Source organism: Oncorhynchus gorbuscha, linkage group LG05, assembly GCF_021184085.1.
Source record: "Oncorhynchus gorbuscha isolate QuinsamMale2020 ecotype Even-year linkage group LG05, OgorEven_v1.0, whole genome shotgun sequence".
Classification (NCBI taxonomy): Eukaryota; Metazoa; Chordata; class Actinopteri; order Salmoniformes; family Salmonidae; genus Oncorhynchus; species Oncorhynchus gorbuscha.
Window position 1 is genome coordinate 62,563,259 of NC_060177.1, and position 60,816 is coordinate 62,624,074.

At 43.4% G+C, this 60,816-nt stretch overlaps 2 protein-coding genes across 8 annotated transcripts; both read right to left on the minus strand.

The window, feature by feature from the left end:
* Nucleotides 1-949: 949 nt before the first annotated feature.
* Nucleotides 950-33,346, minus strand: LOC124036257 (GTPase-activating protein and VPS9 domain-containing protein 1-like). 7 transcript variants are annotated; one of them, XM_046350573.1, is made up of 30 exons: nucleotides 33,176-33,346; nucleotides 24,901-25,113; nucleotides 24,171-24,438; nucleotides 23,387-23,962; nucleotides 23,175-23,258; nucleotides 22,911-23,045; nucleotides 22,190-22,379; nucleotides 21,498-21,572; nucleotides 20,751-20,786; nucleotides 19,870-20,027; nucleotides 19,562-19,691; nucleotides 19,171-19,296; nucleotides 18,918-19,091; nucleotides 15,376-15,513; nucleotides 13,981-14,115; nucleotides 13,227-13,334; nucleotides 12,837-12,917; nucleotides 11,956-12,302; nucleotides 11,624-11,711; nucleotides 10,620-10,652; nucleotides 9,369-9,437; nucleotides 9,137-9,259; nucleotides 8,845-8,962; nucleotides 8,541-8,653; nucleotides 8,087-8,246; nucleotides 6,061-6,248; nucleotides 5,541-5,754; nucleotides 5,242-5,314; nucleotides 4,926-5,123; nucleotides 950-4,574 (listed from the first exon to the last, which is right to left on the minus strand). In XM_046350573.1, exons 2-30 carry the CDS (start codon nucleotides 25,083-25,085, stop codon nucleotides 4,434-4,436), a joined length of 4,464 nt encoding a protein of 1,487 aa, XP_046206529.1. In that variant the 5' UTR covers nucleotides 25,086-25,113; nucleotides 33,176-33,346; the 3' UTR covers nucleotides 950-4,433. The 7 variants fall into 7 exon arrangements, with proteins under 7 accessions (XP_046206529.1, XP_046206532.1, XP_046206531.1 ...); XM_046350576.1 differs by lacking the exon at nucleotides 20,751-20,786 and having other exon boundaries at nucleotides 19,870-20,024; XM_046350575.1 differs by lacking the exon at nucleotides 20,751-20,786.
* Nucleotides 33,347-36,132: 2,786 nt separating this feature from the next.
* LOC124035197 (apical junction component 1 homolog) lies at nucleotides 36,133-43,290 on the minus strand. Its single transcript, XM_046348625.1, has 2 exons — nucleotides 43,112-43,290; nucleotides 36,133-40,127 (listed from the first exon to the last, which is right to left on the minus strand). Exon 2 carries the CDS (start codon nucleotides 40,071-40,073, stop codon nucleotides 36,840-36,842), a length of 3,234 nt encoding a protein of 1,077 aa, XP_046204581.1. The 5' UTR covers nucleotides 40,074-40,127; nucleotides 43,112-43,290; the 3' UTR covers nucleotides 36,133-36,839.
* Between the last annotated feature and the right edge of the window lie 17,526 nt (nucleotides 43,291-60,816).

Genomic DNA, 60,816 nt, shown 5'->3' on the forward strand with positions numbered 1-60,816 from the left:
CTCCGCTGTCCTGGCGTCGTGAGGGAGTTTGTTCCACCATTGGGGAGCCAGAGCAGCGAACAGTTTTGACTGAGCTGAGCGGGAACTGTACTTCCTCAGTGGTAGGGAGGCGAGCAGGCCAGAGGTGGATGAACGCAGTGCCCTTATTTGGGTGTAGGGCCTGATCAGAGCCTGGAGGTACTGAGGTGCCGTTCCCCTCACAGCTCCGTAGGCAAGCACCATGGTCTTGTAGCGGATGCGAGCTTCAACTGGAAGCCAGTGGAGAGAGCGGAGGAGCGGGGTGACGTGAGAGAACTTGGGAAGGTTGAACACTAGACGGGCTGCGGCGTTCTGGATGAGTTGTAGGGGTTTAATGGCACAGGCAGGGAGCCCAGCCAACAGCGAGTTGCAGTAATCCAGACGGGAGATGACAAGTGCCTGGATTAGGACCTGCGCCGCTTCCTGTGTGAGGCAGGGTCGTACTCTGCGGATGTTGTAGAGCATGAACCTACAGGAACGGGCCACCGCCTTGATGTTAGTTTACCTACCCATTGTTCACCTAATACCTTTTTTTGCACTATTGGTTAGGGCCTGTAAGTAAGCATTTCACTGTAAAGTCTACACCTTGCCCGTGACAAAAACTTTGATTTGAATTACAGAGCTCTCTCTCCCATAGCATGATATTTATGCATTTTATTTAACTAGGCAAGTCAGCTAAGAACCAGATTTTTATCTACAATGATGGCCTACGACGGCCAAACCCGGACGATGCACGTTCAGTTGTGATACAGCCTGGATTCGAACCAGGGTGTCTGTAGTGACGCCTCTAGCACTGAGATGCAGTGCCTTAGACCACCGCCACTCGGGAGCGAAATGGAACAAGACTAACCTACAGCATACCCCTTCCCTCCGTCCACAAGAGAGCCCTCACATACTATTACCAGCATGCACAGAAATAACAGGATACAGGTACAGAAAAATGCATTTTTATTGTTTTAAAGAATTATATGATACATGAAATCACCTTAAAGACAAACGCCTTCCCCTTCGCATATGTCATAATTGTGCAAGCTTACAAATGTAAAATGGATTATTTTCTGCTTGTTCTGCCTACTCTGTACAGGGACTAGAGCACAGAGAGGATTGTAAAGCTTTGAAGACCAGATTTCCATAGTCAAGTCTCTTTTAGTCCACCATTCTGGCAACTGTCCACTTGTTTGCATACAATCCATGCTAAACTCAGGCTATAGTACATAATTATTCTCAATGTTAGGATGTGTATTTGTACTTTAACTTCACAATGTGAGGTATTCTGTCACTGTATGAACAGTATGAATCAGGTCAGACACAAAGGCTGGTTGTAGTTTTCTAGCTATTGAAAAGTATCTTTGTTCACTGATATGTAGAAGGCAACATTAATACACAAGCCAGGTCCAGATTGTTTGATCACATTGGTCTGTACTGTACATACTTCTAAAGTGACATCACATAAACACTTCTGGTTACAGTCTATCTACATTTTGTGACCAATCAGTACATGGGTATGTTTTCAAACAGGTTAAACAGCAGTATAATCTATTTTGCACAGGTGTATTTAAAAACCATTAGATGCTGTACACACATTACTCAAAAAACAGGAACATAAGTCAGGAAATGTGGAGACAACACTAATATCACAACTTGAGATTGCTTATAAATGTGTGTCCTTGACTGATGTTATTGGATAAAGTGTAACAGTCAGACCTAGCTAAGCTACCCATATAAATCTCTGTTACAGTATCATTTGTAATGTCAGAGGCTTTAGTTCAAACGAGTGTGACTCATTACTAAAGAGCAGAGTAGAAAACATGTGAAGTACTGTATGTCAAATGTACAGAGCAAGCTTCGCTTACTTTGTACAAAAAAATACAGAGTAATTAAGCTCCGAACATTGAAAAAGAAATTACATCAGTGAGACAGACAAAAGAAAACCCAGCCTCATTCTTCACAACCCTTTCAGAACTGGTCTGAGTTCGAAATTAACTCTAGAAATATTTGAGGTTTTTCACCAACAAGGATTTACTGCTCATCGAGGAGTACTGTAGCTACAGTAAGGAGATCGTCCTGACATTGTGAAAGAGGAGGAAGAGGGTGGACCTCTCAAAAAAACACTTAACAAACCAACATATCACACATTCACTGTACAAACCTCCCACGCAACATAGCCCACCTTATCCCACACGGCCTTTTTCAAATGGTCAGTAACATATCAGATAGTGTTCTGATTATTTGCTCTTTTTGTTGTGCTGTCTATTAAATGGGATACTGTTTGAAAGTAGTGATTTAAAAGAGAAAATAAGACATAACCTTGGCACAATGCAAAGTTGCACAAACAGAGGAGGCAGTGTTCCTGATTTTTGTAGCTGCAACAAACAGATGATTTTATGAGTTTCGGTGCCTTTGGCTGTAAGTGATTAGAAACATGCCTGTAAATGAAAGAAAATGAAACTGGAATATCTCTGCACTCTAAAATGAAAGAAGAAATCAAATAATACAAGAGCGCATATACATTTAAGAGTCCCTTTCTTGATCGTGTGAGGAGGTAAAGAGCTAATCCAATCACTAGTCTTTCTATGCTGAAACATGCATGCATTATAACAGCTTCAACTACAGAAATAGTCAACTTGTTCATTTGGAAATGCTTTACTGCCTTGTTATACCATGTAATTGCAAGAGAGCAGTCATCAGTGTCAATAGAGGAAGCTGATGCTAAACAGTGAATACCTGTTCCATTACTCTTCATATCGAACCAATATTAAAGAGTATTGTGCACAAACAGAAACGTCAGGCTCATTGGTTCTAACTTTGAGGTAGGATATTAAATATTGAAGGGGAAAACGGAAAGGGGATGAGTGCAAAGGGAATGAACCGAAACAACCAGTGGTGTTCCACTCCCAGCACTAAGGTTGGAAAGAGGTTTCTCAGAGAGACCGGCTGTGGGATCAAAGGTGATAATGCAGGGGTGGGCATTCATTTAGGCTTGAAGGCTTTTCAAAATTCAGTGGAGAGGCACACAGATTTTTTTTTTACCGGACCGATTTGTTCGTCAAAAGTAATTCGCTGGCAGTTAATTGAAAACATATAGGTCATTATAACATTTGAATTTTTACATACTTGATCTTCTTTTAGATGTTCAAGAGTGGCCTGGATTATTTTTTAACCCAATAATAATAATAATTTCCCCAAAATATATATTTTTTTATTACTCAAACCTCCCGCGGGGCCAGACTGAATAGGGCTCGCAGGCCGGGCTGTATGTTGCCCACCCCTGTGATAATGGTATGGGAAGTAATGCCTATCCTTTATGGAAAACCAAAAGCAGAACCCTCACTTTCAAGAAAACATGTTTTTTTGTTGTTTTAAAACAGACTTACACAAAGTGGCCCTCCTCAAGGCACATTTCAGTATTTCTAAAAATACCAGCACTACTGATATTGTGCAGAAGCTGATCAGTGGTGACCCTGTCTATAAACTGTAGCAAACAGCCAACAACTTATCCTGGGGGCTTCTCAATCTGAGGACAATGCTGTGCTTGCCCTCCTAACAATATTAAAATATCTCAACCCTTACAGCTGCCTTAAATCTCCTAAATAGGCATGATGTGTGATTTCATTTATAGAAATAAAATACAATTCCATTAAATAGAATGAAAGAAATAAATACATTTTATATATAAATATGTGGGCCCTTCTGTCCAAATTGCCACGGAAAGTATTTAGGAAAGGATGAACCGAATAATGAATACATCTGTTTACATTTTATGAAACAAAACTGTCCTATTATTGATGTGCTAATGTCAAAAAAATATATACTAATATTAGCAGGATTATTTTGGGTTGATTTGATAATTTACTTGAGTCACTAATACTCAGTCAGTATCTATTGAGTTATGTGATTCCCCAGGATACGATGCATCTTGAAGAGCATTAGGATGAAGAGTATTTAAGGGGAAAGATTGCACAATTTAACAACCTTTCTCTCTCGCTCACCTTCAGGTAGTCCCCCTTCCACAAGATATATCTGAGATCATCTCTAGGAAACATGGTCCCTTTTCATCTGGTTAGACACTTTCATCAGTCAATTTAACGTCAGAATCGTAACTTTAGATATAACATTCAAGATATAGACCCCCACACCTCACCATGACTAGAGACAAGAGATTAAATGAAAAATGCTAATTAGTTTAAATTCAAAGCTAACATCTGCCATTTTTTCCAAGGACTTTTTCTCCATGATAAAACCTGGATTTTGTCCACTTAGTAATCATATATACTTTTTAAATCTCTCAAAGTCTCTGACTATGTACAGCTATACAGACAGGGTGTGGGTCTGGGTCCTGGGGAGCAGAGGGAGAGGGTTGGTTGGGAAGTCTCCCAGTCTCCCATCTACTTCCCCATACAGGTGGCGGTTCTGCTTCACTTGCGATCATCGATGGTCTTAATGAATTCCACTGCCGCGGTGAACTGCATCCACCAATAGCACTCCTCCCCACTCAGCCGGCTGGCGTAGAAATTATTGATGTACTGAATAGTGGACAGCAGGCAGGGCGGGTTTGCCTGGGGGGTAGGGGGGCTCACATTAACCACAGAGAGCCATACGCCAGGCCATGTATAATACATGCCATGGGTAAATGTCTATACAGGTTATCATACAGCAAGATCTTCATGCTACTACACATGTACTATACAGCTGTCAATGTGAGAAAGGATTGTCAGAATGTGTGCTGAGGATTCAGTTTCTCCCTCTGTGCATTAGGGAGAATGGGTTCATAATTCTAGCAAGCATTTTGCTCACAGTTGAAGCAGTTTGACCATTTAATGATGTACAATTTGTGTTATCTAAAGTGAATATGATATTGACGTAAACATCTCAGAGTAACTTGATATCAATGTGCGCTGGATGCTCACCTTTATCAGGACAAAGACAAGCACAGGGACGAAGTCGTCAGCTCCGGGGACAGAGTCCTCGTTGGCCAGACTCAGGAGGTTCATGATGGTGGAACACATGCGCAGGATACACTGCACTTTGTCCCGAGGAGTCTTGTAGGCACTGATGGTCCGGATCTCTGACTGGGCAGATGGCCAGGGAGCCTCCCTCGCATACACCTGGAGCCAGACAGAAAAAAGCATTCAGCATGTCAACTCTGTTGAGCTCAAAACATCAACACAAAATGAAAAAATGACTGATGGACAATTGAGGGGATACAAATCTGTGGGGAGTTACCTCTGGGATTTGAAGAGCTTTGTGATTTGCCGTCACCACCTTTGAGAGACGCGCTATGTGTTCCTGTAGAAGCCTAGAGGGGGGAACATAGTGTATTGACTGTTCACTTAATCTAAGCTTGAAACCTTCTACTATAGCAATACAGTGTAATCTTCATTCAAATCTGTAAAGGATAATGACGTAAACTAGCATCCGAGGAGGACAGGAAGCTGGGTAATTTCTAAGCATGAGTGGCAGCAGCCACACGAATGCTGGGGCGATGTGACCGAGGTGAGGTGGCTGCGGTCACAGTTACTCACTGGTCTCTCAGGATGTCCCCGTCCTGGTTGGGGTAGAAGGCCAGCTTGAAGATGCGGTTCATGACGCTGCGCTCTATGGCCATCTGGGCATCCTGCAGCTGGTCCTCGCTGGCGTACTGCCAGATGGCATCATGTGCCATGGCCCCGTACAGGTAGCGCAGGAAGTCCTCCACCGCCGCCGTCTTGTCGTCTGACGCTGTGCACCCCTGGAAGGCTGGGGGGGGAGGAATCAGAGATAGACACACTGAACACTGACAGACACATTGAGTACTGTTCACCCCTGGAAGGTTGGGTGAAGAACCTGAGGTACAGACACACTGAGCAATTCAAGTATTTTAGAGGTTCCAGATTGTAAATGAAAACACTGCAATGTGATGCAGGTAGTTAGGTTGAATTTCAGTGTCTGTATTTTGAATTCCATACTATGGCCCTTCAGAGGTCAATCAACTAGCAGAGACACCATCAGTCAATTCATGGTTCCAAAGTCCCAGTCAGTACATCAGTAATAAGGAGCAGAGACCTTTGATGAAGTCCAGGGACTTCGCCTCCATGTGTTCCAGTAGGAGGCGAACACAGACTGTGGTGAAGTAACGGTTAGCCACCTCCTTGTCCCTCAGCACCCGTTGCAGCAGCCGCTCCAGGTGGGCCTGGGACGTCTGCAGGCCTTGTCGACACCGCGTCAGATACGCTATGTAGGGCGCCCGCTTCCTAACGGGGGGGCGACAACATGCAGGCATTACGGATTATGCTTCTGAACGGTTGCATTCGGTGACAAAATTAGATAGTACTACTGTAAATCGGACATTACTCACAACATTCATTGATAGCCTAAATGTTTATTTTAGCCTTCCAAATAGAGCTACAGTTGAAGACGGAAGTTGAAATGTATTTGGCTAAGGTGTAGGTAAAACTCAGTTTCACAATTCCTGACATTTAATCCTAGTAAAAGAATACCCTGTCTTAGGTCAGTTAGGATCACCACTTTATTTTAAGAATGTGAAATGTCAGAATAATACCAGAGAGAATGATTTTTTTCAGCTTTTATTTCTTTCATCACACTCCCAGTGGGGTAGAGGTTTACATAGACTTCATTGGTATTTGGTAGCATTGCCTTTAAATTGTTCAACTTGGGTCAAATGTTTTTTGGTAGCCTTCCACAAGCTTCCCACAATAAATTGGGTGAATTTTTGGCTCCATTTTGGCTCCTGACAGAGCAGGTTTGCATCCTTGCTCGCACATGCTTTTTCAGTTCTGCCCACACATTTTCTATGGGATTGAGGTCAGGGCTTTGTGATGACCACTCCAATACCTGGACTTTGTTGTCCTTAAGCCATTTTTCCATAACTTCGGAAGTATGCTTGGGGTCATTGTCCATTTGGAAGACCCATTTGCGACCAAGCTGACTGTCTTGAGCTGTTGCTTCAATATATCCACATCATTGTCTTTCTTCATGATGCAATCTATTTTGTGAAGTGCACCAGTCCCACCTGCAGCAAAGCACCCCCACAACATGATGCTGACACCCCCGTGAATCACGGTTGGGATTGTGTTCTTCAGCTTGCAAGCCTCCGCCTTTTCCTCCAAACATAACGATGGTCATTATGGCCAAATGTAACTATTTTGTTTCATCAGACCAGAGGACATTTCTCCAAAAAGTACGATCTTTGTCCCCATGTGCAGTTGCAAACCGTAGTTTGGCTTTCTTATAGCGTTTTTGGAGCAGTGGCTTCTTCCTTGATGCGCTTCTTCCTTTCAGGTTGTTGATATAGGACTCGTTTTACTGTGGATATAGATACTTTTGAACCTGTTTCCTCCAGCATCTTCACAAGGTCCTTTGCTGTTGTTCTGGGATTGATTTGCACTTTTTGCCACAAAGTTAATCTCTAGGAGACAGAACACATCTCCTTCCTGAGCGGTATGACGGCTGCGTGGTCCCATGGTGTTTATACTTGCATACTGTTGTTTGTACAGATTAACGTGGTACCTTCAGGCGTTTGGAAATTGCTCCCAAGGATGAACCAGACTTGTGGAGGTCTACAATTTTTTCCTGAGGTCTTGGTGATTTCCTTTGATTTTCCCATGATGTCAAGCAAAGAGGCACTGAGTTTGAAGGTAGGCCTTGAAATTCACATTCACAGGTACACCTCCAATTGACTCAAAAGATGTCTATTAGCCTATCAGAAGCTTCTAAAGACATGACATAATTTTTCCAAGCTGTTCAAAGGCACAGTCAACTTAGTGTATGTAAACTTCTGACCCACTAGAATTGTGATACAGTGAATTTTAAGTGAAATAATCTGTCTAAACAATTGTTGGAAAAATTACTTGTGTCATGCACAAAGTAGATGTCCTAACTGACTTGCCCTGACTGACTTGTCCAAACTATAGCTTGTTAACAAGAAATTTAGTGACTCCAACCTAAGTGTATGTAAACTTCCAACTTCAACTGTACATATTGAAAACAAAACAATACAAAGTTCAGTGGTACAGTTGATATGTCCTTGCAGTAATAGCAGTGAATGTGCAGTCTCTTCCTCCACAGTTACCTGTAATCCTCGGCGATGGCTGCCAGCAGCTTCCTGCAGGTACGTGCGTCGAAGCGGCTGACGCAGCGAGTGGTCTCCTGGATCTGGGCCATCTGGTTCTTATCCTGCAGGTTGATGGCCTCCGCCAGCTGGACCTTCAGGAAGCACACGATCTCATTGTCTGGGAAGGAGACAGGAGACAGACAGCGGTGGGTGAGACGCTCAGACACACTGGCCCCTCGCTGGGAGAAGGACTACTGCTGTAATCGGATCAGCCTGCCATGCTCCCCCCTGACATGTGGATGTGACTGATGACTACCAAGAGAGTGTCTTATGGATTTCAAATGTAACCATTTCAAAGGATGTCACTTTCTATTGTGTAGTCATGTCCTGCTGGTAAACGTGCAGCGGGCAGGCTTACTTATAGGAATGAATGTGGCCAGATATCAGATGGCCAGAAATAATAGAATGGTACCTTCAGAGTCCGTGTGGTCTGGCAGCCCATTGCGTGTGGTGGCAGGAGCCATGAGGGGGAAAGCCACAGAGTCTGCTGAACACAAGGCCAGTCTCAACTTCTTCTTTGCATCACTGCAACATATGAGCAGAAAAAAGGAAAATGGAGATTTGGTTTGGTTCTAATCACTTTTATCAATTTTCATGCCTCTGAAGCACCTCTTGTTAATAAAGCATTTGCATGAAAGCTGAAGTATTAACACATTTTGTATTATTACTGTTATCATAGGTATGTGACTTCTGTGAGCTGGTAAGGGTTTACTGACCTGAATGAGAACTTGCTGGAGTCGTGTTGCTGGGCTGTCTGGCTGGCTGAGTCTGGCAGGTCGTCTGTGGACATGTTCTGCAGAGCTTCGTCGTGTAAACCCTCCTCTCCACACAGCTCTGTGCACAACACATTCACACGCTCAAATTAAATTGTGTGTGTGTGTGTGTGTGTGTGTGTGTGTGTGTGTGTGTGTGTGTGTGTGTGTGTGTGTGTGTGTGTGTGTGTGTGTGTGTGTGTGTGTGTGTGTGTGTGTGTGTGTGTGTGTGTGTGTGTGTGAGAAAGACACTGACCTCCTGTGGTGTCATAGGCTGCAGCGGTGGCTCCTTCACTAGGGCTGGTCCTCTTGATGTTCCTGTATTTATCCAGGATGTCTTCTGCTGCCTGGGCCTGGGAGTTCCTGGACAGAGTGTCATCTGACAAACACACAGGACGCATTTGGGTTAAACCTACCATGGGAAACATACCACACACCCCCCCCTCAAATTCAGCAATATCTGAGTGCAATGACAAATCAGGACGGACCTTGTGGGACGCGTTCATGGCCCACATCGTCTTTCTCCTGCCTGTCCCTTTTCCGGAAGGCTATCGGAGCTGTGGAGAGAGCATAATGAGTAGGCTAGGAGAAGTGATGCTCTGCTCTCACTCTCTGGACCGCAGTCTCATCATGACTCACTTCATGACAGCAGAACAAGAAGTGTTGTTGCACAAATTTACGGTGTTTTTTACCATTGACTAACAATGTAGATGAGACATGCACACAGTAGCATAGCAGCCTATAAACTGAACAAAATGAAGATGTATCCCTATTCTGAATGCACGATAATAGCAAAGGAATGCTAGAGAGGTAAATAAAAGCAAAATGGCTGAAATAATACAACTGCCAGACCGTACTGGACAAAACATGTCAGATTCACCCAGAGTGTAGAAAACATTAGGAACATTTCCAATGACAGGCTGACCAGGTGAAAGCTATGATCCCTTATTGATTTCACTTGTTAAAGCCACTTCAAAATCAGTGTAGATGAAGGGGAGGAGGTTAAATAAGGATTTTTAAGCCTTGAAACAATTCAGACATGTATTATGTATGTGTACTATTTAGAGGGTGAATGGGCAAGACAAAATATTGAAGTGCCTTTGAACGGGGTATGGCAGCATGTGCCAGGAATTGTCTCAAGAACTGCAACGCTGCTGGGTTTTTCACGCTCAACAATTCTGTGCGTATCAAGTATGATCCACCGCCCAAAGGACATCCAGGGAACTTGACACAGCTGTGGGAAGCATTGGATTCGACATGGGCCAGCATCCCTGTGGAACGCTTTTGTAGTCCATACCCTGAAGAATTGAGGCTGTTCTGAGGGCAAAACAGGGTACAACTCAATATTAGGAAAGTGTTCCTAATGTTTTGTCCACTCAGTGTACACATATTAAAAGATAAATATATACAGGGGGTCTAGATCCAGATGACAGAATAATCTTACAGGTCGGTATTTACAGCCAGAGAATGTGGAGAGGTATAGCAATGTATAAATGCGTTGCCATTCTGTGAGTCCTAATGCTGCATTGCAAACATTACAGTACAGAAAAATGGGGGCATCCAAAAGAAATGCATGAATGAGGAGCCGGGACATCAACTCAGGCAGCACCATGTCACATCACAGCTCTCTCTATCACAAAGGGCCACGTCTACAAGCGTCACGGCTTACAGCACTCAGCCACTAGCACTGCCGTCAGGGCAGCTAGCTCGATGATGACAGCTAGTGTTGGAAGTGTTACCTGGGACTTCACTCTCAGCCGTCCAATACAGCACTGTGTGAGGAACACAACAGACAGGGTTGGCCTTTCACACACAAGTCTACCTGGCTGACACACTGAGGGGCTAGGCTACACACATCACCATGATATTTCACAGCACAGCAGCAGCAGGACCAGGCCAACAGAAAGGCCTTTTTGTAGACTCTGGTTTTCAACAGTTTGACAGAGGGGTTGATATTGAATGGATGGACAAGGACGTTTTTTCCCTCAAAGACTAGAATATTAATAGGCTATTCCATGTACCCTAAACGGTGCTCTGCTGTTCTTTCTGTCAAACTCAAACTTAACAGGTTTACACTTCTCTGTGCAGAGCAGGCATTATTAATACAATGTTTAATGTTTACTAAAGGAACATCATTATCTAAAAGAGTAATAAGCAGTCATCTTTATTTCCCTGACACTTCTATGGGAGATGGTTTTGGAGTTTAACCGCAACAAGAGATGTGTAATCAATCAGCGGCGATGACAGAGAGGTCTATGTAATGACCATTTGGCTGGGGATGACAGGACCACTGGGAGGGTTACCACTGCACACTCTACACCCGCTCAAACCCCTCACGACTGATTCGTTTTTAAAAACTAAAAAAGAAAATCTAGTGCAAGTGAGATGTAAGAAAACACTTGTCCATTTGTCTGGTGTAACATTCAACAACAAGAAACTGTATTTTTCAAAGTAGAACATCGACGGTGGAGTGGAGCGATCGTGCATCATTCTTCTCACATTACAAATTGTTAAAGTACAGGTCTTAAAAAAAAAAAAAGTGTACCATTTCTGCAATAGATGTTATTAAGAGAACATCGTGAAAGAGTGAAAATGAACGAAACATAGTAACAATTTCATGCAATTTTCAAAGAAATTGTCAAAATGCTTAACCCACTAAAAGCATTTGTTGCAACATAGAAAAGAGGGTGTGCCAAACTGACACAGAGATGGAGGGGGAAAGAGCAGGTTTAGAAGTTCTTACCTTTGGGAATAGCTGACTGAAAGCGTTTCTTCCACCATGGTCTGTTGCGATCAGACTTTTCCTCATCACTGTCCTTTCTCTCCTCAACCTTTGGAAAATAAATATTCAAGTATGTTTTTGAATGCATACTGGCACTGTACAGGTAGCACAGGAAAGAAAGGTTTAATGTACTGAGAAAGTGACATTCTACTTCCTTATCTCACTTCACCTTTTATAAATGTTATCTTTAGTGAAATGACTAAGACTGTTGTTACAGAGTTGGTATAAAACTGGGCTTGGAGAGCAGAGCAGCATGCAGGACTGATGTGACAATGATGAACAGCAGCTCTCACCTCTCCTTTTAGGGAATCCTTGCTGGGGGACGAGGATGGCCCCATGGAGAAGTGCCCGGCAGGATCCCGCTCCTCAGCTGCCGCTCTGCGGTTGAGGCCCGGGTCGCTGGTAGGCCGGCGGCCTTGGCAGACAATGTCAGAGCTGCGACTGCGTACCAGCCTGTCTGGGTAGGAGTGGCGCTGCTTGGTGTGCTCCAGCTCGGCTTGGGCCAGGCAGTGGGGCGTGAACAGGGAGTAGCGGGGCTCCTGGCCCAGGGCACAGGTCTCTGGGATGGGAGGGTCAGGGGGAGGATGAAGGGGCCTGGCGTAGTGCACTTTGGGCCTCACGATGGTACCAGTAGAGAAACCTGTGGGGGAGAAAAGGCTTAGTTTGGTTATACAGCTTAGCACATAGTTGTTCAGATACACCCCTACCTCCTCATTCCTCAGAAACACTTTCACAATTATCGAGTGTGTCCAGAAACAAAGGAAACACAGCAAAACAATGAGGAAGTGGAGGAAAGTGAGGCTGGTTAGTGGAAGACTAGCCCTAGGTGTGGGTAGGCCACCTGTTCCAAGGGTAGATTCTCTCTCCTGAAAAGCTTCCAATGGCAGCATGATGCCATGAGCACAGTGGCACAAGGGACTGTGCCAATGTGCCTGGGGTGAGGTCTCAACCTGTCATCCCCCTCACCTTGCCACACAGCTCACCTCACTCAAATGAGCTAATTGAAATGACTTTCCCACCCAGTAGACATTTTTATTGCACTAATGTTTTGTCCAGTAATTGGGGCAAGACTCTTTTGGTTCATTTTCTCAGAGATCAAGCTGTTCTGTGAGCCTGCGCCACTAGAAACTTAATGATGCTAATTTCCTGGTCTGATTGGGGGAGCAGAAATTACCTTCCCCGGAGGATAGGGGATCGAACATGGCCAGTAAGGAGTCTGCCTGCGAGGCCGGAGAAGCCAAACTGTGGTGTGCTCCTGAAACAAGAATGTTATTCATACATTAAACAGAGAGCCACTTTCTGATAGAATTGTTCATGCCATTAAAAAAAACAAATGGGCTATTCTTTGTATTGGCCATCATGTACCTATGCTTGATATGAGCCATCTGGTCGAAACATTCATTAGAAAACAAAGCAGAATGTTTCCAACAGGGTCAGCAGCATTCTAGTATAGTGGAAAGGTTATGGCAGCTCATCTGACAGGGATTGATAGGTCTAGCTGCTGACAGTGTAGTGATGCCACATCCAGGCCACACGGGAGGTGACACTCTCCCCTCTCTCCTACCGTGGGACGACTCCTCCCCATCTGGACTGGTCACAGAGTCCTTCCCCCCAAAGTCGGAGCTGCACTCCGACCGCAGGTCCTCCGTCTTGCCTCTGTCTTCTGATGTCGCTGCAGGAAAAATACATTTTTTTAAAAACATCTTAAAATCTGTGCCATCCAGGAGTTGGTAACATTTTGTGGAAGACTTGGTTTGGATTTGGCTGACTAGCTTCTATTCTGAGTGACGGGGAATGTTTGACAGTTAGCAGTCAGAGCATACAAAGCGTATTGAGAGGATATGCTGAACGGTCCCTCTCAGCCAGGGGCCCACTGGGACCTCTAAATATGGTAGTGGGAGCTCCCTTGGGTGGGAAGTGAGATGCAGCAGTAAGGTTGATAAATCAGACAGAGCCTATCCATCGACACGGCCCTTGTGGGACAGGTTCCTACAGGAGCTCAGCCGTGGGCACAGGCCTAGTCATCTTAATCAGAGATGCTACGTCAAGCATGTCAATGCACCCTGTTCACCTGAGCTACCAGTGTTAACCTCTGTGTCCTAGCAAAAACTCTCACAAAGACCTGGTTGTACTGGCTTATCTAGCACTATCTGACTGGTCTCCAGCTAACACAGACAAAACCCAATATGTCTCTGAAATACATTCATTATAATTCTTTGACTGGTTAGACTTGTTTTATTTCAATATGTACATTAGTATAGAAACTGATGTGTTAGGTATACTGTAAAGCTTCTATGAGTGAAAGGGGTGCAGGATACCTGAGATGACGCTGAGCCCTGGGGTGCTGGGCCGGGAGCTGACCTCTCTGACCTCTGTGTCATCGGAGGTGCTGCCCAGCCCTGAGCAGCTCTCCAACTCCTGTAGACGCTCTTCCTGCTTCAGATCTGGGGCTTCTGGAGGGGGAGGAGCAACAGAGAGTACAGTCACATCCAGTTACAGTCAACAATGTAAGTTGTTCATAGGCACATAGTGCATGTAAGAATGCAAGTGTAGGCATATACCTTACTGTATGTTTAGTCTCCCTTTTCTGGCAGGATAAAGTAAAAGCTAAGAAAACTAATATGCACGAAAGCAAACAAACCATCTACGATTGACAAAGGGAAAAGCGTAAACTCGAGTTCAGGCCGTTTTGTGGCTGCCCAATGGAGCTGTTCAGCTTAACCCAGAGGCCCCAAAGTAACCGCAGTACTCATTTGCATGCTCGTTAGTAATAATGTGCTAGTGAAGTGCTCTTCGGAGTGTAGTTTTCTGCTGCCTAGCCATGAAACAAACGCTCAACTCCAGGCGAGCATCAGATAGCCCTATTACAGAGCAGAACAGGGGCAGCAAACGGAAACAAAAAGCAATCAAGACACTCATGCATGTCAATTTAACACTGCACATATTGCAATGGTGCACTTCAATTAACAGAGAGAGTCCGGGCTTTCCCAAGAAACACTTGTACTGCTATTACTAAAGTAATCTATTGATATTCATGAAATGCTGACTTTCAAGGGGGTTTAACCACATAATCTAACATACGTTTTAGGACATTGTGTTAACCAAAGAGACATATTTTAAGATGGATTTGACTCCTACTGTTCATAATAACATTTGGTTTGTAATTGCTGCAATGGGACCATATTCACCGTGCTGGAACTGCTCAGCACAACATGTCCATACATAAACCCCCCCCCCACTGTCAGAAGATTGTGTTGCAATGCCTACAGATTTGAGAGAGGATGTTGCCAGCAGAAAGGTTGACACCATGTCAATAGACTGCAAACAGCTGCTGTCCTCGAACATTTCCTCATGGCTGTTCCTACACTACAGGTGCAAACACACCTGGAGGTTCCTTTGGGGAAACCCAGAGCTGTATTTTACTGGCAAAGGCAGATCTACCCTGATAGACAGGGTAGTGTACACAAACATGACAGATTGCAACCACTTCCTTGATATGGAACTGGGGGGGGCACACCTGGCGTGTCCACCCACACACATGGAGTCATACCATAAACACACCTACTGGAGTGATTCCTGCCGATGTAGTGCACGGAGGAAGACAAGAAAAGTACTTCTACGTAGAAACTCATGGAAAAAGTTTGTAGAGTTACGAAACAGACAAGAGGAGACTCCATTCAGCTCCTAGAACCCCTTCTCAACATTGAACCCACCTGAGTCGCTGGGCAGGACCTCCACACTCCAGGCCTCGCTGGTGGTCTCTGAGATGGTGGATCCATAAGGGTCTAGCAGCACTGAGCTGGAGCCTGGTAGGCACAGCAGGCTGCCCAGCATGTTCTCAACAGTCGCCCCTTAGCACAGACAGACAGAGAGAGAGAGCCTGAGGTCACAGGCATTTCACACTGGGCCCACAGGCACACACTACTGTGCCAAAGTTCAAAGGTTAATGGTAATATCTCACCCCACCATTGCCTCCTGAGCCATGACTTTGAGATGTTGATTAAGCTGGGCATTACTCACAACTAAATTACCCCACACCCACAAAGTCCTCCACACGACGTCCCTCCATTTCCATTTGGGATGCGGCAGGTTAACAAGGCGGAAGAATGCGGAGGAGGAAAAAAGATCTAGCAGGTGTGACTGGGAGTATGGTGGCCGGGGAGCGGATCAGGAGTCGACCCGTGGTACCCGCACCCACAGGTACGCCATGTTTCCACTTCACAGCACACACACCATGGGCGCACATGCGTGCCAGCGCCCAGGCAACAGTCTGCGGGGCTGGAAGGGGGCAGGGCCCTTTCTAGCGGCAGGAGAGCTCTACCCTGCTGTCCATGTTTACAGTCTTCATGGTAGGGGCGCAGAGCACTTGTCTTTCAGGTGGATGATTAAATGAGTGGCACAACAAGAAGTGAAACAATTAGAATTTCTGCCTCATTATCATGGTAATCTTATCAGTGGGATAATGAGGTATTAATGGATATTTAATGTGCATCTCATAACCCAATCCCTTGGAGAAAACACATAAGGAAATCGCTGTAAATTCACTTAATGATGGAAAAGTCCCCCAACGCCATATTCCAAGCAATGAAAAATGGTGGATGCAAATGAGAAGGAACCAAGGTCAATAAGACTGCAGGGACTGAGTGAATGTCAGAGCGAGAGAGAAACCAGTGAGGGAAGAAAGGAGAACGGAGGAAGAAAGGTTTGCGTGGAATAAAATGAACATTCTGATAATTATGTCTTAGAGAACATTGAAGGTTGTCCTTACTTATTTAACAATTGAAAAAAATAGATGGAATACTCCAGAATATTGCCCCGTAGCGCTCACATCTGTAGCCGTGAAATGCTTTGAAAGGCCAGTCATGGCTCACAACACCATCATCCCAGACACCATGGACGCACTCCAATTCGCATACCGCCCCAACAGATCCACAGAATGACGCAATCTATTGCACTCCACACTGCCCTTTCCCACCTGGACAAAAAGAACTACATGACAATGCTGTTCAGTGACTACAGCTCAGCAATCAACACCCTAGTGACCTCCAAGCTCATCACATAAGCTAAGGATCCTGGGACTGAACCCCTCCTGCAACTGGATCCTGAACTTCCTGCCACGCCGACCCTCAACACGGGTGCCTGCTCAAGTCCCCACGTACACCCACGTCTCTAACACCATCATCAAGTTTTCTAACGACACAACAGTGGTAGGACTCATCACCGACGACGAGGCAGCCTATAGGGAGGAGGTCAGAGACCTGGCAGTGTGGTGCCAGGACAACAACCTCTCCTTCAACTTCAGCAAGACAATGAGCTGATTGTGGACTACAGGAAACAGAGGTGCGAGCACGCCCCCATCCACATTAATAGGGCTGTAGTGGAGCTTCAAGTTCCTCGGTGTCCACATCACAAAGAAATTAACATGGTCCACACACACAGCTGTAAAGAGTGTCAAGTCAGTGCCTCTTTCCACTCGGGAGGCTGAAAAGATTTGGCGATGACCCTCAGATCCTCAAAAACTCCACCACTGAGAGCGTCCTGACTGGCTGCATCACTTGTTACGGCAACTGTAAGCACCCGACCGCAAGGCGCTACAGAGGGTGTGAGTACATCACTGGGGCAGAACTCCCTGCCACCCAGGACATCTATACCAGGCAGTGTCAGAGGAAGGCCCATTTTTCAAAGACTCCAGCCACCCAAGCCATACTGTTCTCTCTGCTACCGCATGGCAAACGGTACCAGTGCACCAAATCTGGACCCAACAGGAACTCTGAACAGTTTATACTCCCAAGCCATAAGACTGCTTAAACATGACTCCTAAATAGCTAATCAAATAGCTACCTGGACAACCTGCATTGACACTTTTCTGCACAGACTATACACACACACACAACCTAGACTGACACCCCAACCCACACACTAGACACACACACACACACACACACACACAAATAACATGTATACTGACGCAAAACACACTCACCACATACGCTGCTGTTACTGTCTATCATTTATCCTGTTGTATAGTCACTTTACCCTACCTACAGTATACTGCTGCTACTGTCTATCATCTATCCTGTTGTATAGTCACTTTACCCTACCTACAGTATACTGCTGCTACTGTCTATCATCTATCCTGTTGTCACTTCACCCCTACCTTTATGTACATAGCTACCTCAATTACCTCATGCCCTTGCACAGGGAGTAGAAAATTGTTATTTTCTACTCCCTGTGCATAGGCGCGTTGTTATTTTCTACTCCCTGTGCATAGGCGCGTTATTTTCTACTCCCTGTGCATAGGCGCGTTGTTATTTTCTACTCCCTGTGCATAGCCACGTTGTTATTTTCTACTACCTGTGCATAGCCACATTGTTATTTTCTACTCCCTGTGCATAGCCACATTGTTATTTTCTACTCCCTGTGCATAGCCACATTGTTATTTTCTACTCCCTGTGCATAGCCGCGTTGTTATTTTCTACTCCCTGTGCATAGCCACGTTGTTATTTTCTACTTCCTGTATATAGCCACGTTATTTTCTACTTCCTGTATATAGCCACGTTGTTATTTTCTACTTCCTGTATATAGCCATGTTATTTTTACTTGTTGTTATTCACCATGTATTTTTTTCCTTTTGTCAATATTTCTTTTTATTTTTGTATTTTTTATATTTAACTCTGCATTGTTGGAAACGACCCATAAGTAAGCTTTTCACTGTTGGTCTACACCTATTGTTTACGAAACGTGTGACAATTAAAATACAATTTGATTTGATGAAGGCTTAACATGTTGTTTTAGCCATAAACCACAAGGTGGCAGTATTGCCGCTCTGTACCATCACTCATTCATATATCTTTATGTATATATTCTTTATCCCCTTACACTTGTGTCTACAAGGTAGTAGTTTTGGAATTGTTAGCTAGATTACTTGTTGGTTATTACTGCATTGTCGGAACTAGAAGCACAAGCATTTCGCTACACTTGTATTAACATCTGCTAACCATGTGTATGTGACAAATAAAATTTGAATTTGATTTGATTTATTTTGCTACATTTTCTGATGTAGTAAGGACCTCTATGTCTTTGGGAGAATCTCAATTGCATACTCCTCGCATCTTCTCTCCCTGCCCCCTTCTCAAAACCAATTGTTAGAGGTCAGAGGGGAGGGACAAGGGTATGAGGCTTATAAATCCAATGGATTTTAAGAAGGAGGTGAGGACACGAAGAGCACACCATTGAGATTCTCCCTATGACTTACCAGCTATTTCCTGCAGTCGATCCTCATCCATGTTGGGGTCAAAGTCGCTGCCCAACACGTCTGTGCTCCAGGTCTCACTCACTGTCTCAGAGATGTCCCGGTCATCTGTCAGGCCCATCATGTCACGGATCTCAAACTTACGCAGTTTGTCATCCAGGTTGTCCTGAGTGGTGGCTGGGGGTGGGACAGGGATAATGACAATGTTATCATGGCTCAATGTAATGATCCCTGACATTGATTTCCCACAACACACCATGTTCATGCTCCAGCAGTTGTAGAGCCTCCACCCCATTGCTCCCTGATGGCCCAGCTCCCAGCTCAGACACAGACTCTCCCTCCAGGTCCAGAGACGACACGGAGTTAGACCGGTTTGATGGACCTGTGCAAAGAAAACAATTACATTTAGAGATCTCCAACTACAACGCATCAGAATACACAAGGTCCTCTTTTTGTGGTACATGAAGAGTTACTGTTTGCATTAGAACAGATACACTTATTACAGTAGTTTAAGAGCCATTAACACTTATTACAGTAGTTTAAGAGCCATTAACACCTCATTCCATGGTGATACATTAAAAACATTATGTTGTGCTGCTGTAGTAACTAGTAAGTCAGCAGGGCATGTGGGCTGTTGGAACGCTGACCCTCTGAGATGCCCTCCAGGTTGTCACTGCAGAGGGAGAAGCGTAGGGTTTTGTCTGGCTTGCCATGGTGCTTGGTGTCATCTGCAGGAGTGTCCCCTTGTGACCCATCAGTCAGCTGCATGGTCAACACCTGAGAGGGAACAGCACTGGTTACTGCCATCCTGGCTCTTAATGTGAGCTTCCGATAATGACAAATATACCTGTTATATAAAAAATGCATTGACCCTTCATTTCCAATTTTGTGTGCAAGTATATATTACACCATTTACTCTCCATAACAACGTGCATGTTCCAGGCTCGTTAGTTACCTCATTCTCTGACATCATCCCAGGGATGGTCTGCGGGCTGCTTCCTAATGAGATCACCAGCACCTCCTCTGGCATAACCTCCTGCAGGGACTCCAGAGAGCTAGCCTCTGCCTCCCCCTGCTGGGCTAGCTCGGAACGGCTACGACTGCGGGAGGCTGCTGGTGGAGCAGGGAGAGAGACAGGGTATAAGGCTTTACTCTTTCACTGACAGATTCAGGGGGAGCAGGGGCCGAGACGTTACTAACTAACAGAGACTCAGGGGCCCGAGACGTTACTAACTAACAGAGACTCAGGGGCCCGAGACGTTACTAACTAACAGAGACTCAGGGGCCTGAGACGTTACTAACTAACAGAGACTCAGGGGCCGAGACGTTACTAACTAACAGAGACTCAGGGGCCGAGATGTTACTAACTAACAGAGACTCAATGGAGGTCAGGATGTTACTAACTATAAGACTCAGGGGCCAGGATGTTACTAACAGAGACTCAGGGGCCAGGATGTTACTAACAGAGACTCAGGGGCCGAGATGTTACTAACTAACAGACTCAGTGGGAGCAGGGGACGAGATGTTACTAACAGAGACTCAGGGGCCAAGATGTTACTAACTAACAGACTCAGTTGGAGCAGGGGACGAGATGTTACTAACTAACAGACTCAGTGGGAGCAGGGGATGGGATGTTACTAACTAACAGAGACTCAGTGGGAGCAGGGGACAAGGTGTTACTCTGTAATACTCACTGAGATTCAGGGGGCACAAAAGACAGGGATCGGCTTCAACTATAATAATAATAAAAGCAAAAAGGTAGGCTATACCAACTATAAACAAAAACTCACGTACCTATACACGACTACATACAGACTGCATTGCTTCTTTGATTACCTGTTAGTTGCTCCCAACCCGTTAGCTGCTCCCAACCTTTCAGTTTTGCATTGTGAAAGAGGTATTGCAGTGAAATGACTCAATTGGATTCAATCATTAAATCATTCAATCAATCTTTCCTAATAGAGACTGGATAGTTAGCTCTGCACTGCTTAGACAACCTGTGCTGTGTAACCCGTCCAGTGTAATACAGGTCAATGAGTGCATCCAATAAGGTTCACAAATCACAAGTGCATGTCGGACACGGAGAGGCAGCCACACTCCACATCCCAATCAGCATGTGGCATGCATACCATTCTAATGACTGACCTGATTGTGCTCTGGATGGTAATTGTGATACATTGCTTTATGCAGAAGGATCTAAGATCCCAACATCAGCAAAAAAAACACCACAAAAAAAATGTCTGACTTCAATCTTCTCTTTAGCCAAAAGCATGTATCATTAAACATAATAGAATTTACCACGTGAGTAAAAACAAGCAGCAGAGAACCAGGTATAAACCAGGTCAACAAGACTAGAGCACAGGGCAAAGCAGGCATGGTGAAAAGGCATGGTGACAAGAGCACATCTAGCAGCTAGCTCTATCTGGTGGTGAAGCAGTGAGACTGCAGCAGGGACCATGGCTATGAGCATGGCTGGTACTGGGTGTATGTGACTGGCAGTATGTGACTGGCAGTGGCACATGACTAGGTGGCACAAACACGCTTTAGTTTTAGTCAGCCTCACAGGGCTGCCAGGCTACCCACCAAAAGGGGTAACTAATGGAATGTGAGCAGACAGGGTGGTGGTTGTGGAGTCCCAGGAAGTTGCTAACTGTTGTCCTGGGTCGATCACAGGCAGCAAAGGAGGAAAGGAGGAAGAAGGTTGAGGGCAACAGAGAGAATACAGAGAGAGTAGCAAGCAACTGCGTAAAACAGCTTCAAATTGAAACGGTTCACATTTCAGTAGGGCAGCTTAAAGTGGATTATTTCAAATTGAGGAGGATGTTGTCGCCATCACATTTAACTGATTTATTCCTGATGGAGAAGGTATATATTTCTCCATCCATACCAATTAAGAAAGGGTTCATTTATATTTTGTAATTTAATTGGCTTTCCTTTGCATAATGGATCTCCAATCTAGAGGCTGCTAATTACCTGTAGAACAGGCCCAGAACCTCATTAGCTTCCTACATAACAGAGGCTTCCTGCAGACATTACAACTTTAGCTACTTCACCTAGTTATTTATTACCATGAATGAAAGAACCTATAGTAGTACATAAAAAAGGCTGGTTTCATTGTAATTTCAAACTGAACTCTCCAACTGGTGCAATGCTATAACAGGAATAACAAATACTGGAGATAAACCACGTATATCATTATGCAGTATGTATTTCTCTGTCAGAAAGCCAGTGGCTGCAGGTCTACAGTAACAACAGCCGAGGAGGTCGGTAGGTACCTATGTTCCTGTTTTTTTTGTTGGCGGGGGTGGTGGCTGGGGAGAGCTGGGGGGTGTTGGAGGGAGTGAGCTCCAGACTGTTGCTCTTCACCGTGCGGGACTGGGGAACGTTGGCCAGCATGGTCTCCAGGAGCATGTGCTCCTCCTCCCGGAGGTGGTCCCCTGCCATCACACTCCGTACAAAGTCCACCTGAACACCATAGGAGTTAATTACTTAATTTAATACTCTCACATCCTAGTTTCTATGAGGAACCCAATTACCTTTTTACTAAGGCTTCAATAGCTAAGCTGGTGGAGAACTTATGACACGGGTGATAAATGCAGGGCTCTTCTTCACAATCAAACTAAAAGTGGGGCTTTGAGACATGCCAACAGAATACAGCTAGGGTAATTATTGATTACCACACTAATGTTATAAGGAAAGGTAACTAAGGGAGGAGCCACAGCACCACAATTCCAGAAGGATGTGGTAATACTTTGTTTCTTGAGTACGCTACGGTAACTCCCAGTCGTTCAGACATAACAGCACCCTCAACAACCTGTGTGAAATGTCTCCTCCCTTTCTGGTCTGACAAGCCTGGGCATGTCAAGTTCACTTCCTGTAACATAGGAACGTTTACTGTTGTCCGTCTAAAACATGTGTACATACTGTTCAAGACTAGGCTAACTACAACATAAGCGACACAAGATTCAGACTAAAACAGTCAGATCTGCAGCGTACCAGGCAGAGGAGCTGACTGTGTGTCATGTACGCCACAGTCCTGCTGAGTCCTTCTAGTAGGTTCATGGAGGACATGGGCGGTGTCTCCACAGCTCTCCCTCCGATTACCACATCCAAGAAGGCAGCTACACAGCTCTGAGGTGACACAACCAGACAGTCAACTTCAATAATAACGCAAGAAGCAAAACATGTATTCAGAATATAATAAAAGCTACCCCATGGACAAACCGGTTATATATTAAGATGTGTGTTTGAGGATCTTACCTTATCGAACTTGGCCAAACTGTTTTTCCTCCGGGGGTCTCCATCATCGTCAGCCATTGCCAACTGCTGAAGAAGCTGCCCTACCTACAGGACAAAGATAATGATTAGAATGCATAAAGGGGAAAGGTAACAATATTTGATCGTAAGCGGTCAATGTCCAGGCATGGATAAGAATAGTGTGGATGTATGAGTCTGTTGGGTTGTCCACTGACCTGCATGAGGTTGAAGCGAGCCACCTCGTTGATAGGGGCGTCTGAGATGATGCCGTACTGCTCAGGGTTGACTATGGCTGGACAGATGAAGCAGGTGAGCAGCAGGTCCGTGCACATGGTCCGCACCTCACCCACCTCAAGCCGTTCCACGCACGATAGCGTCTTGTACATCTGAGACACTATCCAGCGCAGGTTGTGGGGGAAGCAGTAGGTGTTCTGCTTCAGGTAGCCAATGAACTTGTTGACCAGGGTCACCAGCTTGGCCTCGTTGGCTTCCACGGCAGCTGCCACCTTCTGCCTGTAGCCCTCCGAGCCCTTCTCCCCAAACAGGCGCTCCTGCTGGGCCGGCGTGAAGCGCTCCGTCACCTTGGAGGGGTCCGTCTCCAGGTGGTCCTCGTCCTCCACCAGCAGCTGCATGATGGGCTCGTGGAGGGTGGCGGTAAGGAAAAGCTTGGCCGAGTACAGCCCCTCGGAGAAGAGCTTGAAGAGGATGCTGAAGGCACACGTGCCCCGCCGCAGCAGCCGCCGAGGGTTGTCGCTCTCCTTCAGCTCAAACTCCACCAAGTAGCGGAGGACCTGGAATTGATAGAAACAGTAGCACCATTACCATTAGATTTAGCAGTACAGAGGTTAGAAATGGCCTCATCACACTACCTATGAGGACAGGTAATAGTGGTAAATAAGAGGTGGCTGCTGTGCATTTGATGAGTGCATGTGGCTACTGGCTGTGTGTTTATAGTATAAGTGTCTAAATCATAGATCAGAAGATGTCCGGGCAGCTCACCTGCAGCAGGTAGCGCTCATCCTCCTGCATGATACAGTTACCGTAGAGGGAGGTGAAGACCGTGTAAATGACCCCCTGTGTGTGCTCCTGGTTCAGCCTCTCCCCAGCCACCAGGCAGGAGGCCAACAGCCGAGGGTTCTCGCGCACCCGACCCAGGAACTCCCCATAGATGCTCTCTTGAAAGCCCAGAGTCTTGTAGCCGTCCAGGAACTGTGTGTCCTCCAGCACTTTGGCATGTTGGCAGCATTCGGCCGGGGAGGCATCAGCACTGTAGGACAGGGAGCTATAATTACTACAAGAGGAGAAGGCTCCACAAACCAGTGGCTGGAAATGGGCAACAGTGAGCAACAGAGAGCTGATTACTGATTGGAGTGACATGCTTGTATGACATGCTTGCTGATCACAGGACTCCTCTGATTCCTTGCTATTTCCCTTTTGGGTTGCTAATCTACATAGTGCTCGGCTGGCTCTGACACGCACCGTGTTTGGCAGGATTTACAACATCATCACATCAGGAAGATAAGACAGTTTAATACGGTGGGATCCTACTTTAGGACTACTAAGTTACTAGTTCACTAAAGGTCACACTGCTGAATGCAAACAAGTGGAGGACAACTCAAAATGTATTTTTATAATGTTGAGTTCCTATTAGAACTGTTTCTATTCTCCAATTGGATCAATCTCGTTGAAATGCCCTGGTAAGACCAGCTCTGGGGGGCCCCATGCTGACCTGGTGAGAATGAGCCGGTCGAGGTTGATCCTCTGCTGTTTGGTGATCCAGGCAGCACGGTACAGCCTCTCAGCAGTCTTCAGCACGTCCCCGTTAAGCCGTTGGATCAGCTGCTTCTCTGAAGCCACATACAGCCTCTCCTGCTTCAGGTGGTGGGCCAGAGTGTGGATGTCTGGCTTCACCATCTTTACCAGCTCACTCAGAGGCTAAAGACTGCAGAAGAGTGAGAGAAGAGGGAGATCAGTGACACTGGGGGATAAATGGTAACGAGGATGGTAATGACATTGTTGGCGAGAGAATGAGTACTGGACAGTCAGGACAGAGCACAAGTTGAAAGTTTACATACACTTAGGTTGGAGTCATTAAAACTGGATTTTCAACCACTCCACAAATTTCTTGTTAACAAGAAATTATTGTTGGCAAGTCAGTTAGGACATCTACTTTGTGCATGACACAAGTAATTTTTCCAACAACTGTTTACAGAGATTATTTCACTTACAATTCACTGTATCACAATTCCAGTGGGTCAGAAGTTTACATACACTAAGTTGACTGTCTTTAAAAAGCTTGGAAAATTCCATAAAAAGATGTCATAGCTTTAGAAGCTTCTGATAGGCTAATTGACAATTTGAGTCAATTGGAGGTGTACCTGTGGATGTATTTCAAGGCCTACCTTCAAACTCAGTGCCTCTGCTTGACATTATGAGAAAATAAAATAAAAATCAGCCAAGACTTCAGAAAAAAATATGAAGACCTCCACAAGTCTGGTTCATCCTTGGGAGCAATTTCCAAACGCCTGAAGGTACCACAATCAACAGTACAAACAATAGTACACAAGTATAAACTAGAGGATTATGACTAACGCCGATACCGATTGGAAGACCAAAAAATGCTGATACCGATTAATTGGACAATTTAAAAAATATATATATGACAATTACAACAATACTGAATGAACACTTAATATAATAGATAAATAAACATCTATTTAGTCTCAAATAAATAATGAAACATGTTCATCTTGGTTTAAATACTGCAAAAACAGTGTTGGAGAAGTAAAAGTGCAACATATACCATGTAAAAAAGCTAACGTTTAAGTTCCTTGCTAAGAACATGAGAATATATAAAAGCTGATGGTTCCTTTTAATATGGGTCTTCAACATTCCCAGGAAATAAGTTTGAGGTTGTAGTTATTATAGGACTATTTCTCTCTATACCATTTGTATTTCATATACCTTTGACTATTGGATGTTCTTATAGGCACAATAGTATTGCAGCCTAATCTCGGGAGTTGATAGGCTTGAAGTCAAACAGCGCTGTGCTTCAAGCATTGCCAAGTGCTGCTGGCAAACGCAGGAAAGTGCTGTTTGAATGAATGCTTACGAGCCTGCTGCTGCCTACCACCGCTCAGACAGACTGCTCTATCAAATCATAGACTTAATTATAATAAACACACAGAAATACGAGCCTTTGGTCATTAATATGGTCAAATCCAGAAACACCAGAACCATTACGTATTTTATCGAACGGGTGGCATCCACAAGTCTAAATATTGCTGTTACATTGCACAACCTTCAATGTCATAATTATGTAAAATTCTGGCAAATTAATTACGGTCTTTGTTAGGAAGAAATGGTCTTCACACAGTTTGCAACGAGCCAGGCGGCCCAGACTGCTGCATATACCCTGACTCTGCTTGCACAGAACACAAGAGAAGTGACACAATTTATTAATATTGCCTGCTAACATGAATTTCTTTTAACTAAATATGCAGGTTTAAGTATTGATTTTAAGAAAGGCATTGATGTTTATGGTTAGGTACATTGGTGCAACGACAGTACTTTTTCGCAAATGCGCTTGTTAAAACATCACCCCTTTGGCGAGTAGGCTGTGATTCGATGATAAATTACCGCATTGATTATTTGCAACGCAGGACAAGCTAGTTAAATTAGTAATATCAACCATGTGTAGTTAACTAGTGATTATGTTAAGATTGACTTTTGTATAAATTTAATGCTAGCTAGCAACTTATCTTGGCTCCTTGCTGCACTCGCGTAACAGGTCAGCCTGTCACGCTGTCTCCTCGTGGAGTGCAATGTAATCAGCCGTAATCAGCGTCCAAAAACACTGGATTACTGATTGTTATGAAAACTTGAAATCGGCCCTATTATAATTATTATTTTTAACTATTATTATATATTTTTTTTTATTATTATTATTTTATTTTTTTATTTTTTTTAGTCGGCCATGCCAACCTCTAGTATAAACACCATGGGACCATGCAGACTTCATACCGCTCAGGAAGGAGAGGTGTTCAGTCTCCTAGAGATGAACGTACTTTGGTGCAAAAAAGTGCAAATCAATCCCAGAACAACAGCAAAGGACCTTTTGAAGATGCTGGAGGAAACCATTACAAAAGTACCTAATATCCACAGTAAAACGAGTCCTATATCAACATAACCTGAAAGGCAGCTCAGCAAGGAAGAAGTCACTGCTCCAAAACCGCCATAAAAAAGCCAGACTACGGTTTGCAACTGCACATAGGGACAAAGATCGTACTTTTTGGAGAAATGTCCTCTGGTCTGATAAAACAAAAATAGAACTGTTTGGCCATAATGACCATCATTATGTTTGGAGGAAAAATGGGGAGGCTTGCAAGTCGAAGTACACCATCCAACCGTGATTCATTGGGGTGGCAGCATCATGTTGTGGGGGTGCTTTGCTGCAGGAGGGACTGGTGCACTTCACAAAATAGATGGCTTCATGAGGAGGGAAAATTATGTGGATATATTGAAGCAACATCTCAAGACATCAGTCAGGAAGTTAAAGCTTGGTCGAAAATGGGTCTTCCAAATGGACAATGACCCCAAGCAAATGTATGGCAAAATAGCTTAAGGACAACAAAGTCAGGGTATTGGAATGGCCATCACAAAGCCTAGAACACTAGTGGGCAGAACTGATAAAGTGTGTGTGAGCAAGGAGGTCTAGAAACCTGACTCAGTTATACCAGCTCTGTCAGGAGGAATGGGCCGAAATTCACCCAAGTTATTGTGGGAAGCTTGTGGATGGCTACCTGAAACGTATGACCCAAGTTAAACAATTTAAAGTCAATGCTAACAAATACTAATTTAGTGTATGTAAACTTCTGATCCACTTGGAATGTGATGAAAGAAATAAAAGCTGAAATAAATCACTCTGCTATTATTGACATTTCACATTCTTAAAATAAAGTGGTCATCCTAACAGACCTAAAACAGGGAATTTTGACTAGGATTAAATGTCAGGAATTGTGAAAAACTGAGTTTAAATGTATTTGGCTAAGATGTATGTAAACTTCCAACTTTAACTGTACATGCAGGGCAGTTTGGAGTAGATTTACAAGTCAGGACAATGGATCATTTTTATTTCTCAGAGTGGAATCCTGAGGAAGGGCAGGAAAGGCCATGTTGGCAGAATCCTAGCTCACACACTGACAGAGGAAATAGACTGTCAGTAGTCAAGAGAAGGCAGAAACACTAGTTCTATTGGCTAAGATTGACAGTGGGATGGGGAGGCTTGTAAACAATAGCAAGTCCCTACTCTCACTCATACAAGCATCTGGTAGCATTATTCACAGCACGAGTGTATATGCAAATCATATTAGTCTCCCTTTCCTTCACACACAAACCAGACAAAATGCATGAAATTTAAATGACTTCCTAGAGCATTCTTTGACACAAGGTTCTTTGTGGATGGCTGCTACCAAGGAAAACAGACAAAATTGTGAGGCTCGGAGGCCTGTGAAAACAGTCCAGAGAACCCTGCCTCAGAGCTTTCACACAACTACAAAGGCTTGATACTATTAAACGTATGTGGTTTGAGGCATGAATATTTTGATGAGGCTTAGAAGCGTTTTCTTAACCATGTCATGCCAGATAAGAAAGGTTAATCATGGGTTATACACAAAGTGTGTTCCTTTAGTAGGCTAAATCCAATGATGGACTGGCCACTGTGGAGTTCTGGAACCATGAAGACACTGGGGGATCTCGGGTAAAAAAAATTTTAAAAATCTGTCAAACACTTACTTAAGGCTAATCAATAGATTAATGACCAACATAGTCTACCAGTCCATGAGAATACTCATGTGCCGTAGGCTCTTGAAAGAGTAGACTACATTTGTCACAGTCCTGTGTGGAAGTAAAGGGTGTAGGCCTAGGGCCGACACACAGGTGATACTGTAGGACCTGTGGCCTGGTACAGGTAAAGCAGTTTCTGAGTTGAATATTTGTTGAGTAGACCTACCTAATGAGTAAGTAATGGAAAAGGACGGGGGAACTCAAAAGCAGAAGAAAAACCAATGTAGGTGGTGTGAAAATGCACAGACAGGGGTGTGCACTCCACTGGCTTCCAGTTGAAGCTCGCATCCGCTACAAGACCATGGTGCTTGCCTGCGGAGCTGTGAGGGGAACGGCACCTCAGTACCTCCAGGCTCTGATCAGGCCCTACACCCAAATAAGGGCACTGCGTTCATCCACCTCTGGCCTGCTCGCCTCCCTACCACTGAGGAAGTACAGTTCCCGCTCAGCCCAGTCAAAACTGTTCGCTGCTCTGGCTCCCCAATGGTGGAACAAACTCCCTCACGACGCCAGGACAGCGGAGTCAATCACCACCTTCCGGAGACACCTGAAACCCCACCTCTTTAAGGAATACTTAGGATAGGATAAAGTAATCCTTCTCACCCCCCTTAAAATATTTAGATGCACTATTGTAAAGTGGCTGTTCCACTGGATGTCATAAGGTGAATGCACCAATTTGTAAGTCGCTCTGGATAAGAGCGTCTGCTAAATGACTTAAATGTAAATGTAATGTAAATGTGTGCGAGAGAATGACGGTAGTTAGTGGTGGTAGTTAGTGGTAGGTACGCTAGAAATAGAATTCAGTCCAAAGCCATCCCTCCCAACATTACGTACATGATGCTTAGGCTCAGAACAAGGAATCATTGTGAAGCAAACCATCTGGAAAAGAAAACTGAAAAGCACCTCAACCAATGATGCAGCTCACCACACGGCACATTTATGGAGGTGTTTGGAACACAGCCCAAACATTCCCTCAGTTGAACATGCAACACAAGCCAACAGAACAAAGTGCTTTTTATAGACACACAGAAAGGAATCACTTTCTAAAGGCACTCGAAACTCAAACACAAAGTCCCCTTTTCACTTCCCCTCAACATGAGATCAAATGGAACTGTTTGCATTAGTAGGTTAACGACTCCAGTTGTATTATCTGTGGTACGCCACGCCACTGCCTAGCCTAACAGCAGCTTCAAGGGCTGTGTCCCTTTGAAATTCGTCAGGCCTTCTTCCGTTGGACTGCAGACATTTTACCAGCTCCTGTGTGCAATGGTTTGGGGTGCACGCTGCACCTCCCAACAATCACCTCTCAGAAGGAGCTCACACAGCACAAAGAGACATGGCAGAAATCTACCCAACCGATTCCAGCAATCCAGCCCCACCACATCCAACTGACAGCATAAGATAGTCATTTGGTCTTAGATAATTAAGAAAATACAAATATGAAACTGAAACCAGGGTAAGCAGGGTAGCTGAAAGTGAGGTGGTGGTGGTGGTAATAAAACAGCCTAAAGTACTTCAGTCAGAACAAGGATCTGAGAAATTATTCACTAGGCTACATCACCGAAGCTCAGGAATAGTGGGTGTCGGACAGCACAATATAAATGTGAATAAGAGACCCTTGTCTCTTTCATGCGCGAGTTCCCCACAGACATTGTTTGTCACATCTTGTAGGCCTACCATATGCCTGTCCTACAACTACTGTGTAGGAACAAGTTTTTTGTTTGTTTTTTTAAAGACCTGCCACATACTTTTGTATGTGTGTTATACAGTGTAGTGTATGTGGATACTCCTTCAAATAAGTGGATTTGGCTATTTCAGCCAAACACGTTGCTGACATGTATTCAATCAGCACACAGCCATGCAATCTCCAGAGACAAACATTGACAGTAGAGTGTAGAGGTCGACTGATTAAATCGGGCATGTCCGATTAATTAGGGCCGATTTCAAGTTTTCATAACAAATCGATAATCTGCATTTTTGGATGCCGATTATAGCCGATTACATCGCATTCCACGAAGAACCTGCGTGACAGACTGACCACCTGTTACGCGAGTGCAGCAAGCAGCCAAGGTAAGTTGCTAGATAGCATTAAACTTATCTTAGAAAAACAATCAATCTTCACATAATCACTAGTTAACTACACATGGTTGATGATATTACTAGGTTAACTAGCTTGTCCAGCATTGCATATAACCAATTTATCATCGAATCACAGCCTACTTCGTCAAAAGGGTTTAGCAAAAGCACAATCGTTGCATGATTGTACCTGACCATAAACATCAATGACTTTCTTAAAATCAATACACAGAAGTATAATTTTTTAAACCTGCATATTTAGTTCAAATAAATTCATGTTAGCAGGCAATATTAACTAGGGGGAAATTGTGTCACTTCTCTTGCTTTCATTGCACGCAGAGTCAGTATGGCTCATCAGGCATCAAGCTTGAATGTTCAATCAAAGCTCTATTTAAATCCAGACATAGGCATATTTGTATGCTTTATAATGCTTTTGAATGACACTTCTGGTTTTGGCGGGAAATAATGTGTTACTCGGGAGAAAAAGGATTTATTCTCCAGTTTGAAACATTTGTAAAATACTGGAAAAAATAACCCTAGTGATATCACCAATGCCTACAACCTTGGGTTAGGCAATCAGATCCCAGGGATAACAAATTAGTAAACGTTTCCTCTTACACAACCATACCAAAAAGGAGGGCATTCTGTAGGTCAAAGCAGTGCAATATCTACAAAGGCTTTAAGTTCAGAGGTGGGAGCAAATGGGTAGCTTCCAAATATAAGGAAAGGAGAAATTCTGTATGCCTAAAATCAACACCTTCACTGAGATGTATGCTCAAAATCTTATTTTGCTAAATGTAGGCCAAATGCTGCCTGCCAGGAAGACAAAGCCTGACCGCGCACTCCTACGCTGAATGAGACATCCTGATCCTCTGCTCTGGAGCGTTCAACATCCTAACTCCTGACCTTGCCAAAACAAAGACTTCAACCTTGCCTCGGAACAACACGACTAGTACTCCAGGGGCAAAGTCAGTTGATATTCAAAGGAACCTGAATGATATCCCATGTCTGTTAGATCACTATAACTCAAGAATAAAAAAATAAAAAAGCTAGGAGCACACTTCATTTGTGTGATTGAGATGTATTCATGTTTTGGCTCTAACAATTAGCCTAATCAAAAGGTAAAGTGCATTCCTTAAATCAACGTAATTTATTGTGACCATTCTGTTTTGAAAAACTTCTGAGCCTCGCTTGATACACACACACACACACACGTCTGAAGTTCTCTATGGTTCATCATACTACCCTAGTCATGGATAGTCACGGCCCCTGCACTGGGTGGGGCTCAATTCTACACCTAATGTAGGGGATCAGGTGGGTAGGGAGAGGCGACCGCCGTTCGCTGGCCAGTTAATTATTCCAGCAACAACTTGCCCATCTAGTCATTTTTAGGGCCCCAGCCTAGTCTTGTTCACTTTTGCAACAGTCGACATCTTGCGGAATTGTTAGTTTAACTAGCTAGTTAGCTAACTAACGTTAGTTACTAATACTAGCTAATGTGTCACCGTCGGCCTCTGTTGTAAACAGTTAGCTAGCTTCCTTTCATCATACTGGCATACGTTAATAACAGTGAAATGCTAGCAATCTAGCTAACGTTAGTTAGAAAGCTTGCTATTAGAGGCGCATTGGATAGCTATCTAGCAAACTACCTAATTATCTAACTAACGTTAACTAGTTAACACTAACAGGTCGCTATAGCGTAGTTAGCTAGGTGCCTAGGTACTAGTTTACAATCAAAATTGTTAACTAGTTATCACAGAGAGTATAGCTAACGTTACTGTACTTAGCTAGCTATCAACAACGGTAACCGTTAACTAGCTTACTAGCTCGTTGGTTAAGTAACGTTAGCTATTGACCTAGCCAACTTGAAATGTTGCAGCACTGTTACAAGCCAAACATCGAGATAGGATGGGATACCTTTCTAGGGATATGTCAATGTTGCCCGGGTAGGCCAGGCTTGCCAGTTGTGGAAGAAAATAGCGTTCAATCGCGGAGGACATCCAAGAAGTAGCTAGCTAACGTTAGCAGAAGAAGGCCAGCGAACTAGCTAACGCGTTAGCTATAACACGAATTCAATGACTTACCAAACAAGTTGTTGATAGTATACCAGTTCTTTATGGAATCCCTATAACCGTGAAATAATGTCAGTGTCTGACCAGTTAAATCGCTAGATATGTCTATTCCAGACCGTTCCTGATCTCCCCTTTCCCTCAGCGCACTAGCTCAGTCAGCTGTCATCTGCTGTCATCACGAGTAGGCGCGCTCCACCCGCATGCGCGCTGGGCCACTGAGATTTTAATAAATATCTCAACAATGGAATAGTTTGGTGAGTTTTCTGTTTTTACATTTAATAAGAGCTAAGTAAGAGCTTGTTTATGAATGTCATCTGTAGTGGACTTCAGGATGCTAAACGAGGTTTTCTTACTTACTGTACACATTTACGGTAATTTAAAAAAAATATCACATTTACTAATAATCGATTCCTCTACATACACATACAGTTAAAAAAATACACCAATAAAAACAAAAACACTTATGTAAAACATATACACAGTACCAGTCAAAACTTTGGACACACCTACTCATTCCATGTGTTTTCTTTATTTTTTACTATTTTCTACATTGTATAATAATGGTGAAGACATTACAGCTATGAAATAACACATATTTGAATCATGTAGTAACCAAAAAAGTGTTAAACAAATCAAAATATATTTCATATTTGAGATTCTTCAAAGTGGCCACCCTTTGTCTTGATGACAGCTTTTCACACTCTTGGCATTCTTTCAACCAGCTTTACCTGGAATGCTTTTCCAACAGTCTTGAAGGAATTCCCACATGTGCTGAGCACTTGTTGGCTGATTTCCCTTCACTCTGCGGTCCAACTCATCCCAAACCATCTCAATTGGGTTGAGGTCCGATGATTGTGGAGACCAAGTCATAAATTGCCAACAGACACTATCCCATCACTGTAGCGCACCACCCTGCAATATATATTTTTTTGCTGGGTCAGGAGGATATATGAACTGTGCATATGATGCTCTTGGAATCTCAAGGCTGTGAGTCCCTGACCTTTTCTTGTTGGGGATGCAAAATCTAGAAAATCTTTGTCCATGACAAGCCCACCTTTCTTTCTTTTTTTACTGTAAATGTGTAGGAGGCATCCCTACTGTTCAAACTAGGCTTACTACCTGAACAAAGAAAACATACTATTTTTACAAATGCAGGTCAGATTTGTATGCTATAAACTACAAACTAGGTTTTTGAATAATATGAAATACAGTCATTTGACTTTCCTGATTTGCCACTTTAGCAATGTCTACATTTCATCAATAGGTGGCGATCAAGTTCCATGAATTTATACACTTCAAAATGACTTGTTTCCAGGTTTTTCTCGCCATCCATCTCCATTTGTAAAGAAAAACAAAGATGAAAACTGTTTTACATAAGAATGTTGAGATGTCTGTTTTCAGACCAGCAGAAGTAGTGCTGGTTTCTCACATTTAACTGCATATTGCAGGGTGGTGTGCTATCGTGATGGGATAGTGTCTGTTGGCAATTTACGAGGCACTATCAAAATGGCAATAGAATATTGATTAACCATTTAAATGACTATCTGTATTATCTTTGTCTCTATAATGGGCTGTCATCCTTCCGGATATCTAGTTTCCGGTGCAGAGGATGTGCCATGGCTAATTTGATTTACAGTCTGTCTATGCATTAGTTAGAAAAATATGTGCCAGTTGCTCATCAATCTTGAAGTCATCTGAATGTCCTTCAGGGCTATCTGATAGAAGTGTGAATAACTACAGGCTTCCCATCTACTTGTGCATAAATTGGTCAAAATGGAACAACACATGGAGACCATCAACAAAAGACACTGACGTAGCTTGTAAGACCAACACAAAGGGGAAAGACTAAATACTTGGTAAATTGATCACATTGTATGATCATTGTTTTAGTGTTCTGTATGGTTTACTTAAGAGACGTGAGATGGCTGAATACAGGGCTCTGCATGGTTTACTATAGAATACAAATGCAAAGAGAAGGGTCTGTCTTCATTTTGTGTTTATTATACATGGGTTATAAACATCACAAAATAGAAAATTGGGTAACATCTAGCAGGGGGAAATATGATGTAAAAGATCAACCTTAGATTTCAGGCTCTATCAATGGACATTTAACATGCTCGTTTCAGTGCTGTGTAGCGAGATGCATTAGGAGACATTCTGTATAATTTATGTTCAGGTGCAATAGAAGCTTTTAGCAGCTCAACGCTCCAGCTTGTCATTACCAATATGTTACTGTTCAATTATGAAGGTTGCTCTTTCTGTTTCTTCTCTTTATTGCATTTTTGTGTTCGTTTAAAGGTATGAAATACATTAGGCGGTATAGGATATTAATGTATATTCTTCAACAAATGTGTTAATTATACCATAAATATGTATCTCAAAAGGAAGGTGTATTTTCTCAACCAAAAATAAATAGTACTAGCATTTTATTCTTTAAACATAATATTACAATTCAAATAATTAAATGTCAGTTTATTATAACCATTGTCAGTTTTTCATAAGCATAATCAATATTTAAAATACCTGAATATAAATAACATGCTTTAAGCAAAGTAAATATTAATTTGCAATGTCAAGCAAATGCACCACATTCATTTACAGTCAAGAGTCAAGACTTACAAAACAAATCCACACATTGCTTTCTGTCAAATGCATTTTCTACTGAAGGCCACAATCTAACAAGTTATCAAGCATGTTACAGTGAATTGAACAATGTAGAATCAATAGAATGTTAATAAAGTGATGAAAGAGGATGCAATTAATGCCTAAACCAAAACTCAAGGGGGGAGGGGATTCAGAGCATAGGTGTAGACACCTGATTTTTCTATCCATAAGTAGACATAATGAAAGCTCTATTATCAGCAGTGATATTAATCATCTTAACTAAGATGTATGCACACATGACTGTAAGACTCTAAATGGCATATATTATTTATTTATTATTATATTAATCATCTTAACTAAGATGTATACCCAGACTCTGGCACAGTACAGCAATTTCAAGACAGACTTTGATATTCAAATATTTTCAGGATATAATGAAGCATGTGCAGAAATACAACTGTCAGTATTTTTTTGTATATATATTACAGCTACTGAGAACAGCTTCAACACGTATAACACTAGTGGAGCTCTACATTTGGAGCAAAATTATGCTTTGTAGGTTTAATCTAGATTGCTTTAGAAATGTTCTGAATAGCAGTGCCTCCCTCAGTTATATTCAGCCAGGCAGTGGTATTGTTCTAGATAATTGTGAATGATTTGTGCCTGACAACCCAACCCAAGTCATGTGGTATAAACACAGACAGTACCTTGTCTAAACAGGGATTAAAAACAAAATAATGACGTGTAAATACAGTATGACCATTTTACATGCAGATCAAGCTTTTTTCAGTGTAACATGATAAAAACAACACTACTGCAACAAAAACCAACAATGATAAAGTGTTACATTATAGTTTGTTTGTTTGTGTGTGTGTAACATCAGTCAACACTTTCCTGCACATTGTTTTAATAATTCTTAGTGATTGCAAACATTAATAACAGTAGTCTTATTAACAATCTTCCTTTCTGATGTAAAATACATATGTATCTACAAATATTCATCATAAATATCTGTTAAATTACATGTATCTACATGTACATATAGGTGACATCAGAGGTGCACAGGTCAGTACTATATAATATCATCCAGGAGATGGGGTGTACCCACCCAGTCTAGCGTTCTGGGCTCAGAAGCAGCCATGATCATACACATGAACTGCTTCCCTGTTCTCTTATCTATGGGGTAAATGGTAGTGGGTGTGAATCTCTTGTTGCTCTCCACAAACTCACAGAGTTGATTGTATATTTTGGGATACTCATGACGCAGGAAGACTCCCCTGGTCCTGAGCGCACGTTGGATATTGATAAAGCAGATCTCTCTGGCTTTCATACCCTCCTTTCCCTCTTTGTCAATATCAGGTGTGCCTGGAGGCGGGGTCAGAATGAGTGTCTCCATGTCACTCTCCTTCTTGAAGACATTTTTATCTGGGCTGGAGGAGGCCAACGAAATCTTTGCATATTTTCGGACTGTTGGTGTTTGGACTCTTGGTGAGGGTCTGTTAGGCACTAGTTCACCAACAGCTATGGATACATTCAAGAGGAAACATTCATTGGGGTCATATTCATTGCCAGCCTGCTGCAGGTCCTTACAGTAATCCCCCAGGTTGTCTTTGAAGCTGTCCAGCTCTCTGAGAGACAGATATGTGGGGGACATGACGAGGCTCTCAAGCCCGACCTTCAGGAAGTTGTCAGCAGTCCCTGGGTTAGCAAAGCCCAGGAAAAGAATGCCTCTCCCTCTGGAAAGGTAGCCAGCTTTGGAAATGCGAGAGAAGACTTTATGGATCTCAGAGTTCTCTCTGCAGTACTTCAGCATGTGTCTGCACACACTGCTGATACGTCCATACAGACAGTTCTCTTTATGGCTGTCCCAGTCATCCCGACGGCAGTTCCGGGAGCAGTAGAAGGTGTAGCAACTATGACAGGATTTGAAGTAGAGACAGGCATTGAACAGGGTCTCTGTCCGCTTGCACTTCCTGTTGGCACACATCATGGTGTCATTGTCGTCTGTGCTATGGTCTGGGGAGATCTCCTCTGGACTTCTCTGTAAGCTCTGTAAGCCATCACACCCACTGTCTGGGTCTTTGATAGTGTCAGGGCTGGTTTTAGTGGAGGAGGGTGGTGTGTTGAGAGGTCCTATACTCTCTAGGCCTCCTAGACTCTCCAGGCCCGAATATTTTATCTTTCCTTTTTTATCATCCTCACTAATCAACTGTTTTATTTGGTTCAATAGATCCTGACTAGGCTTCCTGTTGGTCGGTGGTTTGTAATCAATGACAAGATCAGCTAGCAGCTCGTCCAGTTGCTCTAGGCTCTGCTGCAGGGAATAATTGTTGTGTTTTCTGTCTTTTGTCAGTTCTGCTGACTCAGATGGCTGCTCTTGATGATGAACAACATTTTGAGTCGGTGCCTTTTCACAATCCAGTGTATCCCAGCTGGCTGAACGCACATCTCTCTGTTTGTGGTTGCGTGCACGTATGTCATTGTCGGTTATCGTGATCTCAGGAGTTGCAAACCATAGCCCAGCCTTAGTGTTCCTTCCAGGATTGTTTGGTCCTTTCTCTAAGGAGTTTTCAGAGATGGACCGGGCAGCATAGCGCCTTGGTGAACTAGATAGATTGAGTATAACTGGCTGTGATGTAACACTAGGAAACAGATTCTCATAGCTGCGTCCACGGGGTACTGCTTGCTCCCTGTCATGACGAGGATAAAGAATATTGTCCCAGGATTTGGAATGGTTTCTGACTTCTGCTATCAGTCTGTTTGGCTCCACATAACTGTTTGCAAACCAGGGGGACATTACTGGCTCTTGTCTTACTCTCTGTGGTGTCAGCTGAGAGGACTGGTTCGAGTATCCAGATATACTTGAACGATACCAGTCATCTGCATAAGCCTGGGACATTTGTGGTTGTTGACGGCCCTCCGTGTGATACGCCTTGTATGGAATATACTGTCCTGCTGGGGGGTTGTACGGCTTGCTGTAGAACACCTTGGAGCCATTTGACTGACGAGGATATGCTCTGGGATCGTCCCCATAGTATGCTCTTGCCTGTGGTGTTTGAGCAAAGTATGGCCCTGCTTCGCTTGTGGAGTAAGGTCTGGTATAGACAGCCTGCCCAGGGTCTCTGCTGGACATGTGTTGCTCTGTGTAATATGGTCGGCCTGGGAGAGTGTGAACCCAGCGAGTCCTTGGATCATGCACATACTGACTATTAAGAGTACTGCCTTGGCTGGTGAGGCTGGAATTATCATCCTGATAGTACGCTCTAGCAGACGGATGGACAGGATATCTAGTCGGATCCTCAGTGTAGAAGAATTTAGTTGGTATATTGGGGTTTGAGAGAGTCCTCTGCTCCCTTGACAAGTATTCCCTTGGCATTATAGGGGAGGGCACCCTTCGCATGTCTACTGGCTGTATGTAGCTGGGGGTCATGCAAGTAGTGTACTGATATGCTTGTCTATAATCACCACTGTAACATTCGCTTGGCGTGGGTGTCCGTACCTGCCTTGGCACAGACAGACCTCTACTCTGACTGGAGTAGGAATATCTCTGCCAGGGATGTTCAGTCCTCATGTTCTGAGACCTCCGGGCTGTGTGCTGTAGGACTGCCGCATCTGGCTTGATATCAACACGACACCTGACATGAGGAGTGATGGCAGGCTGATCCTGTTTGCTCACCTCGGAGAAACAGTCCGAGACATAGAGGGGAGAGCGTGGTTGCAGTTTTATAGGGTGTACCTCGTTCAAAAAAGCCCGGTTAGAGGAGTAAGAGTCCCGGTGTGGTTCAGATGTCCTTATAGGGTCTGGTACAGCCTGTGAGACATCTCGTCCCCTCTTGTTTGCTGGTGGGGAGACTGAAATGGGCACTGGGGTAAAGGTAGTCTTGACTCTGGGGGCACTTTTAGATCTAGACCTCTTCTTTGAATCTGACCTTGCGGCCTGACTGGTACTGTTTTTTTCTGGGTTAGCATGCTGTGGTGGTGGTAGTCTAGTGTTAAACAGATCAGGGGAGGAGAAACGGAGGTGTCCTGGATGATCCAGGCCGTTCCAGGTCACCTCTTTATGCACCCCCTGATGCTCAGTCCTCTTGTAAGGGTATTCCATTGAGGTGGAAAAGGACTGTGGGTCGTCCAATGACTCGAGGAAGTCAAAGCTACGGCAGTGTCTTTTGTTGATGGTCTCCGTATGTCGCTCCAGTTTGTCAATCATTTGCGAGTCACATTGTTGAGAGTGCCCAGTGATGGGGTTTAATTTGATGTCCCGATACAGAGTGGATACCAGTATATCAGGGGGATCTGTGCGTGTCATCTTAGAGGGACTCCTCCGATCTCCCCCTTCAGATTGATTCAAGATCAATATGACCTGAGAAAAGAAAGATAGAGAAGCATTTTAGATCCATAGTAAAACATAAACACATACACATTTTCTTTTCAATGTAACAGTGGTTCTACACAGACATTAAGGTGTTGTGATGACGGAGATTACCAACATAAATAATATAATGATAATAACAGTCAGTGGGTTTATCTTCAATACTGTAGACCTATGGCCTATCTCCTTCCGGATCCAATAAAAAGAAGGAAAAGTTCACATCTACTAAAGCATCTGTCATCTGTAGATTTTCACACAGCTTGAGAAAAAACTGAAGGATTTAATTGTATCATGCATGCTGTGACGTCCTTTTCTGCAGTGTGCTCTGTATCAAGGTCAGGATTTAAAGATCTCAAATCCCTGCCAAAGGTTGTTGTAATTTTAGGAGAGTGGGACATTTACATTTTACTGCCCATCATATTGCCAAGACGCTTTACACTATCTACAGTACATCGAAGATGAATCTCTTGCACGAGACACAACACTAATATACACAAGGCCCATAAATATACATTTTAAAGAGAGATATAATGGACATTGTGGACGTTCCCCTCAATAAAGTATTGCCTATCTAACAGAGAGATAGTTACATAATCAGTATTGTATTTTAATCTCAAATCAGACTCTCTTAGTTGGATCTTGCATGCAAAGTTTGGTAATGAAAAGAGTGCAAAACTACACTACACTGTAACTGTAATCATTCACTCTAGAGAAAAGGAGTCACTAAACCACACTGAATAATTCAATGGTTTGTTTCAAGCACTTTGGGAATGATTGTGTAAGGATCCAAAAGCAAACACACAAATAGTATAATAGTGAAGGGCAACTCCTCAGTAAATAAATCCCTTTCCATTGATTGTAGATGACAGTCAATCCATAAAAAAGGCTATGTAAGATGAAAATGGTTTGATTTGTAGAATGATCACTGACTCTTTCTTTCACACAATATATTGATTTTGAAAGATAACTTAATTCATTGAAACAGAATAGATACAGTGGCACAGTGGCTTGCAGTACACACAGAGCATTTCACTAGTACATAGCTTGCCATTCATATCATAAACAATAGTACTTCATAATAAATCAAGGGGTATAGTTCACCACTGTTTATATGGAGAAATAGTGTCTGTTTAAAACCAAGAATAGGCGAGTATGTAAGCATTGATGTTTCAAACTGTGCAAACATTTACTAGCATTCATTTTTATATTTTTGCTCATAGAACTTGCTTCTAATGCTTATCCGTTGGACTTTTAAAGCATATTTTCATGACAGAGACATATAGAGAGGCTCCCTTGTTGGCTCTCGCCCATGAGCTAACCCTGAGATACCATCTGTTCATCCTGAGTTGATAGGACTGACCAACCATCTCCCCCGTCATGTCTCCACAACACACCTAAATATCATATTTTGAAACAACCATCCCAACCTTACCAGACCTATGGACACTATTAAATAATGTACCATGGTTACAGTCACTGATTCATCTTCTAATTATGATTTTCAAACCAGATTTCAACATTCAGCAAATATGTTTGTTTTTTAAATCGTAACACTTAGTGTAATTCAATTGCTAACAACTTGCTATCAAAATACATATGCACTGGTGTGTTTGTTTAAATGAACAAAATAGAATTATTGGATTATTATAATGCTATTACTATTTTAAAAGGTTATTTCTGAGACAATACCTGATAAATATTGTGACAGACTGTAAGATGAAGTGTAACCACATCTTTTTTGACAAAATAAATACTCATAATTATTTATTTTTCATAAATATCCAGATGTCTTATTGATGGCCACCGCTCAAATTTCAATGAAGCATGAATATTCTCTAATCAATTTTACATCTGTGTGAACAATGCTACCAAAAATAGAATTAAAGCGGATAGAATTAATGATTAATATACAGTATTACTCAGAAAGTAGGTAAATTGGCTTGTGTGTGTGTGTGTGTGTGTGTGTGTGTGTGTGTGTGTGTGTGTGTGTGTGTGTGTGTGTGTGTGTGTGTGTGTGTGTGTGTGTGTGTGTGTGTGTGTGTGTGTGTGTGTGTGTGTGTGTGTGTGTGTGTGTGTGTGTGTGTGTGTGTGTGTGTGTGCGTGTACTATCATACCCTTGTTCCAACATTATGCCAGCTATTATGCCATTGTCCATCGAAACATGGCCCTCTCATGCTGATTAAGGCATTGAATGTCCTTTTTAGAGGGTAAGTCATCACAGTGACAGCAATTTCTTTCTTTTTTTTACAAAAGACATGTGAGCAATGTTTGATGAACAATAAAGAACTACTTAGCTAATTAAATACCCTGTTGGGAGCTGCTTTAGTGCCCCATACCAAAAATTGTATGTAAAGTGGGCCTCATGTTATGGTTAAACAAGTTATTTATCCAGAGAGGCTCTTAATGAAAAAATAAAACACATCTTTGAGCTAAACTATTGTGGATCTCTGGAATTTGTAACTTTTTGAAAATCTTGATGTTGTTGACATCCAGATATCTAGAAGGACAATTAACATTATAATGTTGAATTATGAAAGACCTACTCTGTTTGTATAGTCTCATCTGAAAATGGCCATCTGTCAGTGTGATAAAATAGCACTTTCCCACTGGGCACATACGTAAATTCAATATATATTCCACGTTAGTTTAAAAAAGTAAACATCTACTCCACAGAGACAACTGTGGGGAAATGCGTCGGAACAATAATACGCGCATATTGTAATAGTGTCATTATCAGATTGCTACATGATCTGATCATTGCGATCTGAAGCACACTTTTTCCTCGTTTATTGATGCGGCACGGCCCTGCTCACTGCGCTCGCATCCTTCCCAAACGGACCCAATGTCTTTGAGCATCGATGACATCATTGGAAGAGGTAATCGCACACTCAAATATACCAACATGTTGTGGCCGTACTCAGAGGAAAATGAAGAGTTTTAATTCCACCATCAAATAGGAGTGGATCTCATCTTACCCTTCTGCCAGTGATCCTCTTCCATCATCTGTAGGCTACATTATTAATCCATTTCTCCTTCTCAGTTCAGCCTATCTGTATCTTATATAGTCTTTATAATAATCATGCCATCTTTGCATCTTGTGCTACATGTTGTCCACATCACAGTCCCCACGCAGTGATTCAGTGCGCCCTCATGGTTTATCTGAAGCATTCTGAGGAAGGGGGGTGTGTCTGAGGCTGCGTTTATGGGCGTACAATGACGCGCTCGCGTGCAACTTGTGTGTTCGTTCTTGTATGCGTGCCTGCTTTTGTGCGCGCTTATGGGGGGGTTTGATACGCTCATTAAATCCATGTCTCTGACCAGGTTTTCATCCAACCTTTTTTTGCGAGTAAAGTACATGTCGGATAAAAAAAATTGTAATGACAGTCCTGATGGAAAAAAAACATTAGTCGTTAAACTTTCCAAATGTCGACTAAACTAAATAGCCTACACTAGGCAATGTGGGATCTTTTTGTGTTGGTAAAATTAATTATGCGAGAAATGTTGGTGGAAACGCTTTTATGAGCGGATATTGCCAAAATAACCATCAAATCGATGTCATTTAGAGTCATGCGATGACATGTTGTGTTGCCCTCCCACTACTACTCGTTGGGAAAGCAAACGATTTATTTGGATACTGATGAATCTCGCAGGGTGGTGCGAGTGCAAGGTAATGAGCTTTGATGCTGCTTTCCAATTATTATCGAGTTTTATTCTGGTGCCATGATCATCGATGCTTCGCTGCCATTTGACAAATACAAACAATCTCGCTATTTTGTCCATAATAATCTCATAGTAGGCTATACCCGCAAGGTACCTGCGAGCTGTTGGCTAGAGTGCACATGCCAATACCAGAGTGGGTACACTCGCTATTTAACGCAATCTCTTTGGGAGAAAGTTAAAAATGCTATTTATCTTGTATTTTTCATTCTGTACATGGGCATTTGACCGCAAAATGTATTTTTATGTGCACTACGTCATCACGCAGTGATTTTTATCTGCAACAAGTCAATTTGATGGAAACACATCTGGTTGGAAAATTGAATATTATTTTTATGATGATTTTAAAATATTCCCATGAAAATCTGTCCCCAATTGGATGGAAACCTAGATGCGAGGAGAATTGCATCCTATCTGTGTTCACGAAAGTAGCTGCAGACACAAACATGAAGGCTCATTTTTCCGAAAGGGATCATCACTGTTCATATGGGAAGATAATTCACTCATTAAATCATTTTCACTTAGCTCACACAAATATCATGTAAAACAATGAACTTTTCATTATGTGCTTATTAATTAATAGTATGTTATTGATTAAACAGCCCATTATATCCTCACCAAAAATGTAGGCCTACTATGTGAGATGAGGCATAGCAACATGTTCAAATCCACACCTAAACAGTCCCCTGCTGTGTTCAAACTAAGCCTCACATTCTTCACTCATTTTGTCACATGATCATCCTCTCTCACAACAGTCTCTTGCACAACAATAGAAAGGCTACTGATTATAAAATGGTGAATTCGTGTCAAAATGATTTGGGGTGCTTCAGTGAAGTGAAAAACAACATAGCAAAGCAAAAGCTCTGAAAATGACCTCTCATCAGCACAGGGTAATGACTGCAGCTCCCCACACCTGCTCCTAAATCTCACCTAGACACAGTTTCTGCATTAGTTGAATTGATGATGGTGACAGCACTGTGTGGGCCCCAGAGCAGCATGTGACTAGCTGCAGCATTAAAACTGCTTACTAAAGCAGTCTCACAGAGAGAGGAGAGAAACATGTAGCATACAGACAGTGCTCATAAACTGGAGATTGAAATGATTCTCAATTGCAGTGGTACCCATTTTGTTAGAGGGCAGAACGAGCCCTCTGTATCTCTCTGAGCTCATAACATACAGCACCAGATCAGTTTCCAATTTCATTCGAGAGCATTGACACTGTACTTGCAATAAATAAAAATTCATGCCTGGGCGATCAGTTTTATCAGAGCACTGCAAAACAGCTCCCATTGATGAGCCTGTCTTCCATCTGTCTCATCCCACGTGTATAAGATATGATTCAGAATGACAGCAATGAGGATCTCACTCTGCGATGTGTTTTATCATCCATTCTCACAGAGAGTGAATCACCTTCTCCTGCCCCACACTATGACATCAGCTACTGTCAGCTGTGTGATAGCAGGTGTCTCAGCCTCTGCAGAGGTTTTTGAGGGAGGAAATCAATGGCCTTGTGTTGATTCGAGGCCCCTCTCAAAGGGATCAATCAGACAAACACCAGATAGTAGCAAAATGGAACTGCACACAGAGCTTTAAACTGTAAACTGAGCCACTTTGGCTCTTGACTACTTTCAACTACCAGTATGCTCTCCAAATAGTCATGTTGCCAAAGTCATTGAAGAGTCCTCTGTACTCTGAAAAGTCTATATGAGTTGGTATACTACCACTGGGGGATGAGTGGTCCCCAACATGAACATATTGCATGTCTCTGTGTCTCTTAGATGGACATTTCTATATCCGGCATTGAGTGTTATACAATTATATAAGAGCTGTAGACTACAGCTTTCAAAGACATTCAGACCAATTCTCTATAATATAGCCAGCCAATAATAGCAGATCCAGCAGCCCATCAGAAGCAAAGGCTTCACATTCAAGTTAAATAAGCAAAAAGGACAAAAAAAACACAGAAAATACATTAGAGGGGGTTGTCGAGGTAAATATAAGCCTATGTGCTTGTAAAGAAAATGCATTCAGTTTAAAAGTTTCAACTTAAATTCTCCAGGGAATCTCAAGATGTCTGTGCTCCCCTTGGTGGTGAATATTTTAAATACACAGGCTTGGGCCTTGAATTATGTGTGGATCTTTTAATTATGTGTGGTTTCTAAGAGTTCCTACAGTCCATGGAAGTTCACTATAAAATATGTAGATGTTTTAAATCAGGCCAGGCTTTACCCCAGGCTGAGACTCTGGGGATTGAGTTAAGAACAGTGTTGTGAATCTGAGGAATCCTTTGGGAGACTTTCCATAAATCCATTGGTCAAGACTGAGAGGATTAAACAGTCAAAAAATTCAACTAAACCACTCTTTTCTCAAAGGCCCCATATATATCTGCATTGCTCAAACAAACCCGAGCAACCATTGTGAGATGCTACTGTACAGTTGGAAATAGGAACACAAGCATTTCGCTACACCCGCAATAACATCTGCTAAATATGTGTATGTGACCAATCAAATTTGATTTGATTTGATGCTGTAATGAGACACTAGCCTCTGGGCTCAAAAGTCCATGAGTATAGGGTGATGATTTAGACACAGCCAAGAGTGCAGTAGTGTTGAGACTTCAAACTAATAGGGAATTGAAGCCTCCACCCTTGCACAGCCTTGGGTCAAGCCTGGAGTGGAGTGGATTGAGTCAGGCTGGCTGGCTCATAGACAGACAGGATGATTGGGCTTTTTCATGAGTGAGAAACAGTATAGTCTTGAATCTCTTTTATCCTCATCACACTGAATTTTCTTGGGACATTTTGACCTCTACATGCTTTGTAAGTAGGAAAACCTGCAACATCGGCAGTGTATCAAATATTTGTTCTCCCCACTGTATATATATCCACTACCGTTCAACATTTTGGGGTCACTTAGAAATGTCCTTGTTTTTGAAAGAAAAGCAAAAAAACGTCCATTAAAATAACATCAAATTGATCAGAAATACTGTGTAGACATGGTTAATGTTGTAAATGACTATTGTAGCTGGAAACGGCTGATTTTTAATGGAATATCTACATATGCGTACAGAGGCCCATCATCAGCAACCATCACTCCTGTGTTCCAATGGCACGTTGTGTTAGCTAATCCAAGTTTATGATTTCAAAAGGCTAATTGATCATTAGTAAACCCGTTTGCAATTGTGTTAGCACAGCTAAAAATTGTTGTGCTGATTAAAGAAGCAATAAAACTGTCCTTCTTTAGACTAGTTGAGTGTCGGGAGCGTCAGCATTTGTGGGTTCGATTACAGGCTCAAAATGGCCAGAAACAAATAACTTACTTCTGAAACTCGTCAGTCCATTCTGGTTCTGAGAAATGAAGGCTATTGCATGCGAGAAATTGCCAAGAAACTGAAGATCTCAAACAGCGCTGTGTACTACTCCCTTCACAGAACAGCCTAAACTGGCTCTAAACAGAATAGAAAGAGGAGTGGGTGGCCCCGGTGCACAATTGAGCAAGAGGACAAGTACATTAGAGTATCTAGTTTGAGAAACAGATGCCTCACAAGTCCTCAACTGGCAGCTTCAGTAAATAGTACTTGCAAAACACCAGTCTCAACGTCAACAGTGAAGAGGCGACTCCGGGATGCTGGCCTTCTAGGCAGAATTGCAAAGAAAAAGCTATATCTCAGACTGGCCAATAAAAAGAAAAGATAGGTTTTGTCTTGTCTTCCATCACATCTGGTTCCAATTCCATCAATTACATGTTGTGTATTTAACCCTCTGTTCCCCCTCATGTCCTTGTCGGTAATTGTTTTCTTGTAGTGCTTATGCATGGTATGCTGGTATTTACCAGGTTTTGTTTGACCCATTTATTGTATTGTTCTGTTGACGGTGGTTTATGGATATTAAACGACACTGTTTTAAATCAGACTTCTCTGCCGCCAGTACGCACCTCACTACAGCGCTTCACAGATGAATCCCAGTTTCAACTGTACCGGGCAGATGGCAGACAACATGTATGGCGTCATGTGAGAAAGCAGTTTGCTGATGTCAATGTTGTGAACAGAGTGCCCCATGGTGGCGGGGGGGGGGGTTATGGTATGGGGTAGTCATAATGTACGGACAACGAACACAGCTGCATTTTATTGATGACAATTTGAATGCACAGAGATACCGTGATGAGATCCTTAGGCCCATCGTTGTGCCATTCATCCGCCGCCATCACCTCATGTTTCAGCATGATAATGCCAGCCCCATGTTGCAAGGATCTATACACAACTCCTGGAAGCTGAAAATGTCCCATTTCTTCCATGGCCTGCATACTCTGTTCTGTTCTGTTCTTTTCTGTCCTACTATCCAGGTCTATGCCCAAACAGTTCGAGCTACTACTTTTAAAAATCCATCTCTCCAAAAATAAGTCCCTCACTGTTGCCGCTTGTTATAGACCCCCCTCAGCTCCCAACTGTGCCCTGGACACCATATGTGACTTGATTACCCGCCATCTACCGTCAGAGTTCGTACTGTTAGGTGACCTTAACTGGGATATGCTTAAAAGTATTTTTGATACTGTCGCAAAGCTAACTAAAAAGCAGCATTCCCCAAGAGAGGATGGCTTTCACTTCAGCGGTGATAAATTCATGCACATCTTTGAGGAAAAGATCATGATCATTAGAAAGCAAATTACAGACTCCTCTTTAAATCTGCGTATTCCTCCAAAGCTCAGTTGTCCTGAGTCTGCACAACTCTGCCAAGACCTAGGATCAAGGGAGACACTTAAGTGTTTTAGTACTATATCTCTTGACACAATGATGAAAATTATCATGGCCTCTAAACCTTCAAGCTGCATCCTGGACCCTATTCCAACTAAACTACTGAAAGAGCTGCTTCCTGTGCTTGGCCCTCCTATGTTGAACATAATAAATGGCTCTCTATCCACCAGATGTGTACCATACTCACTAAAAGTGGCAGTAATAAAGCCTCTCTTGAAAAAGCCAAACCTTGACCCAGAAAATATAAAAAAACTATCTGCCTATATCAAATCTCCCATACCTCTCAAAAATTTTTGAAAAAGCTGTTGCGCAGCAAGCAACTCACTGCCTTCCTGAAGACAAACAATGTATACGAAACTCGTTCAGTCTGGTTTTAGACCCCATCAAAGCACTGAGACTGCACTTGTGAAGGTGGTAAATTACCTTTTAATGACCTCAGATCGAGGCTCTGCATCTGTCCTCATGCTCCTAGACCTTAGTGCTGCTTTTGATACCATCGATCACCACATTCTTTTGGAGAGATTGGAAGCGCAAATTGGTCTACACGGACAAGTTCTGGCCTGGTTTAGAACCTATCTTTCGAAACGATATCAGTTTGTCTTTGTGGATGGTTTGTCCTCTGACAAATCAACTGTACATTTCGGTGTTCCTCAAGGTTCCGTTTTGGGACCATTATTGTTTTCAATATATATTTTACCTCTTGGTGATGTCATTCGGAAACATAATGTTAACTTTCACTGCTATGCGGATGACACACAGCTGTACATTTCGATGAAACATGGTGAAGCCCCAAAATTGCCCTCGCCTGTGTTCCAAACATAAGGAAGTGGATGGCTGCAAATGTTCTACTTTTAAACTCGGACAAAACAGAGATGCTTGTTCTAGGTCCCAAGAAACAAAGCGATATTCCGTTAAATCTGACAATTAATCTTGATGGTTGTACAGTCGTCTCAAATAAAACTGTGAAGGACCTCGGCGTTACTCTGGACCCTGATCTATTTTTTGATGAACATATCAAGACTGTTTCAAGGACAGCGTTTTTCCCATCTACGTAACATTGCAAAAATCAGAAACTTTCTGTCCAAAAATGATGCAGGAAAATTAATCCATGCTTTTGTCACTTCTAGGTTAGACTACTGCAATGCTCTACTTTCCGGCTACCCAAATAAAGCACTAAATAAACTTCAGTTAGTGCTAAACACGGCTGCTAGAATCTTGACTAGAACCAAAAAAATTGATCATATTACTCCAGTGCTAGCCTCTCTACGTTGGCTTCCTGTTAAGGTAAGGTCTGATTTCAAGGTTTTACTGCTAAGCTAAAAAGCATTACATGGGCTTGCTCCTACCTATCTTTCCGATTTGGTCCTGCCGTACATACCTACACCTACGGTACGGTCACAAGACGCCGGCCTCCTTATTGTCCCTAGAATTTCTAGGCAGGGCTTTCTCCTTAGAGCTCCATTTTTATGGAATGGTCTGCCAACCCATGTGAGAGACGCAGACTCGGTCTTAATCTTTATGTCTATATTGAAGACTCATCTCTTCAGTAGGTGCTATGATTTTGTGTAGTCTGGCCAAGGAGTGTGAAGGTGAACGGAAAGGCACTGGAGCAACAAACCACCCTTGCTGTTTCTGATTGGCTGATTCCCCTCTCTCCACTGGGATTCTCTGCCTCTAACCCTCTAACCCTCAGCCCCCTTATGGGGGTGCGTCACTTGAGTGGGTTGAGTCATTGACGTGATCTTCCTGTCTGGGTTGGCTTCCCCTTGGGTTGTGCCCTGGCTGAGATTTTTGTGGGATATACTCGGCCTTGTCTCAGGATGGTAAGTTGGGGGTTGAAGAAATCCCTCTAGTGGTGTGGGTGCTATGCTTTGGAAAAGTGGGTGGGGTTATATCCTGCCTGTTTGGCCCTGTCCGGGGGTATCTTCAGATGGGGACACAGTGTCTCCAGACCCCTCCTGTCTCAACCTCCAGTATTTATGCTGCAGCAGTTTATGTGTCGGGGGCTAGGGTCAGTCTGCTATATCTGGAGTATTTCTCTCTCTCTCCTCTCTCTCGGAGGACCTGAGCCCTAGGGCCATGTCTCAGGACTACCTGGCCTGATGACTCCTTGCTGTCCCAGTCCACCTGGCCGTGCTGCTGCTCCAGTTTCAACTGTTCCGCCTGCGGCTATGGAACCCTGACCTGATCACCAGACTTACTACCTGTCCCAGACCTGCTGTTTTCAACTCTCTAGAGACAGCAGGAGCGGTAGAGATACTCTGAATGTGATCGGCTACAGATAGCCAACTGACATTCACTCCTGAGGTGCTGACCTGTGATTATTATTATTTGACCCTGTTGGTCTTCTATGAACATTTGAACATCTTGGCCATGTTCTGTTATAATCTCCACCCGGCATAGCCAGAAGAGGACTGGCGACCCCTCATAGCCTGGTTCCTCTCTGGGTTTCTTCCTAGGTTCTGGCCTTTCTAGGGAGTTTTTCCTAGCCACCGTGCTTCTACACTTGCATTGCTTGCAAAACCCAGGGTTTTAGGCTGGCTTTCTGTACAACACTGAGATATCAGCTGATGTAAGAAGGGCTTTATAAATAAATGTATAAATACATTTCATTTGATTTGATCAAGGAACCTACCAGGTACAACCCCAATCCGTAGACATGGGCACCCTCATAGATATCATCCTGACCAACTTGACCTCTAAATACACCTCTGCTGTTTTCAACCAGGATCTCAGTGATCACTGCCTCATTGCTTGTGTCCGTTATGGGTCCGCGGTCAAACGACCACCCCTTATCACTGTCAAATGCTCCCTAAAACACTTATGCGAGCAGGCCTTTCTAATCGACCTGGTCCGGGTTTCCTGGAAGGATATTGATCTCATCCCATCAATAGAGGATGCCTGGTTGTTCTTCAAAAGTGCCTTCCTCACCATCTTAAATAAGCATGCTCCTTTCAAAAAATTTACAACTAAGAACAGATATACCCTTGGTTCACTCCAGACTTGCCTTCCCTTGACCAGTACAAAAACATCCTGTGGCGTACTGCACTAGCTTCAAATAGTCCCCGCAATATGCAACTTTTCAGGGAAGTCAGGAACCAATATCCACAGTCAGTTAGGAAAGCAAAGGCTAGCTTTTTCAAACAGAAATTTGCAACCTGCAGCACTAAGTACACAAAGTTTTGGGAAACTGTAAAGTCCATGGAGAATAAGAGCACCTCCTCTTTTCTCTATGGCTGGCCACGCTTTCCACCTGGCTACCCCAACCCCGGCCAACAGCTCTGCACCCCCAGCAGCAACTGGCCTTCAACTCTGTCAATCACAGTATTCTTATCGGCAACCTCAACAGCCTTGGTTTCTCTAATGACTGCCTCGCTTGGTTCACTAACACTTTCTCAGATAGAGTTCAGTGTGTCGAATCAGAGGGCCTGTTGTCCAGACCCCTGCAGTCTCTATGGGGGTGCCACAGAGTTCAATTCTTGGGCCGACTCTTTTCTCTGTATATATCAATGATCTCGCTCTTGCTGCTGGTGATTCTCTGATCCATCTCTACGCAGACGACACCATTCTGTATACTTCTGGCCCTTCCTTGGACACCTCCAAACGAGCTTCAATGCAATACAACACTCCTTCCGTGGCCTCCAACTGCTCTTAAATGCTAGTAAAACTAAATGCACGCTCTTCAACCGATCTCTGCCCGCACCCGCCCGCCTAGCATCACTACTCTGGACGGTTCTGACTTAGAATATGTGGACAGCTATATATACCGAGATGTCTGGCCAGACTGTAAACTCTCCTTCAAGACTCATAATAAGTATCTCCAATCCAAAATTAATCTAGAATTGGCTTCCTATTTCACAACAAAGCCTCCTTCTCTCATGCTGCCAAACATACTCTCGTAAAACTGACTATCCTGCTGATCCTTGACTTCGGCGATGTCATTTACAAAATAGCCTCCAACACTCAGCAAATTGGATGCAGTATATCACAGTGCCATCCGATTTGTCACCAAAGCCCCATATACTACCCACCATTACAACCTGTATTGTCTCGTTGGCTGGTCCTCGCTACATATTTGTTGCCAAACTCACTGGCTCCAGGTCATCTGTAAGTCTTTGCTAGGTAAAGCTCCACCTTATCTCAACTCACTGGTCACCATAGCAACACCCACCCATAGCACGCACTCCTGCAGGAATATTTCACTGGTCACCCCCCAAAGCCAACACATCTTTGGTCGCCTTTCCTTCCTGTTCTCTGCTGCCAATTACTGGAACGAATTGCAAAAATCACTGTAGTTGGAGACTTATATCTCCCTCACTAACTTCAAGCATCGAATGTCAGAGCAGCCCATCTGTTAATAGCCCATCCAACCAACTACCTCATCCCCATATTTGTTTTTGTTTTTTTTCTGCTATTTTGCACATGAGTATTTCTACTTGCACATCCTCATCTGCACATCTATCACTCCAGTGTTAATTTAATTGTAATTAAATTGTAATTAAATTAATTGTAATTACTTCGCCACAATGGCCTATCTATTGCCTTACCTTCTTACTTCATTTGCACACACTGTATACAGATTTTCTATTGTGTTATTGACTGTACATTTGCTTATCCCGTGTGTAACACTGTGTTGTTGTTTTTGTCGCACTGCTTTGCTTTATCTTGGCCAGATTGCAGTTATAAATAAGAACTTATTCTCAACTTGCCTACCTGGTTAAATATACTGTAGGTGAAATAAATTAAAATATTCAAAAAAGTCACCAGACATGTCACCCATCACCCATTAGCCCCTTTGGACTGAGGGGCAGCTCCGGACTGAGGGGCGGCTCCAGACTGAGGGGCGGCTCCAGACTGAGGGGCGGCTCCAGACTGACAGGGGACTCTGGCAGCTCAGGACGGGAGACGGCTCAGGACAGGAGACTCTGGCAGCGCTGGGCAGGAGGGAGGAGGAAGGCTCTGCTCAGGACAGTGACTCTGGACGCTGGGCAGGAGAGCACCTGCTGGACAGGCGGGATGAGACGGAGAGACAGCCTGGTGCGGGGGGCTGCCACTGGAGGGCTGGTGTGTGGTGGTGGCACCGGATAGACCGGATCGTGAAGGCGCACTGGAGATCTTGAGCACCGAGCCTGCCCAACCTTACCTGGTTGAATGCTCCCCGTAGCCAGGCCAGTGCGGCGAGGTGGAATAGCCCGCACTGGGCTGTGCTGGCGAACCGGGGACACCATGCGTAAGGCTGGTGCCATGTATGCCGGCCCGAGGAGACGCACTGGAGACCAGATGCGTAGAGCCGACTTCATGGCACCTGGCTCGATGCCCACTCTAGCCTGGCCGATACGAGGAGCTGGAATCTACCGAACCGGGCAATGCACATGCACCGGGGACACAGTGTGCTCCTCCACATAACACGGTGCCTGCCCGGTTCCTCTCTCTCTCCGATAAGCACAGGAAGTTGGTGCAGGTCTCCTACCTGGCTTTGCCACACTCCCTGTGTGCCCCCTCCAATACATTTTTGGGCCTGCCTCTCGGCTTCCAGCCACGCTGCCTTTGGGACGGCGATATTCCCCTGGCTGTGCCCAGGGTCCTTCGCCGTCCAGAATCTCCTCCCAAGTTCATGAGTCCTGCGTTCTTTGCCACTGCTGCTGCTGGCCGTTACCATGCTGCTTGGTCCATTGTTGGTGGGTTTTTCTGTCACGACCGTCGTAGTGAGGAGACAATGATGTATATGGTGGACCCAGTAGTCCAAGGTACAGGGTCCAGTAAAACCGAAGTACAGTCGTGGCCAAAAGTTTTGAGAATGACACAAATATTAATTTTCACAAAGTATGCTGCCTCAGATTGTATGATGGCAATTAGCATATACTCCAGAATGTTATGAAGAGTGATCAGATGAATTGCAATTAATTGCAAAGTCCCTCTTTGTCATGCAAATGAACTGAATCCCCAAAAAAACATTTCCACTGCAATTCAGCCCTGCCACAAAAGCACCAGCTGACATAATGTCAGTGATTCTCTCGTTAACACAGGTGTGAGTGTTGACGAGGACAAGGCTGGAGATCACTCTGTCATGATGATTGAGTTCGAATAACAGACTGGAAGCTTCAAAAGGAGGGTGGTGCTTGGAATCATTGTTCTTCCTCTGTCAACCATGGTTACCTGCAAGGAAACACGTGCCGTCATCATTGCTTTGCACAAAAAGGGCTTCACAGGCAAGGATATTGCTGCCAGTAAGATTGCACCTAAATCAACCATTTATCGGCTCATCAAGAACTTCAAGGAGAGCGGTTCAATTGTTGTGAAGAAGCTTTCAGGGCACCCAAGAAAGTCCAGCAAGCGCCAGGACCGTCTCCTAAAGTTGATTCAGCTGCTGGATCGGGGCACCACCAGCACAGAGTTTGCTCAGGAATGGCAGCAGGCAGGTGTGAGTGCACCTGCATGCACAGTGAGGCAAAGACTTTTGGAGGATGGCCTGGTGTCAAGAAGGGCAGCAAAGAAGCCACTTCTCTCCAGGAAAAACATCAGGGACAGACTGATATTCTGCAAAAGGTACAGGGATTGGACTGCTGAGTCATTTTCTCTGATGAATCCCCTTTCTGATTGTTTGGGGCATCCGGAAAAAAGCTTGTCCGGAGAAGACAAGGTGAGCGCTACCATCAGTCTTGTCCCTGCCCTTGCTGTGTCTCTACGTCTGTCAGTTACTTTTCTATGAGTTCCTGTGTCATGCCAACAGTAAAGCATCCAGAAACCATTCATGTGTGGGGTTGCTTCTCAGCCAAGGGAGTGGGCTCACTCACAGCAATGAATAAATAATGGTACCAACACACCCTCCGAGAGCATCCAACCAGGAATAGCTTGGTGATGAACAATGCATTTTCCAGCATGATAGAGCACCTTGCTATAAGGCAAAAGTGATAACTAAGTGGCTCGGGGAACAAAACATCGATATTTTGGGTCCATGGCAAACTCCAAGCATTGATTATGCAAGAATGGGCTGCCATCAGTCAGGATGTGGCCCAGAAGTTAATTGACAGCATGTCAGGTCGGATTGCAGAGGTCTTGAAAAAGACGGGTCAACACTGCAAATATTGAATCTTTGCATCAACTTTATGTAATTGTCAATAAAAGTTTTTGACACTTATGAAATTCTTGAAATTGTCCTTCAGTATTCCATAGTAACATCTGACAAAAATATCTAAAGACACTGAAGCAGCAAACTTTGTGGAAATTAATATTTGTGTCATTCTCAAAACTGTTGGGCACGATTGTACACTAAATATGGCAAACATTAAGAACACCTTCGTAATATTGAGGTACACCACCACCTTTTGCATTCAGAACAGCCTCAATTCGATGGGGCAAGGACTCTACAAGGTGTTGAAAGCGTTCACAATCCACAGGGATCCTGGCCCATGTTGACTCCAATGCTTCCCACAGTTGTATTAAGTTGACTGGATGTCCTTTGGATGGTGGACCATTGTTGATTCACACAGGAAACTGTTGACCGTGAAAACCCAGCAGCGTTGCAGTTCTTGACGCAAACCAGTGTGCCTGGCACCTACTACCATACCCCATTCAAATGCACTTAAATATTTTGTATTTCCCATTCACCCTCTGAATGGCACACATACACAATCCATGTCTCAATTGTCTCAAGGCTTAAAAATCATTATATCCTGTATCCTCCCTTTCATCTACACTGATTGAGGTGGATTTAACAAGTGACATCAATAAGGGATCAAAGCTTTCACCTGGAATCATCTGGTCAGTCTATGTCATGGAAGGTTCTAAATGTTTAGTATACTCAGTGCATATATAAAATCAACAAAAAAAAGAAACGTCCATTTTTCAGGACCCTGTCTTTCAAAGATAATTTGTAAAAATCCAAATAACTTCACAGATCTTCATTGTAAAGAGTTTAAACACTGTTTCCCATTCTTGTTCAATGAACCATAAACAATTAATGAACATATACCTGTGGAACCGTCATTAAGACACTAACAGCTTACAGACAGTAGGCAATTAAGGTCACAGTTATGAAAACTTAAGACACTAAAGAGGCCTTTCTACTAACTCTGAAAAACACCAAAAGAAATATGCCCAGGGTCCCTCTCATCTGCGTGAGCGTGCCTTAGGCATGCTGCAAGCAGGCATGAGGACTGCAGATGTGGCCAGGGCAATAAATTGCAATGTCCGTACTGTGAGAAGCCTAAGACAGCGCTACAGGGAGACAGGACCGACAGCTGACCGTTCACACAGTGGTAGACCATGCATAACAACACCTGCACAGGATCGGTACATCCAAGCATTGCACCTGCGGGACAAGTACAGGATGGCAACAACAACTGCCCGAGTTACACCAGGAACGCCCAATCCCTCCATCAGTGCTCAGACTTTCCGCAATAGGCTGAGAGAGGCTGGACTGAGTGCTTGTAGACCTGTTGTAAGGCAGGTCCTCACCAGACATCACCGGCAACAACGTCGCCTATGGGCACAAACCCACATCGCTGGATCAGACAGGACTGGCAAAAAATGCTCTTCACTGACGAGTAGCGGTTTTGTCTCACCAGGGGTGATGGTCGGATTCATGTTTATCGTCGAAGGAATGTGCATTACACCAAGGCCTGTACTCTGAAGCGGGATTGATTTGGAGGTAGGGGATCCGTCATGGCCTGGGGCGGTGTGTCACAGCATCATCGGACTGAGCTTGTTGTCATTGCAGGCAATCTCAATGCTGTGTGTTACAGGGAAGACATCCTCCTCCCTCATGTGGTACCCTTCCTGCAGGCTCATCCTGACATGACCCTCCAGCATGACAATGCCACCAGCCATACTGCTCGTTCTGTGCTTGATTTCATGCAAGACAGGAATGTCAGTGTTCTGTCATGGCCAACGAAGAGCCCAGATCTCAATCCCATTGAGCACATCTGGGACTTGTTGGATCGGAGGGTGAGGGTTAGGGCCATTTCCCCCAGAAATGTCTGGGAACTTGCAGGTGGAAGAGTGGGGTAACATCTCACAGCAAGAACTGACAAATCTGGTGCAGTCCATGAGGAGGAGATGCACTGCAGTACTTAATGCAGCTGGTGGCCACACCAGATACTGACTGTTACTTTTGATTTTGACCCCCCTTTGTACAGGGACACATTATTCAATTTCTGTTAGTCACATGTCTGTGGAACTTGTTCAGTTTATGTCTCAGTTATTGAATCTTGTTATGTTCGTAGAAATATCGACACATGTTAAGCTTGCTGAAAATAAACGCAGTTGACAGTGAGAGGACATTTCTTTTTTTGGGAGTTTAGGTAGATACTGTAGATAGAGATGAAGATATACAGTACTGTGAAAATGTATTTGCCCCCATACTAATTTTCTTTACTTTTGCATATTTTTGATACTGAATGTTATCAGATCTTCAACCAAAACCTAATATTAGATTATGGGAACCTGAGTGAACAAATAACACAACAATTACATACTTATTTCAAAGTTATGCACCACCCAATGCCCCTGTGTGAAAAAGTAATTTCCCCCTTACACTCAATAATTGGTTGTGCACCTTCAGCTGTAATGACTCCAACGAAACGGAAGTAGTTGTTGATCAGTCTCTCACGTCACTGTGGAGGAATTTTGGCCCACTCTTCCATGTAGAACTGCTTTAACTCAGCGACATTTGTGGGTTTTCAAGCATGAACTCCTTGTTTGAAGTCCTGCCACAACATCTCAATTGGGATTAGGTCTGGACTTTGACTAGGCCATTTGTTTCAAACTTCAAATGTGTTGCTTTTGAGCTATTTTCATGTAGATTTGATTGTGTGTTTTGGATCATTGTCTTGCTGCATGACCCAGCTGCGCTTCAACTTCACCTCACAGATGGATAGCCTGACATACTCCTGTGAAATTCCAGGCATTCCTTTTAACTAATATTTGGTTTTGGTTGAAGATCTGATAACATTCAGTATCAAAAATATGCAAAAATAAAGAAAATCAGAAAAGTCAAAAATTATTTTTCATGGCACCAATCAACTAGTTCATGAAAAAAAGCTAAGACAGTTGGGAGCAGTATCCATGGTAACCCATACTGAGTAGGAGCAAAAAAGTCTGCATTGATTTCAAAGGGAATGAAGTAAAGTGTTGATGGGAGCCACCAATGGAGACCATAAAAATCTACTTCAGGAGCTGGAGATGAATGAAGGCGAAAATTGCTTGTAAACATGTAACAGTCCGTGAGTTCACTGTAGATTGGATCTAGGGGTTAAAACCTTCTTCCTCATTTGTTGATGCAATGATGTCAACAAAATCCAATCACTTCACCATCCAGTCCATATTATCAAGAATAATCAATGAGAGGTTTCTATTATGCAGGATACTATGCTGTTGGGGAATGGAATGTTATATAACCATAACAGGAACCAAACCCTTAGGGAAGTTGCTCAAAGCAGCATTTAGGGAATATAATGTTTTTATTGTTTATTCTTATATAATGTAAGAATAGATAATACTATTTGCTACTGCGTTCTGCAAACACAAACTCGTCTCTGCTAGTCTCCTGAGTGGCAGAGGCATCCTGGGAAGCGGTTTAATTAAATCTGTGCCACACACTCCAGTCTCTCATCTTTCATCATCTGTCATGTTGGCCAGAGAAACACTCAGTGGGCTTAGACCATGTGTGCAAACATAACACAGACCATCATTCGAAGAGCACCATGGAAAATTGGAACTTACCCCTTCTAGAAACTGATGAAGGAAAAAAAATGTTCTAGTGGTTCAGACAGTTACAGACAATCCCAATATCCCACTATACTGGTGATAAAACTACCATAAATATCACATGAATTTGCATGTTCCTGGTTTTGTGCAGTATCAGTTCGAGCTGCTGCTTTCAAGGAGCGGGAAACTAATCCGGATGCTTATAAGAAATCCCGCTATGCCCTCAGACGAACCATCAAACAGGCAAAGCGTCAATACAGGACTAAGATTGAATCCTACTACACCGGCTCTGACACTTGTCGGATGTTTGATTTGATATTATTAGCATCACTTCTAGTCCTCATTTGGACTAATCTTCCAAGGGTTCTTAAAACTGTTGCAACTCTAGGGGCAGTATTTTCATTTTTGGGGAAAAAAAATGTTCCCGTTTTAAACAGGATATTTTGTCAGGACAAGATGCTAGAATATGCATGTAATTGACAGCTTTGGATAGAAAACACTCTAACATTTCCAAAACTGTAAAGATATTGTCTGTGAGTATAACAAAACTGATATTGCAGGCGAAAGCCTGAGAAAAATCCAATCCGGAAGTGCCCCATATTTTGAAAGCGCTGCGTTCCAATGAGTCCCTATTGAGCTGTGAATGTGCCATCAACCAGCTTACACTTTCTAAGTATTCCCCAAGGTGTCTACAGCATTGTGACGTAGTTTTACGCATTTATGTTGAAGAATAGCCGTAGGTGGCTACATTGCGTAAGTGGTCACCTGATGTCTCCCAGGGTGACTCTCGCGTAAAATACAGAGGTAGCCATTACTCCAATCGGTCCTACTGAAAAACGAATTGTCCCTACGGATATATTATCGAACAGATATTAGAAAAACCCCTTGAGGATTGATTATAAACAACGTTTGCCATGTTTCTGTTGATATTATGGAGCTAATGTGGAATATTTTTTGCCGTTTTCGTGACTGCAATTTCCGGGAGATTTCTCAGCCAAACATGAAGAACAAACGGAGCTATTTCGCCTACAAAAATAATATTTTGGGAAAAAAATAACTTTGGCTATCTACCTGGGCGTCTCGTGAGTGAAAACATCCGAAGCTCATCAAAGGTAAACGATTTAATTTGATTGCTTTTCTGATTTCCGTGACCAAGTTACCTGCTGCTAGCTGGACAAAATGCTATGCTAGGCTATCGATAAACTTACACAAATGCTTGTCTAGCTTTGGCTGTAAATCATATTTTGAAAATCTGAGATGACAGGGTGATTAATAAAAGGCTAATCTGTGTCTCAATATATTTCAGTTGTGATTTTCATGAATAGGAATATTTTCTAGAGATATTTATGTCCATTGCGTTATGCTAATTAGTATACCGCCCCAACAGATCCACATATGACGCAATCTCAATCGCACTCCACACGGCCCTTTCCCACCTGTACAAAAGGAAAACCTACGTGACAATGCAGTTCATTAACTTCATTGGGATAGGGGGCAGCATTTTCA

Bases quoted from the DNA above. Each gene is read 5' to 3' on its own strand.
- LOC124036257 (XM_046350573.1), bottom strand. From the start codon at position 25,085: ATGGTGAAGCCAGACATCCACACTCTGGCCCACCACCTGAAGCAGGAG. The intron at 23,963-24,170 runs GTGAGCTGCCCG...TATCAATTCCAG, and splicing joins ATGAGCGCTACCTGCTGCAG to GTCCTCCGCTACTTGGTGGA. The intron at 5,755-6,060 runs GTCTCTGCTCCT...CTCCCCCCCCAG, and splicing joins GTCCCTGGACTTCATCAAAG to CCTTCCAGGGGTGCACAGCG.
- LOC124035197 (XM_046348625.1), bottom strand. From the start codon at position 40,073: ATGACACGCACAGATCCCCCTGATATACTGGTATCCACTCTGTATCGG.